The sequence below is a fragment of the Sebastes umbrosus genome, chromosome 1 (genome assembly GCF_015220745.1).
Source record: "Sebastes umbrosus isolate fSebUmb1 chromosome 1, fSebUmb1.pri, whole genome shotgun sequence".
Classification (NCBI taxonomy): Eukaryota; Metazoa; Chordata; class Actinopteri; order Perciformes; family Sebastidae; genus Sebastes; species Sebastes umbrosus.
This window is the reverse complement of record NC_051269.1, coordinates 27,644,127-27,714,820: the sequence shown is the minus strand read 5'-3', so window position 1 is coordinate 27,714,820 and position 70,694 is coordinate 27,644,127. Positions and strand designations below refer to the sequence as shown.

At 40.8% G+C, this 70,694-nt stretch overlaps 6 protein-coding genes across 13 annotated transcripts in view; 5 read left to right on the top strand and 1 right to left on the bottom strand.

The window, feature by feature from the left end:
* The window catches only part of LOC119497713 (FYVE, RhoGEF and PH domain-containing protein 5-like), a 27,398-nt gene extending 17,056 nt beyond the window's left edge, over positions 1-10,342 (top strand). For 2 of the 3 annotated variants that reach the window (XM_037786068.1, XM_037786063.1), the window contains exons 11-21: positions 644-715; positions 942-1,010; positions 3,231-3,314; positions 4,686-4,765; positions 4,917-5,013; positions 5,591-5,728; positions 6,343-6,445; positions 7,322-7,458; positions 7,554-7,679; positions 7,843-7,997; positions 9,625-10,342. In XM_037786068.1, the coding sequence (XP_037641996.1) occupies positions 644-715; positions 942-1,010; positions 3,231-3,314; positions 4,686-4,765; positions 4,917-5,013; positions 5,591-5,728; positions 6,343-6,445; positions 7,322-7,458; positions 7,554-7,679; positions 7,843-7,997; positions 9,625-9,661 (1,098 nt within the window). In that variant the 3' untranslated portion in view covers positions 9,662-10,342. The remainder of the gene's footprint in view (positions 1-643; positions 716-941; positions 1,011-3,230; positions 3,315-4,685; positions 4,766-4,916; positions 5,014-5,590; positions 5,729-6,342; positions 6,446-7,321; positions 7,459-7,553; positions 7,680-7,842; positions 7,998-9,624) is intronic. The other variant, XM_037786076.1, reaches the window with a different exon arrangement.
* Positions 10,343-17,555: 7,213 nt separating this feature from the next.
* Positions 17,556-36,538, top strand: prkcda (protein kinase C, delta a). Of its 2 annotated transcripts, none has more exons than XM_037779069.1 (18): positions 17,556-17,704; positions 24,057-24,189; positions 24,344-24,543; positions 24,634-24,700; positions 26,796-26,955; positions 27,465-27,496; positions 27,695-27,780; positions 28,333-28,462; positions 28,547-28,647; positions 29,473-29,569; positions 29,768-29,898; positions 30,176-30,349; positions 31,012-31,103; positions 33,023-33,085; positions 33,974-34,112; positions 34,250-34,438; positions 35,267-35,395; positions 35,538-35,696. In XM_037779069.1, the coding sequence occupies exons 2-18, from the start codon at positions 24,081-24,083 to the stop codon at positions 35,694-35,696; spliced, it is 2,058 nt and encodes a 685-aa protein (XP_037634997.1). In that variant the 5' UTR covers positions 17,556-17,704; positions 24,057-24,080. The 2 variants fall into 2 exon arrangements, with proteins under 2 accessions (XP_037634997.1, XP_037635005.1); XM_037779077.1 differs by having other exon boundaries at positions 17,568-17,704; positions 24,060-24,189; positions 35,538-36,538.
* A 1,873-nt stretch (positions 36,539-38,411) lies between these two features.
* On the top strand, positions 38,412-43,180 carry rft1 (RFT1 homolog). The gene is given in 11 exon segments (XM_037775862.1): positions 38,412-38,725; positions 38,923-39,008; positions 39,575-39,697; positions 39,793-40,084; positions 40,162-40,296; positions 40,405-40,665; positions 40,760-40,904; positions 41,024-41,129; positions 41,213-41,462; positions 42,284-42,352; positions 42,354-43,180. Coding segments are annotated over 11 exon segments (1,626 nt in total). The 5' UTR covers positions 38,412-38,662; the 3' UTR covers positions 42,450-43,180.
* Positions 43,181-43,465: 285 nt separating this feature from the next.
* mustn1a (musculoskeletal, embryonic nuclear protein 1a) lies at positions 43,466-45,943 on the top strand. The gene is made up of 3 exons (XM_037775886.1): positions 43,466-44,207; positions 44,308-44,437; positions 44,796-45,943. Exons 1-3 carry the CDS (start codon positions 44,199-44,201, stop codon positions 44,891-44,893), a joined length of 237 nt encoding a protein of 78 aa, XP_037631814.1. The 5' UTR covers positions 43,466-44,198; the 3' UTR covers positions 44,894-45,943.
* A 272-nt stretch (positions 45,944-46,215) lies between these two features.
* ruvbl1 (RuvB-like AAA ATPase 1) lies at positions 46,216-51,486 on the bottom strand. Its single transcript, XM_037775875.1, has 11 exons — positions 51,346-51,486; positions 50,235-50,321; positions 50,004-50,136; positions 48,713-48,864; positions 48,428-48,517; positions 47,640-47,789; positions 47,463-47,526; positions 47,163-47,361; positions 46,976-47,078; positions 46,810-46,901; positions 46,216-46,594 (listed from the first exon to the last, which is right to left on the bottom strand). Exons 1-11 carry the CDS (start codon positions 51,484-51,486, stop codon positions 46,435-46,437), a joined length of 1,371 nt encoding a protein of 456 aa, XP_037631803.1. The 3' UTR covers positions 46,216-46,434.
* Positions 51,487-52,465: 979 nt separating this feature from the next.
* On the top strand, positions 52,466-67,327 carry eefsec (eukaryotic elongation factor, selenocysteine-tRNA-specific). Of its 5 annotated transcripts, XM_037779845.1 has the most exons (8): positions 52,467-53,464; positions 53,501-53,599; positions 55,974-56,181; positions 56,430-56,526; positions 58,234-58,398; positions 59,710-60,354; positions 62,912-63,068; positions 63,189-63,932. In XM_037779845.1, exons 1-8 carry the CDS (start codon positions 53,254-53,256, stop codon positions 63,506-63,508), a joined length of 1,902 nt encoding a protein of 633 aa, XP_037635773.1. In that variant the 5' UTR covers positions 52,467-53,253; the 3' UTR covers positions 63,509-63,932. The 5 variants fall into 5 exon arrangements, with proteins under 5 accessions (XP_037635766.1, XP_037635773.1, XP_037635790.1 ...); XM_037779838.1 differs by having other exon boundaries at positions 52,466-53,599; XM_037779862.1 differs by lacking the exon at positions 63,189-63,932 and adding an exon at positions 64,003-64,285 and having other exon boundaries at positions 52,468-53,599.
* The last annotated feature ends 3,367 nt before the right edge of the window (positions 67,328-70,694 follow it).

The following is a 70,694-nucleotide window of genomic DNA, read 5'->3' as shown; positions in this document are numbered from 1 at the left end:
GGCAGCTGCGGGTTTGGTTTATGTGTGTGAGAGGCGACTATTCATTCTAAACAACAATGGTGGCTCCTTAAATAACTAATTAAAACCAAACGTATCAGAAAAATGAACACTTGAACATACATCAGATAAGAACTACCTAAAACAACAGAAATCATCTTTGGTAAAAATGTATTTGACGTGTACTTTGACTTTTTAGTTTGGCCTATGTCCCATCCACTACCATGGAGGAGGCGGGATTTATGACCTATACTGCAGCCAGCCACCAGGGGGCGACTGAGATGTTTTGGCTTCCCTTTTGGGGGGACGTGTCTAGAAGAGAGCCCGCAAACTGCGAAATCTGATCTGAGATCTGCAAAAACTTGCAAAAACTCTCAGAGAGAAGAGAGGCTCTTGTGTTTGGATGGCTACAGTATTTTTAGTCAGAGCCACACGCCACATGATGACATTTCTAAATAATGTGGCTCCTTCTAAAGAGAACCTGATACAGACCATAACTATGTCTAAAACAAAGGGAATCATGAAAATAGACGAGCAGAAGAAAATAGCTTGGAGTTCACAGGAAAATGACGGGTAATGGACTCTTTCATCATTTCTCATATTTTCTCCTCCCGTCTCTCTGTTCTTTTGTCTCTCTTTGTCTCAGGAGAACTTGTTGCGTCTGGTCAACATAGAGTACAGCGTTCGTGGCCAGCGGGACCTGCTGCAGCCTGGCAGGGTACGACTCTGATAACAGCATTGTTTCTTTGCCAGCCCACCCTGTCTGCCCTGCCCCGCCCTGTGTTGCCCTGTGTTGCCCTGTGTTGCCCTTTACACGGTCATTCAGCTGGGAATCCCCAGCCGGCCTGGTTTTAAAACAACATTGATTATCACAGATGCCCTCTGGGTGTCATGATCAGATAACTTGTGAAGTTTGGTTTTGTGTTTATGCTTTTTTCAATCAGGTCTTTGTGAAGGAGGGCACCCTGATGAAGGTCAGCAGGAAGAGTCGACAGCCCCGCCATCTGTTTTTGGTAAACTCTGCTTCCTGTTTGTAGTTTTTAGGTTAACAGACATATGTGCCAGTGGTTGTACTATGTTACGGTTTATAATATCTATATTTGCTTCATCGTGTACAGTAACCACGGTGTGTAAAATGTAGTGTCATGCATTTTCTGTCTGCTGTGTTCAGACTGAGCTATTAAGAGCAGGTTTCCTGACAGGATGTTTCTGAATGCTGACTTCCTGTACCAGTTCTTTACTGACAGCACAGGGAAGGTCAACACCAGCTCCTTATCCGCGTGCACCTGCAAACCTTTATGACTTTAATTCTGTCTGTTAAATATTAGGTTGATGTGTATTCAGCACCTTTAAAGCTGCAGTCGGTAACTTTGAGCAAATATGATAAAACGTTATTCTTATAAAACAGTCACTATATCCTGACAGTAGTGCATGAGACAGGTAATGTGAAAAAAAATCATGTTCCTCTGTGTCCTCTGGTGCTCCTGATGGCATTTACAAGTTTTCACCATGCCCGAATAAAAACAACCAATCAGAGCCGAGCTGTCTCCGATCAAATGGTCAAACTAGGCAGCGCTGATGAAATATGAATCAATATTCTGATACTGTAATGCTTATTTCTAGTCTCAAATGTTTCCAAATACATCTTGTAGTGTACTGTTTAGTTGTAAAATGAGAAAGTTTGTGACCCTGCAGCCATGTTGAGATCAGTTGAGGAAATACCAAGCAGTGCCCACCAGCTGGAGCAGACTTTTTAATTTTACAGATAAACAGTACACTACAAGATGTTTCTGAAAACATTTGAGGCAAGAAATGGAATTACAGTAACAGAATATTGATTCATATTTCATCAGCGCTGCCTAGTTTGACCGTTTGATTAGAGTTTGCGAGTTTCATGAGCAGTGATTGACAGCTGCTTTAGAGACTGCTCGGCTCTGATTGGTTGTTTTTCTTCGGTGCGGTGAAATCTTGCAAATGCCATTAGGAGCACCAGATGGACACAGAGTAACATGTTTTTTTTTCCACAGATTATCTGTCTCATGCACTACTGTCAGAATATAGTGACAGTTTTTTTTATCATGTTTGCTCAAAGTTACCGGCTTCAGCTTTAATATAGGCAGTGCTTTCAGCTAACTAATATCATGCTTAAGTAAACAGGGACGTAGCGAGAGGGGAGAAGGATCTTATTGATAAAGCTTTATGTATAAACTATAAATAACAATGTAATTTGTGTCAATTTTCACCACCTGTCACAACCAGGTCAACACAGCATCATTTATTTCATGCAAGAGACAGCTGAAAAAGAGGCAGAGGAAACACTGCACCAGACATTCAGTTCATAACACAGAGATAGTCCTGAAATGTTATAATCAAGAGAGATTAGAAAATTAAACGCCTTCGCAAATTATCCATAGAGCATCATCAAAGCACATTGCTTTTCCCTCCTGATGGGTTTTTGAAATTTGTGTTCTGGGCTCGGCACTAAAAAACCTCGTAAATGTCTGTTCTGGAGGAATGTTGGTAATCATCGCTGCGTAACTTTTATCCTGCCAGTTTATCCACCCAGAAGCTGATCATGTGTTATATCGGCTGTTATTAATGTTGGAGGCAACCTAATAAAACAGGTCTGCAGGAGTTGCCAGTCGCATAACAAACACACACTGGAAAAATGACACTGAGGGTAATGATCCAGTTTGATATCAACTACTTTGTTATCTCATTCATGTATGATCATAAAAATTCAAGGTAGGGGTTTTACATTTATAGATCTCCCACACAGAGAAACGTTCCTCCTTCGGTGTACGAAACAGCCTTCTAGTGTCAAACTCTGCATTTATATCATTCTGCACAGTGAAGCTCAAACATCATCAAGTAACAAAAAGCACATTTTTATATGGAGGGGAAGTTTTGAGGTCAAAGTTAACCAGTAGAGATCTGTACTGTGTTAAATGGACAATAGTGTGACTGTACACCACCCTGTCAAAAATAAGATAAACTCTACACACAGTTTGGTGTGAATTTTTACCCATCAAGTGAATCAACTGTGTGAACTCATAGAAGTTTTGTAGTAGAGTGCCACCTACTGGAGAACTGCTGCACGTACATGAATGATAAAGTGTGTCTCTAAAAATACCTGTCTTTTTATCCTTTTTAAAATGTCCTCTGATCTGCATCTACTTGTCTGTTCTGCTGATTTACTGTGAATTATGAGTGTTATCTCTGTCTGTTGTTAGATGAATGATGTGCTGCTGTACACCTACCCTCAGCAGGATGGGAAGTACAGACTGAAGAATACTCTGCCACTCACTGGCTTGAAGGTCAGAGTCTTTCATTAAAGGAGTACTTCACCCCTTAAAATGATCATTTGTATATCAGTTACTCACCATGTGTTACCTTGAATTCTTGAAGAAAGCTTTGTTTTTCTCGCACGCCTCCACGGTGAACGGAGAAACAGAAAACAGAGTAAATCCTTGATGAATTGAAGTAAATGGAGGCCAGGTTTTAAACACTTCCTCCACTACCGTCTCCAACCCGTTCTCATTTCCAGCGCATCAAATACAGAGGCTTTGTCAGCGTTTGATACCGCCACACAAGGCACCCCTCAGCACTGGTATAAAACGCACCGTTAACTACAATGTAAACCCCTCCGCGGAAACAGTAAACGCTCATAGAAAGTGCGCCAGGAGTGTGCTGACATAGTTTATAAAGCTAAAAGACACACCGAGCGGGTGGGAGTAGAGATGGATGGGTCCAACAAACACAAGGCTTTCATCCAGGAGACCGCCTTTCTTGTCCTGTGGGTCACGTTACAATCAGCTGATTGTTTGTGTCCCCTCTTCATTTTCACTTTACAAACATAGTAGTTTTAAGCCAACCATGTAGTTTTTTCCTAAACCTAACTAAGTGGTTTTGTTGCCTAAACCTAAAGTGAAGCCAAGGGTAACTATAGTGGTTTTGATGCCGAAAATAAAGTGACGCCAAGGGGTGTGACAAAGCGGCGGTATGTGACGAGTTGGGATGAGAATGTGTTGCTGTCTCATGCACAGACTCGCAGTTTATATGCGCAAGCATGAGATGGTAGGTTGTGGCGGAAGTGTCTTAAAATAGGAAGATTTTTTCGATAATGCATGTGTTTGGGAAGTAGTGAGAATATGACTGGATAAACAAGACTTGGATTATACTGCATAAATTGTGTGAGAGTTTGTAAACAGATGTTATGATGTAGTTTTGCTGTTGTTAAAGCTGGCCTCTGTTTACTTCAATTCATCAAGGATTTACTCCGTTTTCGGATCTTCTGTTCACTGTGGAGGCATGAGAGAAAACAAAGTTTTGTTTTGTTTTGTTTGTTTTGTAGAATTGAAGGTAACACGCGATGAGTAATTGATATACAAATGGTCATTTTAAGGGTGAAGTATTTCTTTAAGTCGCCTAATCTCTTTGATTTATAACCATGTTTTCCCTTCAAAATCTCACAGGAGTTAATATGCAATTAAAGCTGGCAGTACACGTGTAAAAACTACAGCCATGAAAGTATTAAATAATATACATACTGTGTATGGACGTTTAATTAAATTATTTACCTGATTGCAGTTAACAGAGTATGTGAGAATGGAAAACATATGCTGTTCCTTAACTGTCCGAAAGTTTAACTTCCTGGTCTTTGATTTATGGTCTTACTGATTTCTCAGGTCAGTAAACCCATCATGGAAAATGTCCAAAATGCACTGAGGATCGAAGGAGCAGACATCTCCATCACTTTGTCAGCAAGGTGGGTCACACTGTACTGTGTCCTGTCTGAATAATGGCTATTATCTAATGATGGCAGTGATGAAAAGGTTAAAACTAACTGGTAAATATAGAGTAGTTTGTATTTTTTTGTATTTATTTAACAATGTAATGATCTTGTGTGTGTTTTGCAGTTCCTTCATTGAAAGAGAAGACTGGTTTTACACTCTGAGCCGCACTGTGACTGAACATGCCAGAGGATCTGGAGCATTCAACAGCTGCTCAGGAGAGGTGAGCAACCTTTGCCTCTCTGTATTCATCTATTGAAGGACCAGTGTGTAACAATTAGGGGGATATATTGCCGTGTTTTTGTTACCTTAGAATGAGCCCTTCATATCTACATAGGGAGCGGGTCCTCTTCACGGAGCTGACCGCCATGTTTCTACAGTAGCCCAGAACGGACAAACCAAATATTGTTAACGTTTTCTGCTTATGCCAGAGTCGATAACATTACTCGCTCCCGTTGCCGCCGCTCTCTATCTCTCTTGCTTCACCACTCACTTCCCAAGTACACACACACACACTCTAAACACTCTACTCTTACAGCTGCTCTACAGAGGGCCAGTTGCGTTTTTGTGTCGGCCACCGTAGCAATTCTACACGTTTGGCACACGAGAGAAGTTGTAATCTGCACCGCTAGATACCACCAAATCCTACACACTGTTACTTTAAGTCATTACTTAATAACATTTTTCCTCAGTCGTGCTCATGCTCACCCAACCGGAACGAGATTGATGTTATAAGTCATCATCATCAATCTCTGCGGTGTATTTTAGTGTGTTTTTCTGTTTCTGTGTGTTTGCACCAGGCCAGAGATCGTCTGCGGCTGACTCTCGGAGAGAAAGCACCCACACTTGTTCCAGTTTCACAAGTGATGATGTGCATGAACTGCACCTCAGATTTCAGCCTCACTCTCCGTAGACACCACTGCCACGGCTGCGGGAGAGTGAGTCGCACGCAAATAAAACACAGTGCTCTATAATACTTTGATATCTGTTAGGGTGGTCATTCCCAAAGACTGCCCTAGCAAATAAAAAAATTAAAAAATAAATTTGCTGATATTCTTTCAGTCTTTTATTTAACATTTATATCTGCAGTACACCTTTGAGCCACATGAGGGAGCTGAATAGTCGTATTGTTCTGATAGTTGTAGCCGACTTATAACATTGAATCCAATATGAAAGGCTAGCGTACGCTCTGTTTGTTTTATTGATGAGTGGAAAAAAACGAGAGGCTGTTAACTCCACCTAAATGCATTTATTCGATTGATCAAACGTATATCTCTTAGAAATGGCTGCTTTACCTATTCAAGATAATATAAGGTGATGCGTAAATGGCAGTAAAAATGGTCAGGAATGTTCATTTACGCACAAATTTGCCCTTCTCGCAATTTATAGATGGTTTGTTATTTTTAAAAGTGGGTCCCCTGAAAAAGAGTTTTGGAAATACTGTTAGGAGATGCACCAACTTGTGTCTTTGATCAGAGCGTTGAGTGTGCTGAATGTGTGTGTGTGCTTTTTAATGAGCCTGTGCTTTAATGTTTTATGTTGTTTGACACAGATTGTTTGTCGGAGCTGCTCCAGGAACAGATATCCACTGAAATACATGAAAGACCGCATGGCCAAAGTGTGTGATCACTGTTACAACGATCTAAAGAAGAGAGGTGGGAAAACTCTGCTACATTTATCCCTTTGATTGTCAGTCTGCCTATCAGCCCACATATTTAGTGATGTTATTCTTCTGCCCCACTTACAATGGACTAATATCAGATAAAGCTGGCACATTTTGGAAAAATAAGGCTATTTTACAGGAAATAAATTTCTGAAAGAAAGGAATTAGTACAAAGAGGAAAATTAGAAATAAAAGAAGAAAGTCATGGGCTACTATTAGTGCACATCAAATACATCAGTGCCAGTTGCACCATAATGTAGTTATCTGTTTTTGGTTCAAGGGAGACTTGGTATAGGATGAGGATAATGTAAAATGTATGAAACAAGCCCAAACAAAAGTATACATAACTGAATTTGGTGTGTTGCACTCTTGGGTTGTGAGATTATTAGGGCCTCTTCGTCAATTAGTTACCTAATTAGTTTTTTGGTCTCAGTCGACAAAGATATCTTCAGTCGATTAGTCATTTTGATGCTTTCTTCATGCTGACCGACTTATTTCAAAGAAACTTGTGAGCACATCTCTGGTAAACAAAAGATTTAAAGTGGTGCTTTTGTGTGATTCTTTGTGGAGAAACTCAGTTTTACAGATCTGTTGATTCAATCAACCAATCGATTAGTCGACAAAGTTGTATGAGTGTTAGTTGACTAAGAATGTCTTTGGTCGAGGACAGCCCTAGAGATTATACTCCTGTTTGTGTGCATGTTCTCACTATGATTCAACAAAAAAGAGCCTCTGCTTTGGTTTTGCTCACGTAGGCACCAAAGTAGCACAACTAACCCGCCATGCTACTTAGTTTGTCATTGTGGTGTTATAGTCTCGTCCGTGTCCTCTGCTGTGGTTAAAAAGCAAAAGCTGTATGCATCTGCAGGGGGAGATATGTCTGAACTGTCAGCTAAGAGCAGCCCTCGTCCAAACCGCTCCAGTCGTCCTCTCTCTGCTGTGTTCCAAAACATTCATCCTCCCAACATCTGGAGACATCGGAAAGGCATGGCTTCCTTCACCCAGGTACGCCTGAAATATGAGAGAGCCACATCCACTGTGCCATGTTTTCTAAGTAACATTGGTAGTTATCAGTCCCCTCCTGCTCCTGTTTTGTGCAGGCGACGGTGTCAGAGGAAGGCTCCATTAGTGGCACTCTACAGCGCAGCAAGAAGACCAAGAGGAACTGGAAGAGACTGTGGTTCCTCCTAAGAGACAAGGTGCTTTACACCTACCGAGCTCAAGAGGTGAGGGGAAACATGCACTCCCCTTTAACCTGAACAGCACATATTCACACGTAAACACACTTGAGCTCTATAGCCGTCTTAACTGAAAGTGCTGAAATGCCCACAGTTACATCACTGTATCTTATAATCCATCTCTGTTCCCTGATGAATTTTCTGTCTGCAGGAGAAAGTAGCATCGGAGAGTTTACCTCTACTGGGTTTCACAGTGAAGCTACCCGACCAGCAGGGTCGAGAGGAGGAGGCCAACATCTTCCAGCTTTACCACAAAAACACTTTGTATTATTCTTTTAAAGCTGAGGACAACCACACAGCCCAGAGGTGAGAAGCATGCCTCCTCAATAGCTAATTTCAAAATGTTTAGAAATTGACAATTTAAAGATGCTAGTGCAGTGCCCATTCGGAGCGCATGCCTGTCCGGAACAAGCCGATTGCTCGGCCCTCAGAAGTTCCAACACGTTCTCATCCCAACTCGTCACATACTACCACTTTGTCACGCTCCTTGGAGTCACTTTATTTTCAACATCAAAACCACTATAGTTACCCTTGGCATCACGTTAGGATTAGGAAACACAACCACTATAGTTTATGGGTTTAGGAAAGAAATACATGGTTGGGCTTAAAAATGACACTGAACGTTGTGAACACGGAACACGAACGAACAGCTGATTGTAACATGACGCACAGGACACAAACAGCGGTCTCCTGGATGAAAGCCTTGTGTTTGTTGGACCCATCCACCTCCACGCCCACCCACCCTGTGGGTGTCTCTTTCGCTCTTTAAACTACAGTATGTCACCACACTCCTGGCGCACTTTCTCGGAGCGTTTACTGTTGCTGCGGATGGATATACAGTGCAGTTAATTGAACGTCCGGCGTGTCTCAAACAGGCGCTAAAGGGTGCCGTGTGCCGGCCGACGACAGTTTTCGAGATATGCGAAGGGCAGTCATACATACATACACAGACAGACAGAGAGAGAATACTTTCTTCATAGTTAGATGATGCTGCTACAGCGCCACCTATTGGCCAAATGGCACCAAATTTGCCACTCAGACATCATATCTACATATGTCCACCAAATGTGGTCACAATAGCAAAAAGCTTTGAGGAAGTATGACATTTTTTGTAATATAAGCCCTGCCCACAGCATTTGAGCTAACTGTGAGGTTTATCTATAGCAAAACTGTATTGAACATCAAAAAGCCAAAGTAACTTTTTGGGCTTTGTCCAGAGATGTTCTGTACCAAATTTGGTGACGATTGCTCAAAATTTGTAGGAGTAGCAAAACATCAGATTTGGACACAATTCAAAATAAATTTTGTTTTTGAGACGTGCGGTTGAAAAGTTACAGGTCAAAACGTAAAGTTCATTGTTGTAGCGCCACCATATAGCCAAATTGCACCACATTCCACACTGCACTCCCTTCTGGGCAATACACCCGCCAAGTGTGAAGTAGATCGGATGAGCGGTTCTCAAGATATTTGAAGCACATGCAGAAAGACAGCTAGAAAGCTGTCTGGGGGGAAAAAACTAAGATAAACAGTCTAACTTTCACATTACTCAGTGGTTCCCAAAGGGGTTTTATGGGCCCAAGATTGGATAGTTTTGCTTGACCCACAGACGACCATGTATTCCTTGACTTGACTGGTCTCCAGTGGAAACACGAGCAACACCAGATTTGGAGTTTCAGTGTTTTCTCTGAACAGCAGCAATGTGTGGAGTCTACAGAAACAGAAACGTTAAATGTAAAACTTACTCCTCTAGGACAAAATACTGTCATTTTTCAAATTCAGGAGCACACTATAAAATTAGCTCAGTTAATAATGCAGCTATACGTGATGCTGACAGGCAAAGAATCGGTTGTGTTTAGGTGACTGAATTTACTCTTTTAGCAGAGCTGCAGTTCATGCTGTTTTTCTCCTAATGTAAAATCCTCTCCTCATACAGGTGGGTAGACGCCATGGAGGAAGCCACAGTTTTATAGGATCAGCTTCTCCGGGTGGATTGCTGAAAATAGAAGTACGCTGCCTTTCTTCTGCTACAAACAGACTGTGAAACCAAAAGGGGAAGATGGGGAAAAAACAAATTTGATTATGTCTGCAAGTTGTGACTTGTCTGGCTGGACTGAATAAAAGAAGAAGTTGTGTTCTCTGAGAGGGGACACGATTACCTACTTTGTCAACCTCCAGTGTCCCCGGCCTGCTGTTACAGCAGGTGTGATGCTGAGAGCCACGAGAGGCGTCGACCCAGATACCTGCCAGTGTGGAACGTTACAGTGATGTGACCTGTATTTCCCCCAAAAGCTCACCAGTGACATTCCTCCGAATCATGGAGAACATTATAGACTTTTGGAAAAGAAAGATATGATTTCAACTTTTTTTTCAACGTATCAAATATTTCAAAAACAACATAAAGAAATAACTAAACAAACAATTTAAAGTTACAGTGTGTAGGAATTGGCGGAATCTAGTGGTGTGGTTGCAGATTGCAACTGAGTACCCCTCCACTCACTCCTGCGATGACGTGAGTCACCCAGTACGAAACCGTGGTAACGCCGTTCTCCTCACTCAGAGGCCATCCATACCATAATAACACTACTTCAGGAGCAAAGGAAGTCAGACGGCGGCTGGCGGTACCACGGTTTTACACTCTGCTCCTCACGATACCGCAGTTTCACAAGCGTGCTGAAGAACTACGGTGGCCTTCAGGTAATGTAAAAACGTGAAAGGCTCTCTCTGTAGAGCCAGTGTTTGGTTTGTCCGTTCTGGGCTACTGTAGAAACATGGCGGAGTAACATGGCGGACTCCGTGGAGAGGACTCGCTCCCTATGTAGATATGAAGGACTCATTCTAAGCTAACGAAAACACAATGATTCTTAGTTTCAGGTGATTATACACTAATGAAAACATAGTTATGAATATTATATTCCATGTCTACTAACAGATCTCCCAAAATGTTACACACTGTCTCTTTAAGCACAGTCATTTTACTGTCGTTTCCACGGAGGCTGAAAAAATAGTAACACATTTCAACCTCACTCAAATATGCCCAAATTTGGAATGGCCTGATCTTCAGTAAAAACATGAATTAGTTATGCCTTCAGTTCAAAATGTGTTCTTCCACTGGATTAAATGCATCTCTATGACTAATACTTTGAAGCACAGGCTGTGTCAAAGAATTAGTGATACAGTATGTATAGAAGTGTCTGTAGCTGTGCCATGCACTGTGTTGTTGGAGGTGGTCCTGCCAGTGAATCAACAGTTCCTATGCTTTTTTTGCACTGATATAAGAAGTAATGAACCTGAAAAAGATATATGAGTGTACCTTCATCATTTAGGCAAAAAGCTTCAGCTACTGTACTTAAATGGGAACTACGCCCATTTTCAAAATTCATACATGTTATTCCTATGGTCTAAGGCAATCTGAGACATGTACAACTCTCTACCAAATCCAAAGACTAGAGTGTTTTGGACTGTCTTAGACAATAGGAATAACATTTATGAATTTTAAAGGTGGGCATAGTTCCCCTTTAACTTTCATAATTTACTTATCATGCTTTTTTAAAATGTTGCCAATTATGTCTTTATTGTTTTAAATACCTGAAACTAGTATAATGTAAATTGTTATTTGTATAAAAACTCCACTTCCAGTTGTGCTCTGATTTTGTTGCCCTGGACCGAATAATGAATCACTGATTTCACTGATCTACCTAATCAGTGTCTTGGACTTTGTACTGTACCTGATTAAGTTTGAATTTTTTAACACTATTATTTTTCAAATCAAGTAAACAATAGAAACAGTCTGGTGTCTGTGTTTTTTTCTTTATCCTCCTCATGTCCTCTAGATGGCAGGTGGACTAAACATGTAAGTACAACAGCCTGACATTGACTTCCTGTCACTATGTCCTTGCTGATGGAGCATTGAAAATGGAAACATTAGCCACTATGCTGCTGAACTGTTTGCACTTCACTTGAACCCCCTCCCTGTATATGAGTCTGCACCAACATGTAATCCATGTGTGGCCTGATCTGATGTGATTCAGATCACATTCTGAGCTGCTCGGGGAGACACTGGGGACTGAGTGATGTACAGACCAGTGTGCTGTGCGGCCAAAGAAAGGCCAATCCTGCTCTGCTTCTCGTCTCCCCCCCGAGGCGTCCTGACCCAGAATGATGTTAGGCGGAAAGTTTGCTTTCTGGGGCTCGTGAAAAGTTGCAGACATCTCGTCCTATATAGAGGACAGATCATTCATCACTCTGCTCTCTCCCTCTCTAGCCCCAATTCAGTTTTCTCCCTCCGCTGTCGCTTCACTCTTTTATCAAGCATTATGGTGTTTTTCTTCCCTTTGCTACTGTTGGTTGTGACACAATACACAAATTATTTATTTTCAAATGACAATATCATCCCACATTTGCTGCACCTGTTCTTTCTCACTGAATCATTCTGCTGCAATAACCTCTTAAATGGCTGTGGTTCAGTGCTGAGTGGAAAATGTACTTGAGTTCATCTTTATACATCTGAGTAGTTGCTCGAGAACTTTCATGTTTGTATTTTTACTATGGCTGTTAACGCGGTTATAACGTGTTAACGCAAATTTGTTTTAATGCCACAAATTTATTTCACGCATTAATGCAATCGATCTTCTGGAGGTTGTACCGGGCTCAGTTTTCATGGTATCATATGAAACCAGAAAGCCTAAGGAATCCATTGGTACCAATCATGTCATATTAGCTTGTCGCAAAGGAGGTTAAAATAACGCTCCAAACTTACACTAAATTTTGGCGAGGAAAAACTGTCATGGCCATTTTCAAAGGGGTCCCTTGACCTCTGACCTCTAGATATGTGAATGAAAATGGGTTCTCTGCGTACCAACGAGTCTCCCCTTTACAGACATGCCCACTTTATGATAATCACATGCCGTTTGGGGCAAGTCATAGTCAAGTCAACACACTGACAGCTGTTGTTGCCTGTTGGGCTGCAGTTTGCCATGTTGTGATTTGAGCATATTTTTTTATGCTAAATGCAGTACCTGTGAGGGTTTCTGGACAATATTTGTCATTGTTTTGTGTTGTTAATTGATTTCCAATAATATATATACATACATTTGCATAAGGCAAACATATTTGTCCACTCAGATGTTGATAACATGTATTGAATACTCCATAAATCCATAAAGAATTTGCGATTAATTTGCGTTTAATCTCGTTTAACTATGGACAATCATGCGATTAACCGCGATTAAATATTTTAATCAATTGACAACCCTAGTTTGTATGTTTGCCATACTTCTGCTTGTGATTTTCTGGTCACAGCAAAGCAGCAAGAAACAGGAAATCATTGTCTTCAGCTGGTGGAAGAGTAAACAGTAAAACTGGAAAGTCCAGTTGCACTTTTATTGTCCTCTATGTGCTAATTAATTAGGAAAACAAGTGATGAAAGCTTGCTGTGGAGCTGAAAATACTTCTTTCTTTCATTTTTACAGTGGGGCAGCAACAGTGTCATAATCCAAGCTTACTTCCATATCGCTGCAGGCAGGAGCAATGCAGAGAGAAGCAAATAATCAATCATACACACACAGCCTACTCAATAAGGCCGGATGCATTCAGCTGTGTTATGTGCCTCAGGAGTCATTAGCAGCTGATGCCAAAGAAGCTGAAATATTCTTCTGATCATTGAACGGCTTTTTTCTTACCCATGATGCTCCGACAGCAGAGTTGTGTCAACTCTGTTTAATGACAAACTTTCTGGCCATTTTCAGTTTTAGCCTGAGAAGGCAATGCAGTGTTTGTGTTGCTGTCGTGAGTTACAACAGCATGCCTTCTCATCTTTCATAGTGGTGTGTGGGTGGCAGATTCTCAGGGGTAAAGGAAAGACTTCATTACGTAAGAGCTGTAGATTTAAATAAAAAGACTGGGAAATAGGACATATGGGGAAAATAGCCATGCCCACTTGATATTGGCTTGACATTTCTGGGTTTGCACCTTATCTTGCGTCTCTCGGCGCCCTTCAGAGATGGGGAGAGGGAGAGAGAAAAAAAGACGTGGAGAGGCTGGAAGAATAGAGGGACACACTCTCATGTCCCACTTTGCAAACTCTTTGCAGCCTACACTGCCAAGTCAATGTTACACCTATTCCACCTCCCCTAAAGCTTTAAATAGCCCTCTCTCCCTCAGCAGGACAAACACAGAAACACAGCCTTCAGCACACTCTGCACCTACGACTGAACATTTATTCTCCCTGTTGCCTAAACATGAAGTCCGCATCGTGTTTTCCATCCTCATGTGACCATTCTGTCATCGGCCAATATCTGCAGAGAGAGGAGTATAAACACGTGTCAGCAGCTGTCACTGAGGGATGTAAAAATCTGTCTGGAGTCTTTGAGCCAAGACAAAGACAGTCAGGGTGTTGTTCGACATTTTGGGAAAGAAAGCGTAATAGCTTTCTTGCCGAGAATTAGATAAGAAGAAAAAGCTCGTCTGTCCATTCACAATGAATAGTAGCCGGGTAGCTTAGCTTAGCATAAATACCGGAAATAGGGTAAAGTGTTTTCCTGGCTCTGTCCAAAGTTAACAAAAGCTTGTTACTAGGATTTCTAAGACTCATTAATTAACATGTTACATCTTGTTTTGTTTAATCTGACAAGTTGTGTGGTGCCGGACTATTTCTTAGCCGGGAGCAGTTGCCAGGCAACCAGTGGAGACTCCACGAAGTCTCTGCTAAGTCTAAGAAATAGTCTGGCACACAACACCCGGCCACGAGGAATTGTGTTTTTTTTTGTATTTTTGTACGGATTAAACCATCCAGATATAACTTGCTCATTGAAGGTGCTAAATTCCAAATTCAGATCATATCTATAATTGAGGGATTGCCTCCACACGGCTCCCAGCATGGCGACAGCTTAAACACAACACAAAATGAGCCACGAATCTTTGCATGTAAACTATTAATTAAAAATCTATGGTGTTTTTGCGAATTGATAAAGTGTCACAAAATATAATATCGCGATACTCAAGTGTATCGTCATTTTCTTACACCCCTATCTTGGAATCTGTTGGCGTGGTACTGACCCCAATAAAATCATAACCTATTTGCATATTAACACGGCTTAATAGCAAACTCAGCTACAAATGATGTCTCTTATCAGAGCCATACAGCCATATGGATCAACTACTCCATGCACAAGGAGCTTCTATGTGGATCTTCATCAGGCTCTCTCTATGCTAAATTTAACACCCGCCGGTTCTACAGCCTATACATCCCACGGGTTGATCATGACAGTGTGGATGTGTGTGTGTGTTTGCTGGAGGAGAAACAGAAGGAGAGGCTTCCTCAAGCTTTGAATGATCATCAGTCAGAGAAGAACAGCCGGGCAATGAAGTTTTTAGTGCACACACCTCCTCTATAGACATCCTGTGTCTGCCATGACTCACAATTTGCCTGTTATGTAAAAGTCATCAGAGAAGAGAGGGGAACTCTTCCACACCTGTGCACGGTCAGCCTGTTCCTGGCAGGTTTTACTCTAACTTCACTCTGCAGTCCACAGCACATACAGTCTCATACTTTTAAACCGCACCTAAACATTTAATTATGATTCACTCTGCAGGAATTTATCTGCCCAGTTCTTCATTTAGATGTTTGTTTACTTCAGCCAAAATCTCATTAGTGTCATCATATGAGAATAGATGCCCTTGCTCATTTGTACAAACATATATTTGGATGTGTGTTCGTGAGGGGGTGAGTGCCGGCATGAAATAAATAAAGGACATGGATCATTTGGAGCGCTTTTGTTAGTTTAGAACAAGAAAAGATCCTTTGGCTGCAGGAGCCAGATCTGCCACCTCCTCACCGGCAAAAAACCCAGCTACAACTACCCCCGCAGCCTCCAGCAACGTGACCCCACCCCCTGCCACACAAACACTGAAGTGGAGAGAAAGCCATATCTTATCCCACATACTAGGTTATGCTGCCTTAATCTAGGGCACACTCACCAGCAATGCAGATCTTTATCCTCAGTTATAGTTGCCTGGGCAGGTTTTTCTTTCACCTCAGGTGATCAACAGGTCTGCAGTGATGAAAACACATCATCGTGTTATTAATCAGCCGGGGGGCTTTAAACCTGCAGTATGCAGAATGTTTTTGGCATCACTGAGTAAAAATTCCATAATAACCTTTCAGCATATTGTAATTCAATTGTTCTGAGAGAAAACTAGACTTCTGCACTTCCTCATGGCTCTGTTTTCAGGCTTTAAAAAATCTAGCCTGTGAAGGGAGACTTTGGACAATCACAGGTCATTTCAGAGAGCGAGCGTTCCTATTGGCTGTTCAGTCAACGGAGGCAGCTGTCAATCACTTGCTAAATCTGATCAAATGGTCAAACTAGGCAGCGCTGATCAAATATGAATCAATATTCTGTTACTATAATGCCTATTTCTCGCCTCAAATGTTTTCAGAAACATCTTGTAGTGTACTGTTTAGCTGTAAAATGAGAAAGTTTGCTCCGGCTGGTGGGCAGTGCTTGGTATTTCCTCAATTGATCTTAACATAGCTGCCTGGTCAAAAACATTTTACAGAAACAGTACATTACTAGATGTTTCTGAAAACATTTAAGGCGAGAAATATATTGCTGCAGGTCAGGAGGAATAAAATCCGGAAATTAGTTAGCATTGTAGCACTTCTGGTTCCCTCATCTGGGAGTCAGTGGATTTTTTGAATGGGTCTTTAGTTAGATGCCTGATAAGATCTGTGGTTATAACACGCTTAAGTAATTTTAACGTTTTGTTCTACAACATAAAATACATCAGCAAATATTTTTGCTCCACCTTGAATTTTGAAGTCTTAAGTGTGTTTACATCGCCTCTAAACCCAGATTCTAGGTGTAATAACATGGACACAGATGCACCTGATTTCTTTCAGGTTACCTGTCTCATGCACTACTGTCAGTGACTGTAGTGACCGTTTTATAAAATGACTTTTTTTGCTGAATCTTTCAGGGGAAGGGCTCTCTATGACAAGTATCCAACAAAAAGTTCTGAACAAGCTTCTCCTACTAGCAAAAAGATGCATTCTATTCCAGTGGATTAAGCCCAGACTTCCTACTGTTAACCAGTGGTATGGTGAAATCTTTAAAGTTTTGCCAATGGAGTGCTTGAGCTCAATCTTGAAGGGGAATGAGAGGGTTTTCGATGAGTTGTGGGCACCTTTTCTAAACCACCTCCCAAACTGTACAGCAAATTTAATACGTAGGGGGCACTGCACTGTGGACTGGCGCCCTCCCAGTGATCCCTGAGTGTCTAACGTTATTCTCTGGGCATTTTACTGCCTTGCCTTGGCTGTGTTTTCCCTGATTTGTATAATATATCTAAGCCCTGAGAATTCTGCATAATGTCTTTTCATGTAATGTATAGACCTACATACCATGCTGTTTTTTTTCTGTTTTTCCAACCCTTGGGGTCTGCGACCTGCTCGTGTTTGTCCTTGCTGTCACGTGACAAAAAAAAAGTTTTTTAATCATATTTGCTCCAATTCTACCCACTGCAGCTTTAAATGGAAAATTATATATGTGTGTGGCTGAAACATATATTTGGGTGAGAAGGACAAGTGAACGGTCCAACTCATGTGGAAAAAATGCATTATAATAATAATAATATATATATATATATATATTATTATAATTCATTTTTCCACATGAGTATATATGTATATATATATATATATATACATATATATATATGTATATATATATATATATATAAAATAACTTATATGGGACCTTTATTCAAAATAGGGAAGCTGAGTGCATTGAAACTACTGTGTGTGTGTGCGTGTATGTGTGCGTTTGTGTGTGTGTGTGTGTATGTGTGTGTATAGCAGGTAAACGTCACAGCTTGCCGAGAAAGCCAACTGCTCGCGCGCGCCACACTTCCTCAATCGACGGAATCACAGAGAGAGACAGAGAAACAGAGAGAGAGCAACTTTACATCGTGCTGCTGCGGTAATAAAAGACACAACACCGAATTTGCAGGACGAGGTGAGACTGCTTTTATTATCATCTTTAGTCTTTTTACAAGAGTTAGGGTCTTTTACTTTTGCAAAAAGTTGTTTTAACAACCTAGAAACAACGTTATAACGTCTCTCCTCTACCTCCTCTGCTTCTGTCATCAACGGGGAAACGGAGTGTAACGTTCCGCCGTTGACCGTTGGCGCTAGACGTTAGTTTAGATCTTTACAGTCTGCCTGACTAAAAGACGTACATTAACTTACAGTAGTAACGTTAACATATTATCTATAAGCTATCTAAAACATTGTCACCAGCCAACTAGCTGTTCTGATTGAGATAATAAGCCCAGACCATTAACTTTTAGTCGGATAGCGTCGCCTCGTTTAATTAAACTGAGGTGTTGCGACGGAATCTGTAACCTGTCATATTTGATGACGGGGTCCTCTCTGGAAACAACAGGTTGAATAAACATCAACAGGTTTTTAAGACTAATGAAAGGACAACATGCAAAGTCTCTCCTCAGAGCTGATGAAGAACTGAACATATATGATGATGACCCCTAGAGCTGTTATGGAAGAGTGCAGTCTTATTATTATTTATTTATTTATGCATTTATTTTTTTGTTCCTTTAATTATTTTCTACCCCCTCTTTTATTTTTGTTATTATATATATATTTTTTATAATTTAAGTTATCTTTCCTATCCAATTGTGCCTTGTATGTTAGAAGTATTGAGTTTAGATTAAAATGCCTTAAAGGGACTATTTGTAAGAATCAGAAATGCTTGTTAACAGCGACACCTGTGGCCGTTAAATCAACGAAAGTCAGCGTCGGGGTCGCGCTTGCTCGCTCTAAATAGACATGAACGAGCATCGCTCAAAACAGTGAGGCGACAAACGTCAGCTAAAACCACAATATCACTTTATATTTCACCTGCTTGGCAGTAATGTTAGCTGACCAGACGAAGGTCTCTCCATGAATCACTGCTGATCTTAGTGTTGGCTTTTCCTGCTTCAGCCTCCGGGGCTGAAGCAGGAAGAGAAACATTATCGCCTCCCGACCGCGCCCGCAGGGAGACACCGGCACCCGGTTGGAGACGATAACGTTACTTGCTGCGGAGCCTCGTCACTTCACAGGACACGGGAAACCTCTGTTGGTCTGGAGGAGTTGCAGCATTTATTTATGCACAAACGTCCACTGTACATTCACTAGATATTCTCAGAGCTAAACTAACTCTTCTGCAGTGTGTAGTGAGCGCGCATGCACGTCTAGAGGTGGAGCGAGAACGCGCGCGGTGTGTGAGTAAAGGCAAGCAGGCAGAGGAGCAGGGACTCCAGCCTCACGCGAGCGCGCATATGCGAGCGCGACCCGGTAGATTTATACACTTAAAAAGTTACAAACAGTCCCTTTAATGTTTGTAAATTAATTTTCTTCAATAAAAAAAAAACAGGTTTAAATGGTAGGACTCTCGCAAACTGGTAGATACTGGTCCACCACTTTATCTATATGACAGCTCTCAAAATGTGTGACCCTCTCTTAATACAATGGGGTCGATTTTAGAAGCTATAACTACAGTAAACAGTTGCCATGGTGACAATATGGAATTCCAGTTCAGGGTCACAGAATCTCACGGGTCACAGAATACATTGTAACACCGGGCGTGAAGTAGGAAAAATTGGTTGAATAAACATCAACAGGTTTAAGTGGTAGGACTCTGCAAACATGGTCGATACTGGTCCACCACTTTATCTATATGACAGCTCTCAAAATGTGTGACCCTCTCTTAATACAATGGGGTCGCTTTTAGAAGTTATAAAAGCAAACTATTAAAGTAAACAGTTGTGTTGCCATAGTGGTGATATGGAATTCCAGTTCAGGGTCACAGAATACAGTGTAACACCGGGCGTGAAGGAGGAATGCAGGGCGGGCAGGTCTGGACAGCAAGTTAAAGGGGGAGTCTATTTTTATATTAACTTTTTTTACATTCATGTGTCATTAAGAGACTGTTGTTTGAGCCAGACGTGAGGTGTCACCTGCGTTTTTAGCCAACTGTCTGCCAACCACTGGGTCCGCTATGGAAAAATATTGGTTGAATAAACATCAACAGGTTTAAGTGGTAGGACTCTGCAAACATGGTCGATACTGGTCCACCACTTTATCTATATGACAGCTCTCAAAATGTGTGACCCTCTCTTAATACAACAGGGTCACTTTTAGAAGCTGTAACTACAGTAAACAGTTGCCGTGGCGGCGATATGGAATTCCAGTTCAGGGTCACAGAATCTCACGGGTCACAGAATATGTTGTAACACCGGGCGTGAAGGAGGAATGCGGGGCAGGCAGGTCTGGGCAGCAAGTTAAAGGGGGAGTCTATTTTTAAATGAACTTTTTTTTAACATTCATGTGTCATAAATGTTTTGTTGTTCCCAAAGTACGGACTGAATTGGGAAAGAAAGCTTTTAGGTTTTCGGCACCTACTGCTTGGAATAATTTACAATCTGATCTTCAACTTCAAAACTTAGTTAACTTGAATGAGTTTAAGGCTCTGTTTGAATCCCTGCTGTCCTGGTTGTCTGTGTGCAAGTGTTTTGTATGAGCACGTTTTAATGTTGTTAATTTATGTGTTGTCTGTTACTTTCACTATAACTGTCTTACTGCTATTCTTGGCCAGGTCTCCCTCGTAAAAGATATCTTTGATCTCAATGGGACTAACCTGTTTAAATAAAGGACAATAAATAAATAAATGAAGAGGCTGTTGTTTGAAAGACAGACGTGAGGTGACACCTGCGTTTTAGCCAACTGACAGATCGACCACATCCTTTAGAGACGGAAAATCAAATGCAAAGACTGATTCTCGGTTGAGTCTCTTCAAATGGCTGCATGGTCACAGTAGTGGTGTAAATCAATACAACAGCTTCATTGTTCTTTGTGACTAGTTTTTTGTACGGTGTTTTAGAATTTGAACATATGATTGAGCATATGATTCAAAACTGGCTGCAAAATGTTCATAGTACACTTTTACACCACCTATGTGTTTTTGTGTGACTCAGAGAAGTGCAAGTGAGGGCATGTTTCCATCACCAAGCAGTAAGAGTGTAATTTAATGCAGTTTTGCTGCAAATTTGATGCTTACATTGTGAGGTGCATCCCTATAGCAGATCTCTTTACAAGCTCCCTCTCTTTTTCTGTATTTTACTTATCTCTTATTTCCTGTCACAGTGGAGGGAGGGTGCTAAACCTCTTCCCTATCTTTAGTCACGTATTAAATCAAATAACTGGATTGTAGTTCATATACAATTCAGTCTCCAGCACTCACTTGACATACCTGTAGACAAGCTGATTCTCGGTTGATGCTGAGTCTCTTCAAATGGCTGCATGGTCACAGTAGTGATGTAAATCAATATAACAGCTTCACTGTACTTTGTGACTAGTGCTTTTTACGGTGTTTTTAGTATTTGAACATCATGCATTTGATTCCAAACTGGCTGCAATATGTTCATAGTACACTTTTACACCACCTATGTGTTTGTGTGTGACTCAGAGAAGTGCAAGTGAGGGCATGTTTCCATCACCAGCAGTTGTAATTTAATTCAGATATGCTGCAAATTTGATGCTTACATTGTGAGGTGCATCCCTATAGCAGATCACTTTACAGGCTCCCTCTCTTTTTCTGTGTTTTACTTCTCTCTTATTTCCTGTCACAGTGGAGGGAGGGTGCTAAACCTCCTCCCTATCTTTAGTCACGTATTAAATCATATAACTGGATTGTAGTTCATATACAATTCACTCACTTGACATACCTGTAGACGAGCTACTAATGTCACTACTACAACTGTATTATACATCACGCATCCAATGTCTGTATTATAGCTGCTTATCTTATTTTTAACATATGATGTTCAAATACAAGGAAACATGCACAAATACAGACTTTTCTTTAGTGTGTTTACATTGCCCCTAAGTCCAAATTCTAGGTGTAATAACATAATTTAACATTTGTAGCAGTATTTGTTACCCCTGCAAACAAACACACTTTTGTGTAGTTCATAAATGCAGGTACCAGGAAGTAGATGGTCTAAAATGAGTATTAGGAAGTTAGGTGGAAGTGTGCAAGTTACAGTATACTGGTGCATGGAACATAATAACTACTGAATTTACCAGATGGAACAAATCGAAACTGCACATGAACAGTTTGCTAGGTAATCAATCACTACCGCCCTCAATAACACAGTGTGCTTGCTATTGATTAACTCCAAAAACCCTGACATCACAGCTAACAGCAGCAGTGGGTGAGTGAGTGAATATGGTCGTTCATCACCCTTCCCTCTTACTTTTTCTTTCCCTGTGTTTTTTTTTCTGTGTTTTACTTTTCTGGTCTCAGTGTGGGCGGTTATGGGTTCAGGATTGTGAATACCAGCTAGGCCTACTGTGGTGCGCTGCATGCTTGTATTTGGATTAGCGACATGTTGAGGCTCGCTCTGCCGTCGTAGTACAGGAAAACACCTCCACTGTTGCAGCTGCAGCCTTTCAGAAAATACACAGTCAAGAAAACACAGTGACAGGGAACCAAACAAGTAGTAAAGTAGCAGAGGCTCAAATGATGCTGGAACATTTGACATTGTTGTCGAGGTGTGGACAGAACATGCAAGACAGCATGGGTGTGACTGGAGTGTCTGGCCAACAAATGTGATTGATGGGTGTCACCTTTTGCATTGCACATACAGAAACTGGTGGTGCACAGGCTGTTATGGTGAAAGTTGCGGTTCCATCTATAAGCTTATGCAACTGGTAAACCATGCATGCAACAGCTAGTGCACAGCATGTTGGATGATATTGATCTCTCATTAATATGTCATATATTTCACCTCTAATGCACAAGGATGCAACTAGTGTTCATCATCTTTAATGTATTTTTGCCAATAACTTTGGTCTCTCTATCTCAGATATCTATAAAAATGACAAATGCCCATCACAAGAGGTAGGGATGCCCCGATCCAACTTTTCAGTCCCGATACCGATGGCAATACCTGGGTTGTGCGTATCGGCTGATATCGAGTACCGATCCGATACCAGTGTTTAATTAAAAACTGTAAAGCTCACTGTGTGGAAGTGACTGGGATCATTCTTTTATGTGTAAGGCAACATCAGGCTTGACTTAAACATTGCTCTCTTAACTTTGTAAAACTAAATGTAACAAATAAATATATAGATATAAATTTACTGAATTGTTATTATTATTATTTATTATTAAAATAATAAATCATACACCAGCAACTTGGTAAAAAATCTTCAAAATTAACCAGAATTACAATTCAAGTGTAAACCTGTAATGCAGCAACAACTTGGTCAAAGAATTTCAATATATAATGTATATAGTATATAAACATATTGAATTGAATAGTTTGGCCCCATTGTCAGCGATATCTGATCCAGCTATTTGAGTCAGTATCGGCCAGATATCCGATCCAGTATCGGTGCATCCCTAACAAGAACCCAAAATGATGTTTTCAAACTGTTAATTTGTTTCACTATCAGTGGGAACATCTTAAAGTATTCAACTTGTTAGCACAAGCCACAAAAATGTAAGACACAAAAATTGTCATAATGAAAAAATATGAAATACGAAATACGTGTCATATGATCCTTGTGTGTGTGTTTTTACCTCCAACTACCAGCTTTGTAATCAGATACAAAACACCTTCAATAGTCTGCCCTCCACACAAAAACAGGTGTTGTTGATGGAGGTGTAAACATGTTTTGTGTCCCTCCTCCGTGTGGGTGTGACTGAGTACAATTTTTTTTTTTATATATATTATGTCTGTCTGTCCTGGAAGAGGGATTCCTTCTCTGTTGCTTTTCCTGAGGTTTCTTCCATTTTTTTCCCTGTTACAAGTTCTTTTTGCAGAGTTTTTCCTTATCTGAATCGAGGGTCTAAGGATAGAGGGTGCCGTATGCTGTACAGATAGTAAAGCCTCTATAGACAAATTTGGGATGTGTGATATTGAGCCATAAATAAAATTGACTTGACTTCAACAGAAGTCGCTCTGTCCTTGCTGACACAGCCATCTACTGTTTTGTGTGCAGGTGTCTGACAGGATGTCAGAATATGTTTTAAATCTACCTTTCCTACATCAATTAAAGTAGCACTATCTTATCTTCTTTCTCTGATATTGTTTGTGTCTCACAATGTAAATAGAGATACCTTTAACACTTATCTTAATGCTTAACTGTGAACCAGCAGTATTGCTGCAGAATATGCAACAGTGTGTGTGTGTATGCAATATAATAAGTGGATATGATGACGAACTAGCTGTGTGTGTAACTAACATGTCATTATAGATAAATCTCACCAGGGTAACACTGTGTTTGACCTTCTCTGAAAGCAGGTGACCTTGGTACTCGTCACCATGGCTCCTTTCTTGAGGATCGCCTTTAACTCGTACGACTTGGGCGTCCTGCCTCCTCTGGTCGACCCGCCTTTCTGTGCAATCAAGATGAAGGAGGCCTTGACGACTGGTGAGAAACTCCACCACACCACACTAAACTACACCATCCTGTCTTTTACAGAAGTTGTTATTTCTGTTGAAAGTGTGTTACTTCCTTTTCATTTCCTGCGCTTGAAACCATCAAAAGACAGTTCTTACTTTTCTCTCTCTGTTCTTTTTCCTAGAACGAGGTAAGACGCTGGTTCAGCGGAAACCCACCATGTACCCGGCTTGGAAGGCCAGTTTCGATGCGCACATCTATGAGGGTCGTGTGCTGGAGATACTGCTGATGAAGACAGCAGAGGAGCCGCTGGCTGAGGTCACTGTTGGAGTGTCTGTCCTTGCTGAGCGTTGCAAGAAAGCCAACGGGCGCGCAGAGTTCTGGGTAGGACATTGCAGATTGTCCTCTGTCCCTGTAGAGCAATCTCTTTTAGGCTGGCTAAGTGTAACTGTCTGTGTGTCTAACTGTGTTCAGGTGGATCTCCATCCTTCTGGGAAAGTGATGATGGCAGTGCAGTATTTTCTGGAGGGAGTGGACACAGGTAAATGAAATAAAATGGAAACATTCTCTCCTTTCCTCTGTTCTCAGCTTGTGGACTCATTTTCTGTAGCTGTCTGGTTCTGTCTTTGTTTTCTCTAGTTTAACACTTCCATGTTGTCACCAAAGCCCCTGCAAACTTGGTTTCAGATCTTAAGTATTCCTCTATAACGGGCATCACCAAATGGCGGACCGAGTGACGGTTCTATCCGGACCCGTTACTAATTTCTGATAAATGAACGAGAATAAATTACTATCTTCAAGGAGCATTGTTTTTTTTCTGTCGGTCCCGGCTATAGACTGAAGGTACAGGTAATCCAGTTAAAACGTCAACAGCCAACAGCCAATCAAATCGATTGTTTAACGCACGTAGACAGTTTGCTAGAGAGAGCAACAGTGTAAGAGAGATGAGAGAGGGATGACAGCATGGAGCAACTCCCTGATACTTTCAGGCTGCTGTTTTTCCTGGTCAAAGTAGCACTACACACCATGACCATGTTTGGATCGACTTACAGCTGTGAGTCAGCTTTCTCCGCTATGTATGAACATTATTAAAACTAAGTACCATTCCAGGCTCATCAATGTGCAACTACACATGTGCAGGAGAATGGCACTATATCCATTCAAGAGTACATGCAAACCACTGGAAGGGCAGTCACAGGCCCATTTCTCTTGCTAGGAAAGGAAGTAGATAGAAGTGTACAAATAAAGAGAAAAGGGGCTGCTCAAAGCTCTGCTTGCACTTGTTTCTAGAGGAGGTACTTTTTATTTATTTTATTCAGAAGATTCTGTCTTGTTTTCTTTTATACTTGAAATGTAGGCCTTAAGTTCATTGTGCTAGGACTAATTATATTTATGATAAAGATAGCTATTTGTTTTCCATTCAAGTGCCATACAAGTTAAATGTGTCTGTATGTTAGAAGTATCCTACTTTGAAAACTGACAATCACTATTGTTGAAATGATATGGAAATGCAGACTATAGGACGCAATTTAGACATTATGAGACTCGGACCTTTGCTGGGATGACATTTTAGTAACTCGACCTCAATTTTAATTTAATGCAATCGCTCTATAACAATAAATATTTCTGACTAAAAAGCAACTCTCAAGAATATCGTAAAACTTCCTTGATTATTATTTATCAAGAGTTTAACATTCAAAAACTCAGCTGATCTGCTTCATCAGGACTTTGTGGTTGTGGTTTGATCAAACTTGATTGACAGGGGCCTGGCAACATTAGCAGACAACCCGTAGCTGTCGTTAGATTCTTTTTAAAAAACAAAAGACAGAAACACTAACAACATTGCGTGAGAAAAATAAAACATTGAATACAGGGCAGTTTTGTCAGGGAACAAGAGAACACGGTGGTGTTAGTTGATGGGTATTGTGTTGATGTGATGTTGATGTAATAATAATAATAATAGTCAGGGAGAGGGCTGGCCCATTGTGGGCTGGATCCCTTCCAAAACTGCTCTCAGACCCTAATCTGTCATCAGATTCAGATTCAAGGGTTGCTAAATTCGGATTGGGGCACAGACATATTGGACATCACCTTTTTTTTAGACCCACCCACTTCCAATCAGAGCACAGAATAAAACACAAACAAATGCAGAAATTGCTCATGTGAAATAAGCTTTACTGTTTTTTTGGCAGAATATGTTGTGTTCATGTAGGACCCAATCCATCACTCATAGTAAGAAGCTGCTTGAGAAATAGAGTAGAGTCAGAAAGTGGGTGAATAGTATGAAAATGGGGAAGAATCTTTCCTACATCTGTCTCTTAACTTTAGCATTCATCAAACACCATGTTGATAAAACCTTATCTGAAGCTCTACAACCAGCTTGTCTGATTTCTAGTCTGTCGTTCCTTTGAATTTTAAAACCCTGCACCCACATATATACACAGACTGGCCAGCCACATGTCAGTGTTTTGCCTTGCTAATGTAATCTTATCATTCACAGACATTCACATGAGCAATTCCTTTGTGTCCCCATTGATTATCATTAAGGCTATCAATTTGTGACGTATACAAATTGACCATTGTTTTTCCCTTTGCAGTGTTGTGGGATGACTGATCTGTGTTTCTCTATCTTGAAGAGAGTAAGCAGGCTGCCATGGAGGAGGAGGAGGCTCCTACCCTGAATCGTAGACGAGGGGCAATCAAGCAGGCCAAGATCCACAACATAAAGAACCACGAGTTCATCGCCACGTTCTTCAGACAGCCCACTTTCTGCTCCGTGTGCAGAGAATTTGTCTGGTTAGTTGGGCCTACTCTTCAGCCATATAAACAAACCTTCAAGACAGCTAAAGGGGAACTCCTAAACCACAGATAAGATAAACTAAAAACAGCAGAGAGAACGACATAGTGGGATTAAAAACATAGTATTTACAAACTTCCTGATATTTAGCAGTATTTATTACTCTAGTATAGTTGTATAGTAGTATAGTTGGCTGATTTCCCTCAAAGTGAGTTAGACAAACTGGTTGCTTATGATGTTATTGATAAAACCAATAAGTTCAACTTACCTTTTAAGTTGTAACGCCTGTCTGTGGCTGTGACACTGTGTGTCATGTTTTGATGGCTACAGATGTGCTTTGAAACTCCTTTTGGTCTCTAGAGAGGAAGTTTGTAAAAAAAGGAAACCCTGATACACAAATCAGCATGGGCGTACTGCAGCTGTTCATTGTCACTAACTAAATGATTAATCAGCAAACACTCATATGATGATACAGACTGACCCATTTGTGTCACTTTGCCTCCCCCAGGGGACTCAACAAGCAAGGATACAAATGCAGACGTAAGTGTACAATATTTAAAAACTCATGTGGTTTGTGCAATACTTGAAATAGCAACCCAGTGCATGGATGGTATATATTAAAAAATACATACTTCAATTGTTTTATTTGCATGGCCATATATACATATAACGTATACATGATATGCTCAGATACTGGATCAAGGTGTACAAATCTCTTTTATCTTGGTTTTTTTTCAGAATGCAATGCAGCCATCCACAAGAAATGCATAGACAAAATCATCGGCAGATGTACCGGTACTGCTGCCAACAGTCGGGATACTGTGGTACGTATCACTTTTTTGCACAGCACACCATGTACTGTGAGTGTTCTCCATATGTCTCACAGTTTCACTTTAGTGTGGGCTTTCTCTCACTCTTTCGCTGTTATAATAAAGTATCCCTCCTTAACAGTTTGAACAATGATGGTAATATCATTGAACTGATAGGTGTTGCTAGGTCAGAGTTTAATACAAAGGCAGACACCAGTTAGGGTCCACATCCAGTGATCATCAATATTGGTGGATAAAGATGATCAAAGAGCAACTGACCTAGATAATGGTTGCGTGGAAATAATCATGCACACACATGGGGTGTGGTCTGAGAGAGCCACTCTAAATCAGTGTAGAGGTAGACCTGGGGACAAACAAGGAATTTTTTATCCAGCAGCGTGGTCACTTCTAACAGTATAAGCTCAGAGAGGGAAACAGACGACAAAGCGAAAGGAAAAGAAGAAAATGATGCAAGTGGGCAGGTGTGTGAGGTATCACAGGCCACGGATTAGACTTCCTTTGCCACGTGTCGTTCATGGAGCCGATGAATCCCGTTTGTTCCCGCAGTTCCAGAAGGAGCGCTTCAAAATTGACATGCCGCACCGTTTCAAGAACCACAACTACATGAGTCCCACCTTCTGCGACCACTGTGGAAGTCTGCTGTGGGGTCTTGTTAAACAAGGCCTCAAGTGTGAAGGTACAGTGCAGATACGATTGACTAACTGACGGAGCGTAAGTGTGTTTTTATCTTAAACAGCCTGTTTTTTTGTTCTGTTTGTAGATTGTGCCATGAATGTCCATCACAAGTGTCAGGATAAAGTTGCCAACCTCTGTGGTATCAACCAGAAACTACTAGCTGAAGCACTCACACAAGTCAGCCAGGTGAGTTCATGCAGACAGTCATTCAACGCACGGTCCAATAAAGTGTCAAGTCAAAGTAAAGTCTAAAGAATTTGAAGGACAAGTCTGACTCAAGTACCATACCACCTAATTAAATCACACCATGGCTCGTTCACACATTGTGGATATCTGATTACATTATCTCTTATTTAGCTATTCGTATACTGAGATGGGTTTAAAGAATATTCATGGATCTTGATGATGAGATGATGAACACAATTGTATACAAGCACTGAATACATTTAAATGCCCTGCCCCACTGTGAGAGTGTCGTTGTTGATCCTTTGCATGATTTTAGCCAATCCTTGCTGTAACCTTGACCCCATTTTTGTCCCAAGTCTTATCTGGGCCTATTTCTAACATTAATTCCATCACTAAAGCCAATCGTAACCCAGACAGGTGCTTCACAATATTATCTGTGAGTATCACACAACACTCAGTTCATTGTTTACTAACACTTAATAATATAATAACACATTATAATACCAGTGGACTATCAAAATAAAGCGTAACCATCAAACTGAGTGTCCCTTGAATGTGAAACTCTAAAACCCCAGTGTGTGTTGACGAATTGTTGAGAGTGTGACATCTGACCCTGATGGGAATCTGAGCTTCCTGTCCTGGTGTGTTTAAGGACTCGCTGTGGAACGTGGGTAGTTTGGGGGACAATCAGTGCAATCATTGTTTAAGAGAAAAATCAGTCAAAATGTGTTCACATTGGATATACCACAGCTAGATGGATAACCATTGATGGGAACTATTTGTCTGGCTGTTTCATGCTTATTTTTTCTTTTCCTGTTCAATCAGAAATCGTCCACCCGCCGCTCAGATCCAGACCTGCCCGATTTGTCTGATATTGGAATCTACGATGAAGTTAGCAAGCTTGCTGGACTGGAAATCAACGGTCAGTGAGTGGTTTTCTGTATGTGCATGTACTTACATGTATTCATGTGAGCAGTATAAGCTCTGTACTAATAATAATACTTATAATAATAGTATTAGTATAATAATACTAATAGACGCAAAAGTGTTCAGTGTTTAAGATAAATGTATGAATAAGTATGTTTTTATGTGTGGTAATTGGATTTTGTTTGTCCATTAGATGGATCTCCCTATGGCACACTGTGGGAGGGGTCCAAGCCACAGCCTCAGTCTCGTATTACCCATTCGACCCGCATCAATGTGGACAACTTCATCTTCCACAAGGTCTTGGGAAAAGGCAGCTTTGGCAAGGTACAAATCAACCATATCAGTGTGAAGCTAACTGTCAGACTGCTGTTTTAAACAAAAAAAACAGCCCAAGAATGAGAAGATAACCATGATTGAATCAGCAACACTCCAGTCAACACTTAACTGTCATATTCGCTGGTACACAGGCCTCATATAGAAATAATGACATAAATTAAAGGTGTTTTATCAAACTGTGAACTGCAAACAACTTAACATGTCAAGCTTCATGCTCCTAATAAGACAGAAAACAATTAAAGCTTCTCTTCTCGTCGCCTCTCAGGTTCTCCTGGCAGAGCTGAAGGGTCGTGGAGAGTACTTTGCAGTGAAGGCTCTGAAGAAAGATGTAGTGCTGATGGATGACGATGTGGAGTGCACTATGATAGAGAAGAGGGTCTTGGCTTTAGCCTGGGATAACCCCTTTCTCACACACCTTTACTCCACCTTCCATACCAAGGTAGTCTGCTTCCATCTCATTAGTGTCTTAGGGCATTTTCACAAGCTATAGTCCGTTTGGCTGGTCCTCGAAATTGATACTTTTGGTTAAGTGCACAGATTAAAGCAGACCAAATAAAACATTTTATTTGCTGAGGGGCGTATACGGAGTGAATTTATCTTTTAAGAGCTGCCACTTCTATGCAGCGAATCGCATACTTTGATGTATTGCTGTCGACGTTTTTTCACTTTGATTCGGCACTGATCTACTGTGCGGACGAATCCCTTCTCCTCCAGTTTATCTCAAATGACTTTATAAACATCACTATTTTTGTGGACTTTAATTAGCATATTCTGTACGTTCTCTTCGGCCCAGATGTCAAGCAAACATCTGACTTCTGCAGAAGTCCAGGTCAGCCCTCTCTCACTTGTGTTAACTTGTCATTTACCTACGTCCATCTCAGTAAATGCTCCCACAGGCAGCCTGTGTTTTGGTTCGATTGGAAATTGTCCGGTTGTTTTGGTCCCCACCAGAGTACAATAACTGCGTTCACAACTGCCCAAACGAACCGCAACAGAGTTCCAGAAGTGTTGGCTTGTGAAAGCCCCCTCAGTGTTTTTTCCTAACTCTACATCATTAGTTGGAATTGTATCCTTAATACTCAAAGTGAAACTTGTCAACAGGAGCATCTGTTCTTTGTGATGGAGTATCTGAACGGAGGAGACCTGATGTTTCATATTCAGGAGAAAGGGCGCTTTGAACTCTACAGAGCCACGTGAGTCCAACCTGCCACACAGACAGAACAACATACAGACTTGGTTTTAAAAAACACACAACTACCTGCCATCGTTACTCAGTGCTCTCGAGTTGCAGAATCAATGAGCTGATGGAAAGCAGATACTTGTAAAGAAGAGCCCATGTTTACTCTCCCCATGTCACTCTCTTTGTCTCGCTCCCATTATGGCTTTTTTTTTTTTCGTGTACATGATATACTGAACCCTGATGGACTGGGGCTGGCGTCCATTAGCTGCTGCTCACTAGCAGACTGGCCTTGTAAGGACTAAGCAGCTCTTAGTGCCTGTGTACTGTTTGTATGGGGAGGTATCAGTTACTGCCACCCACCTCTCTACTCATCACGCTGTGGGAATCCCTCCAGAAAAAAACAATGGCACACTAGTAAAAGAGAGTGTTGCGAAGTCTCAAGCTTGGTGGCACCTGCTCCACCGCCAACTAAAGTTCTAAAAAGTCTCACATTTATAAACAGAGACTGAAGTGAAACATTTCTTTGCAAGTGCTGTTAGACCTAAGCACCTTTTATGATTTTCTTTTTGTAGACATTTTTTTTTCATTATTTTGAGCACCTCAACGATAGACAAATAAGGATAACAATAAGGTATTTTATGATTTTAAGTATGTTCACAAACTGAGAAGGAAAAATACACAAACTCAGTTTGGACATTTACCTTAAAGGTGAAGCAAAGCTAGTTTGGTTTGATTCTAAGTATCAGAGGACAACAAAGATATGCACAGTAGACCTCAGTGCAAGCTAGTTTTATATCTTGAAGAATGTCAAGACTATCAATGCATTTACTTTTATCTTTCTTATACACCAGTATTCTTTTTGAACATACTGGTGTTTAAAAAGCAGGTTAAACACTGACATTACCATTGTCATTACCTTTCCTGTAGTTAAACTAGTGGCTGTGTGTCCTCGACCCATGAGATGACAGGAGTAATTCTCTACTTAGCAAACACAGACACCTGATCTGGTGTTGGCATCCATTAAAACCCTCCTCACTCAGTGACTGTATTCAGCCTGGATGGATAATTTACCCTCAGTGAGTGAGAAAAAAAAGATAGTGGGTTGTTTCATTATCTCTCATTATCTCTCATTATCTGATATTCGTTTTTAATAAAATGTATTGTGGTGTTTGTTTAGAATGACAAGTATCTCTTGGATTTGGTTATGCAATATTTTTCCCTAGGCAGCCACTGAACTGTAGAGTTTCTGATGACCTCTTAATCAGCACAAAGGCCCTGTTCTCCCAGCAGTGTCTATGGCAGCCAACCTGTTGACCCAGTGCTGTAGAGCGTCTAGTCCAACGTCTCAGCGTTCTTCATATAGCAGAGCCCAACTTAATTACTTATACTGTATCTAGACTTCATTTTAAAATCTGTTTTGTATTTTTAGTGTGTTTTTTTAGAGCAGGTTTAGAAGTGCATGTACATATGTGTGTGTATTTTCTAACTTGCTCAATGAGAGCTGCATTTGTAAGGGTTTTAAGTGATAGATGATCAATAGATAAAACCTGACAGCCTATTCAGTCCTTGTCAGTTGGTCATTTACAGTGAACAGCCAGTTATTGGGATAGAGCGGAGGCCGCTCTGTCTCTTCTCAGGACTCAATCGTTTCAGCTGACACAGATGACAAGAGAAGCAGGTCAGAGATAGGCTAATCTTTCGGCTCGCGGCGGCTCTCAGGTTTCACATTACGAGTGCGTTATTCACCTGTCTGCTACTCCATACAAATGTCCTCCTTAATAATTCAGCTCTACACTGAAATGAGTCTGCACAGTGACACCGGTGTTCAGCTGCCAGCTCACCATTCAGATAGCGACAGCGAGCGGACCTGTAGCTTTCCACCAGAGATGAGTCGCTGATATCTGTCTGTCTTTGCCATGTTTGTCTTCCCAGGTTCTACTCTGCTGAGATCATATGTGGTCTTCAGTTCTTACATACCAAAGGGATCATCTACAGGTCAGAGCATTAAAATATGTATTACATCTGGATGTACAGTACATACACTAAATGACCACACTGGTAATTTTTCAGGTAACACTCTATTCTTTGCATCACAGCTGCTGACCATATTGCATTACTTTCCACAAGATAAAGACACAGACACATTGCAAGAGCAATGTGAAAGTGAACTTGATCACACTCGAAACTTGCTTGGTTAGGTAATCCCACACATTTTGACACGTCTGAAAGTTTCATTATTATTGTGCAGTTGTGAACCGGGACTGCTAAGGAAACTGTGAATTTGTTAATTTCTTGCAGTAAAAAGCACACTAAAAGTGTAACTGTTTGCAATTGCATAACCATGTAAGAATAATAATATCTTCTACAAAGTTTCGAGTAAATGAACACATGAACAGGTGACTAAATATTCACCTCGATGGATCACCTATCTCAGGCAAGAATTCGATTTTTCAAATCAAAGTGAAATTAAAATAACCTAATGGCTGTCTGGAAATAAAAATTAAACTTAGATTTTAAGGTATGCTTTGAAAAAATATGACTGCATGCAACTTATAATTAATGCATAAGACCTGTAAAACCACTTGTTAGGTTCTTAACAACATGTAAGCCGTGAGTTATAAGGTTCTTGGTGTTGTGCGGCAGTGAGCGTTCAAGATCTCACAGTCCAGCTGGCAAAACGTTTTAGCCACTTTTTTTTTTATCACATATTAAATCCTCTAAAGGTTCATTCAAAACATGCAAGCATTAAGTGGCATTCTAACTTATTTCTGATAAACACAAAATTGTCAGATCAAATCTTATAATTGCAAACTCACAATCGATTATCATCTTCGAAATCACGCGTGCTTATTTCCAATCCTGCTATGATTGTTCCGTTTCCAGAGATCTTAAGTTAGACAATGTGATGCTGGATCAGGAGGGACACATAAAGATCGCTGACTTCGGCATGTGCAAGGAGAACGTGTTTGGAGAGAATCGTGCTACAACTTTCTGCGGTACTCCTGACTATATCGCTCCAGAGGTATAGTGTTTCATACGTAGAGATGCTTTCTTGTTCTGAAATATTCTAATGTGCAACTGATTTGCTTTTTTATCATTTTTTCATACAAACATGTGTCAGTGTCTGTCTAGAATAATCTTTATTGTGTTTCTACTCAGATCCTGCTGGGACAGAAATACTCATTCTCCGTTGACTGGTGGTCATTTGGCGTGTTGCTGTATGAAATGATGGTCGGTCAGTCGCCTTTCCATGGAGATGATGAGGATGAGCTGTTTGAGTCCATCCGCATGGATACTCCCCACTATCCGCGCTGGATTAACAAGGAGGCCAAGGACCTGCTTGAGCGGGTCTGTACCACACCTTTTATACAAAATACATCTGTCATAGGGGGAAAATCTGGTATTTGAAAGGTTTGATTATTTTATGTTTTAAATTTAAGGATCTCTAGGAATTTTACAGCTCTTGGGTTGATGAAATCTATTCAAACTAGTGCTGTCACAGTTAACGCAATAATAATGTGTCAATGCAAATTTGTTTTAACTTCACTAATTTCTATAACGCATAGGTTGTAGCGGACTCAGTTTTAAAGCTAGAGTGAAGATACTGGTATCATATCAAACTAAAAAACCTAAGAAATCCATTGTTACCAACCATGTCGCAAATGAGGCTAAATCTCTGACCTGCAGATATGTGAATGAAAATGGGTTTCATGGGTGTCCACGAGTCTCCCCTTTACAGACATGCCCACTTTTTGATAATCACATGCAGCTGTTGTTGCCTGTTTGGCTTGAGTTTGCCATGTTATGATTTGAGCATATTTTTTTTATGGTAAATGTAGTACCTGTGAGGGTTTCTGGACAATATTTGTCATTGTTGTGTGTTGTTAATTGATTTCCAATAAGAAATATATTCATACATTTGCATAAAGCAGCACATTTGCCCACTCCCATGTTGATAAAAATATGAAATACTTGACAAATCTCCCTTTAAGGTACAATTTGAACAGATAAAAAATGTGCGAATTTGTCAATCATGTGATTAATCACGGTTCAATATTTTAATTGATTGACAGCCCTTATTCAAATCTAATTAAACAATGTAAATGTATGTAGCTGAAAAGGAGCTGTTTTTGAGATGATTCCTTACGTACCCTTACTGACTTTGTGTCCCTGCAGTTGTTCGAGAGAGACCCCACTCGCAGGCTAGGAATCGTGGGTAATATCCGTTTACACCCCTTCTTCAAGGCCTTCAGTTGGCCGGCCTTGGAGAGGAGAGAGATTGAACCCCCATTCAAACCCAAAGTGGTAAGCCCCGCATAAAGCTCACTGAGGATAAATTATGAAGAAATATGGATCATGTGCTGTGTTTACATACTGTATACCTATAATTTGTGATGATTGCCTCTATTTTATCATTTTGCTGAGATACGTTTGTTGTCGATTACAGAAAGCTCCAAATGATTGCAGCAACTTTGATCGGGAGTTCCTCAGCGAGAAGCCTCGCCTCTCCTACAGCGATAAGAACTTCATAGACTCCATGGATCAGGCGGCATTCGCTGGCTTTTCATTCATCAACCCTAAGATGGAGCACCTTTTAGAAAAGTGACCGTTGTGATGACAGTCAGACGTGGGTTACATCACTGCTGCTTAAGGACAGTTCCCTTTTTCTGTCACATTGCTAAACTTACAAATGAGTGAGCTGTTCCACAATCAGTATTTGTGTGACCTTATTTCAAGCACGAACTATTCTCCTTGGGTACGTGTAGAAATGATAAGAGTAGAAACGGGCCCTTGTACTGTACATATTGACGTTATTGTGTTTGTGTGCATGCTTATTATTTGTCTAGTTTGTGAAGGCCTGTATGAGTAATAATATTAGGGCGGGAGGTTGAAAACCCTTACATTCCACTTGACGTCGCCGCTACCACCTTCAGCCATTTTATGTCCCTTTTTGTAACATTCAATGATGGAAAAGTATGAAGAGTGAAAGAAACCTATAGGAATAAATTATACTGTATACTTCAAATGTGTGTGAATGAGGTGACTGCATGTATAGACCAACAAAAACCCATCCATCTTTAAATATAGATTAATAATGATGTTATCCGTCTTTGAGACGCCTGAATTCTTGCCTTTGACTGTATTAATCATGGCTTGCTGACAAAGAAGAACTTGTGATGACTGACTCTCTTGTGCCATGTAAAGAACAAATTAAGTAACAGCTGGTCTCAGCTGAAGTGAAAAGTCCTGTCTGTGTGCAGGGATGCAGTCGGGTGCAAAAGGTCAAGTAAAGGTACGTGACTTCAAACAGTGGGTGGGGAGTCACTGAAATGCTGTATATAGAAAATGGATATGTATATTGTTGTAACATGTATATTGGTTTGCTAAGGATGTACTTTTTTTACTGTCTCCATCTTTTACATCTGATTAAAAAACATCAACTCCCAAGTTTGGTGCGTTATTCAAAAAAAAATCCATACTTTTGTTCGGCACCTTTCTAAAGGCTCTGTGGACGTATTATTTTTAAAATATTCATCGAAAAAATAATAAATGTAAATGATATCAATAAAACCTTTAAGATCAATTACACCTACAGAAGATAGTTTTGCAAATGCTATTTGGCTAATTTTGTTACCTGCTCAGGGACATAAACCTCAATAAACTTAATTAACAAATTGTTCTTACAGTGATGCAAAAGTGCGTACAATTGGTGTGACATTTTCAGGTGATAAAAAAACAAATGCAGTTTGAGAGGTTGTCAGAGAATAGAGGGAACATTGTTTTTGTAAACATAAACATACATAATGAAAAAAAAAAAAGAAAGGAAGGAGGACTTTACATAAAACTGAAAAACTAGTGTAATAGATTACATTAGCTTGTACCTGATCAATGTAAGTTGTTTTATGTAATTGTCCTTTAATCTTATTTTATAGATTGTGTATTTTTTATTGTACCACTCTTATCTGTTCTGTGTGCGCTGCTTCTCTTTACCTGAATTCTTTATATATTATCTTCCCATCAATAAAAAACAACAACAACAAAAAAAACAGCTGTAATAAAATGTTAATATAAATATTTTGGGATCTGTGAGACAAAATAATAAATATAAATACTCTTTTTTTCAACAGAATTAATTTCATGAATGTAAAATTTCTCTAATAGTATCAAAATATTAATTCATATTAATAAATATAATTAATATATTAATTTTATTTTAAAGGAAGATTTTAACTTGCACACTTTATGTATTGTATATAGTTTGTTGTTGTTATTCTATGTTCATATTTTATATTTTCTAAGACAGTTGTAGTAGTCTGGTATATTTATAGTGTATTCTAATATATTCTTTATATTGTGTATACTATAGATATTACCTCTATTGCACACCACCAATAGCTCTACTCTGCACATTTATAGACTGGTTTTTACTGTATTATACCAATAATGTACAGCTTTATTCTGCACTTTAGTCTATTTTAAAAAAAACTCTCTACCTCAGTTCTCATCCCACATTATATTCCATATTTGACATTTCTTAATCCCCTGGTCTCTACTGTATATCTCCTATATTTTATTATTCAGCACTATATCACTTTTTGCACTATATTCACATTTTTAATAGTCCCGTATCTCAGTTATTACCCTGCACTATATTCATTTTTAACTGTCTCTTCTGCACTATATTCATTTTTAACAGTCTCTTCTGCACTATATTCACTTTTTTAATAGTCCTGTATCTCAGTTGTTACCCTGCACTATACTCACTTTTAACAGTCTCTTCTGCACTATATTCACTTTTTTAATAGTCCTGTATCTCAGTTGTTACCCTGCACTATATTCACTTTTAAAAGGTCTCTTCTGCACTATACTAACTTTTAACAGTCTCTTCTGCACTATATTCACATTTTTAATAGTCCTGTATCACAGCTGTTACCCTGCACTATATTCTGTTTTAACAGTTTTCTTCATCTCTTTGTATTTTTTATATCTGTTATATTTTTTTGTACTTTGTACTTTGTACTACTAACTTTTTTACTGCCTTTTTACTAACATGTTTTGCACTATGGAACTGTGATGCTGGAAACTTGAATTTCCCTAGGGATCAATAAAGTTACTATCTATCTATCTAAATATCTATCTATCTATCTATCTATCTATCTATCTATCTAACTATCTATCTATCTATCTATCTATCATGTTGGTAACGAACATTTATTTAGTCATTGCATAGAGATGGAGATTCACAATACAAGGGATTTAACATGCAGATTATCAGAAGGATGGTTACGCCCTCTAGCGACACCACGTTGGACGTAACGTTCTCTGACGTCACGGCGTAACGTATACTGTGTACGGAAGTGTCACGTCTCTGCTATGTGCTTGTAGCTTCTAGCTGCTGCTGCTGCTCTACAGACAAATGCAATCTCACACTTTTTCCATCAGGAACTTGGCGCTATTGTTATCGGTTTTCATGCAGCCAACACTGACAGTTTTTACAGTATGATACTAAAGCAGAAAGGTTGTCAAATTCCTACTAGATAAAGATTTCCAGCAGCTTACAGGAAGTCCACAATGAGTTCTCAGGAAGTACTGAAGAATACCTCCACTCTGTTATCATATAATGTGCTGCTGCAGGTACATGAACACACACACACACACACACACACACACACACACACACACACACAGTGTTTAAAAGTTCAGTCAACTAATAATTGTGTCTTGTTAAACCTTGAATATGATTCTCTGTTTGTTTGTTTTGTTTAATCTCAGGTGTTGTTGTTTGTTTGTTTTTAATCTCAGGTGTTGTTGTTCGTTTTCTTTATTCTCAGGTGTTGTTCCGTATCCTCACCTTCTTGCTGAATGCATTCACACTGAGGTTTGTGACCAAAGAGCTGATTGGTGTTGTCAACGTCAGGTAAGGATGACAGGGGGCTGAGATGGAAGGACAATGCCAGCACATTTCACTGCACCAGCTGCTGTAACATTCAATTCAATTTCAATTCAATTCAAACTTTATTGCAGACTCAAGGTCCAGATAAGAAAAAAGAAAAAACAACAACAATACATATAATACATTACAATACAGGAAGCACTATAAAAAGTCATGATTAAAAGATATTAAAAATATAAATGTTAATATAAATATATACATACATATATGCCTTACATATAAAGAACTATACCAGTGCCTCCACAGCTGTGATTAGTACCGTGTAGTGCTAAATCTGACGTTAGACAACCGCAAGATGATGTCATTCTCAGAGTGATTAAGCCGGCATATAAATTTGTACATGAGATTTCTTAATATAGTTTGAAAAGTATTTATGCCTACAGACACAAACATTTCACTTGCACTGCAACATTTTTGTCTTTTTAGTAATATTCTCATTGCATCATTATATGCGACCTGAAGTCTCATGTATATGTATACATATATACATATAACATGGATATGTGTGTGTGTGTGTCTTTATTATGCAGGCTCACACTACTGTACACCACATTAGTATTTTTATCCAGAGAAGCTTTCCGGAGAGCCTGTCTGAGTGGGGGATCCAAGACGAAGCACAGCTGGAGACAAGCTATCAACCTCATATGGCTGACGTGAGTTGAGCGATTTTACAAAATGAGTAAAGTGTGTTTAACCTTGTGTGTTCTACTTGGACGTTTACCTTGTCTCTGCCTCTCTTACCTCTCAGGTTTCCTCTGGGAGTGTTATGGGCGACCCTGCTGACCTGTGTGTGGCTGTGGCTCCTGGAGGTCCCCGACCCCCAGACTGTCCCTTACTATGGCCCTGCTGTGGTGTTGTTTGCATTGTCAGGAGTGCAGGAGCTCCTGGCTGAGCCCCTCTGGGTGCTGGCTCAAGCGCACATGTTTGTCCGAGTGAAGGTGATCGCCGAGAGCTTGGCAATGATCACTAAGTGCAGTATAACCGTGGTGTTGGTGGTGTTTGCCCGTGAATGGGGCCTTTACATCTTCTCCGCTGCTCAGGTAAGAAGTCCCCTCTGCATTATTTCTGTGATTACTTCCTCTGTATGTGATGATTCTAAGCTTTGGGCTTTTCTTAGATGATGTTCACAGGATCCCTGGTGCTGTGCTACGTTGTTTACTTCAGTCGTTACATAGGCTCTGAAGAGGCAGCCAAGAAGGGTTTTCCTCTGCACCGTGTTGGAGATCTCTTGCCCTGTAGAGCTGATGGAGAGGTAGTAGGGCAGGAGAAGATATTACTATTTATTATTCATGATCTATCTTCACAAAATCAAACTGACAAGTACAGGACTAATGATCCTCATCTATTGCTCTGTTTACAGCCGCTGCTTGATAGGACTCTGGCCGGGCTCACATGGAGCTTCTTCAAGCAGTCCTTCCTGAAGCAGATCCTGTCAGAGGGTGAGCGGTACATCATGACCTTCTTCAACGTCCTCAGCTTTGGAGAGCAGGGAGTTTATGATATCGTCAATAATCTGGGCTCCATGGTGCCCCGCTTCTTCTTCTTTCCTGTCGAGGAAAGCTTCTACATCTTCTTTGCCAAAGTGCTGGAGCGAGGACGTGACGTCAAAAGTCAGAAACAAGTGCGAGTCTTGGATATAAACACAAATCAAGTCTTTGTTAACGGCTAGAAAGGAATCGTTGGTTTTACTTCATGGTGTGGGGTTTTGTCTGCAGGAAGACATTGCCATTGCAGCAGAGGTCCTGGAGTGTCTGCTGAAACTGGTGCTGGTGGTTGGTCTGATTATCTCAGCGTTTGGATACGCCTACTCTCACTTGGCTCTGGACATTTATGGCGGCTCTCTACTTAGCAGTGGGGCAGGTAACAAAGCCACAACACACTAGTTGTATTGGATATATGTAAAAATATTCTGCTTTGCTTGGTGTTCTTAGTCACTGCTCTGTGTTTGTTTTTGTTTTTTTGTTTTGTTGTTGTTAAAGGGCCCTCTTTGCTGCGATGCTACAGCTTCTATGTTCTCATGCTCGCTGTAAATGGTGTAACGGAGTGCTTTGTATTTGCTGCCATGAGCCAAAAAGAGGTTGACAAGTAAGTATCGTAATAACCATATACAGTCGGTCATAACACATCACGTAACCTGTCAGTTAACACTGTTTGTGTTTCGTCCTCAGGTATAACCTGGTGATGCTGGCTCTGTCTGTGTCTTTCCTGTTCCTGTCCTACATGCTGACATGGTGGGCTGGCGGTGTGGGCTTCATACTGGCAAACTGCCTCAACATGGGCCTCCGCATTTTGAACAGCCTGCTTTACATACACCGTTACTTCCAGTCAAGTCAATGGAAACCTCTGCGAGGCCTTCTGCCCTCCCCGTTCCTACTACTGGCACTTGCTGTCAGTGCCGTTGTCACAGCGCTGTCTGAGGTACAAGAAAATGATGTCTTTTCATTCTCTACTCAGGGTTTATCTCTAAATATCGACCATTATGTGACAGTTTTATTCTCTCTCTCTCTCTCTCGCTCTCTCTCTCTCTCTCTCTCTCTCTCTCTCTCTCTCTATATATATATATATATATATATATTAGGGATGTTAAGCGATTAAAATATTTAAACGCTATTAATTGCATGATTGTTCATGGTTAATCGTGATCAATAGCACATTTTTTATCTGTTCAAAATGTTCCTTAAATGGAGATTTGTCAAGTATTTAATACTCTTATAAACATGGGAGTGGGCAAATATGCTGCTTTATGCAAATGTTTGTATATATTTATTATTGGAAATCAATTAATAACACAAAACAATGACAAATATGGTCCAGAAACCCTCACAGGTACTGCATGTAGCATAAAATATATGCTCAAATCATAACATGGCAAACTGCAGCCCAACAGGCAACAACAGCTGTCAGTGTGTCAGTGGGCTGACTTGACTATGACTTGCCCCAAACTGCATGTGATTATCATAAAGTGAGCATGTCTGTAAAGGGGAGACTCGTGGGTACCCATAGAACCCATTTTAATTCACATGGAGGTCAGAGGTCAAGCTTTAAAAGCTTCACTCTAGCTTTAAAGCTGAGCCCGCTACAACCTCCAAAAATTGATTGTGTTAATGTGTTAAAGAAATTAGTGGCGTTAAAATGAATCTGCGTTTTGACAGCCCTAATATCTATATATCTATATCTATATTGAATCTTGTGCATATCATATCGGCACTAACTTGAGCTTCTTTATTCTCTGGTTGCAGGGTTTGTTCTGCTGTGACAGAGGCTCAATGCTGAGGCTGGTCCATATCGGCGTCGGAGCTGCGTGTCTACTCGGTGTGTTTGTGACTTTTTTTTTTCACAGAGACAAGACTTATTCAGTTTGTGAGGACTCAGCTCTTGCCTCAATACAGAAAGAAAGACTCTTAAAGAGGACCTATTGTGCTCATTTTCAGGTGCATACTTGTATTTTGGGTTTCTACTGGAACATGTTTACATGATTTAGTACTCAAAAAAAGTCTTTATTTTTCTCCGTCTGTACTTCAGCACCTCTTTTCACCCTTTGTCTGAAACGCTGTGTTTGAGCTCCACGTTACAGAAGAAAGGCGGGACTCCAATCAAGGCGTTTTAGGCAGTTCAGGAGCACTGTTTCTGTCGGGGAGAGTAACTCCCTTTTACAGGCACAAAAAAACTATACAACACACTAAAGGAAGGGGGAAAAGCACAAAAGCATAATGGGTTGTCTTTAAATGAGTCTGGAAATTGGGTCACTGAACTGGAAGAAAGCTTCTGTTTCACTACAGATGGATTCTAACAAGAGCTGCTGATTTGACAGTTACTGACTGTGTGAAAGCAACGAAGGAACAACTTCTTTAATTGACCTCACATGTTTGTATGTCAATGTGTGTATTTATGATGCTGATATGTTTTCACTGGGTCATTCCTGTGTTGAATCATACAAGTGTGAACAAACATGACTGTTTTTGGGATCCAATTGTGGCCGATAAAGAAATGAATGCAATTTAAGAAAACTGTTGAATTTGTTAAAGGAATGATTTGTCCCACAGAAGTAAAACAAGACAAACTCATTCATATTTGCGGTATTATAATTTATTTAATGGGCAAAATATGGATTTATAAAATGTAAGCAGCCCAAAGGATCTGTGGTGTGTGTCTAATAATCACCAAAACTCCCAATTCCCAAGTCTCCCAAGGTTTGCCTTTCACCATTTTGGAGCAGCTGTTTCTAGGCTATTTTAAGTAGCAGTTCAGTCATCTCCTAAAGCATCACGTCCATTATTCTGTTCACATATCCTTTGTTTTTGACAAGGTGAAGAAGCAGGGAGGAAATGTGTTTCGTAAACCACCAACAAAGCATAATGGTACATCTCCACTTGACATTTGTTACTGGTGACAATTTCATTGCTACAATATACAGTATAATGTGACGGAGTATACGCGTTGTAGAGCATGGGCTTGCACACACTGTTTGCATGAGCTTTATGGAAACTAAGTAGGTTTGAGTTCAGCGATTATTTGACATGTTGCTTGGAAACACTTTCTTTTTGTTTGTCCTCCCTCTGTACTAATCGCCACTGAATTTAGGGTCCCTGAGGGCTCCTTAATGATGTAATTGTGGAAAGTGAGCAGGAAGGGGTGGGTACAGCATTCTTTTGCAGCAGGGCAAAGCTCCTCTCTTCTCCTCTCTGCTTCTTCTTTACATGTATCTTGTATTTATACGCCAGTTGTTGATGTCCTGAGACAGCCAGCTTACATATCTTTTGAGTCCTACCTTTTGAACTTTGAGTCCAATTTGCTTGGCTTACTTATTACCAGGGGGGAGGATACGCAGACATACTTTTGTCACATTCTTGCACCTCTTTGATTTATTTGGGGAAATGTAACGCCACAAGTTGTTGCAGTGATCTCATCATTTCCTGATGAAGCAGCAGGGAGGACAGCAGACCAGGAGAAACACCAGAGGCAGAGAGACAGAGAAGAGGAGGAGCGTTTACACTCATTGCGTCATGTTTTAGTCTCGAGAACAGATGTGTTGTCCACTGGAGAATCACTGCTAGGTTGTGTTTCTATGAGAGTGCATGTTGGGCTGATCTCACAAGAGAAAAAGAGAAAGATCGAGAGATTTTCTTCCAGCACATCTTCAACTGCTCAAACGACATGTCTCAAGTAAGACCTCTGACATTTTCTCATATTCTTGAAAGAACTTTCTGCAGAGTTGAATAGCCAGAAATCACAGGTGTGTGTTGTAACACTTATTTCTTCTCAGCCAGGTCAGGAAGAAGGTGAACAGATGGAGCGTCCTGAGGTGAGCGATGAGGACCTAACCGAAGCAAAGGGCAAACTGGGTACAGGTGGGCCAGCGAAGAGCAAGACACTTGAAGTGATGGAGGAGTGCGGTGAGAACACACACACACACACACACATAAACACACATGCAAATATGATTTGACACTTGTCTTAAAGATGAAACTGAAAGGAAGTTTTGTTTTCTGCATCTGGTTAAGCTAAAATCACATTATGGCTGTGAGTTTATGAGAGGGGCGTTCCCTCATGGTGCTCAAGTTTCCACTCCATATACAGAGAGGAGAGGAGGGTTGTAATGATGGGAGATTCCTGTCAAACAGTGTTTGGCTCTCACCCAGTGGGATGAAGTGTGTGTTTATTTATAGAGAGCATATCCACAGTAATACATAACCCTTCTTACTGCCTCATTAACAGTGAAATATTCTGATTGATGTTTCTCTTTCTTCACAGAGAAAGTTGGCAAAACTGCCCCCTCTGTGTTCAGTGGAGTGAGGTCAGGAGCGGAGACTGTTTTGAACACACGCGCAGCTCGACCAGTCAGGAAGTAGCAGTGGACTTCCTGACCATGATTGGACAACACTTGTTCCATCTTATGGGTTTGGGATGAGTTGTTTAAAGCCTCTTTTTTGGGTGTTCTCCAATGGTCTGAATCTTTTGTTTTTGCACTCTGTTCTGTTTGGTTATGGAATGTTTTTGCACTTTTATTATGGTGATAATTAACTTCCTTAAGGGAAAACACTACAGGTGAATAGGGTAAAAAATGCAACTAATAGATATCACCATGAAACGTCCCCAGTTGATGACTTACATTAAGATAATTATTTTTTGTATTACAAGTTTCCCGAAATTGTATGATTCAATATGCAAATTAGGCATTATCTTATCAAAGTTGTGCTAATTTGCATACATCTCCAGAACAGAAATGTGAACATTGGATAAAGCCAGGTTAAAAGTTCTTGTTTCACTTTGTTGAGTCAAAGGTTTACAAAGAAAATTGTTGATACCTCTTTTTATCACTCCATAAATCAGAAAATACTGTCAACAGTGATAAAATAAATCCATTTTCGCCATGTTTTTAGGAATAAAATGTTCTATAAATCAGGCTATGAATGATATATTAACAAACCCCTCTGTAAAAACCTGCAGAATAAGAAGTTTGGTGCTACGGAAGTGGAGATTTTTAGAAAAAGATTTAAAACTGTAAAATTCCATACATTTTGAAGACACTTCAGGTGAATAGGGTAAAACATGTGAACTAATAGATGTCACCATGAAACGTCCCCAGTTGATTACTTATATTAAGATGATTTTTTTGTATTACAAGTTTCCTGAAATGTTATGTTTAAATATGAAAATGAGGCATTATCTAATGGTAACTTTTGGTGAATTTAGGAGAAATCTAACGTCACACATACATGTAGACAAAGTGTATTAAAATAAACACCTAAATATGTATTCTGGGTTATTTCTTTCCACTAGTCTGAAAGAAGACATGTTATGGAAGCAAAACTAACCCAAAATCTCAAAATTGACCAGTGAATGAAAAACTATGCTTTTGTCTGCAGTGTTTCCCATTAAACAAAATAAATTCTTGGTAAGCCAGTTTTTCATTTTTAAAATAGATAATTTTTGTTTAACCTTTATTGCTGTTTCTGTCACACCAGCATTCATCCTCCATTTCAGGTTGCAGGGTAATAATGAGGAACACAGGAGCAATACTGCAATTGAAACAATTCCATGTAAGACAATTAAGAAAATTTATGTTTTGATATAAAAAAAAAGATATCTTTTGGAAATTTGTCACAACCAACCTGTGTTTCATTGTAAGAAGTACCTGTAATATAGTAAATGTTAAAGAAAACTGAGTCAATTTCTGTTTTTTCTTTTTATTCCAAAAAATTATTTTCAACAACAAACAAAATGAATAAAACTTTATTAGAACAAAACTACTGCAGCAGATGATGTCGGGACGCTAGAATGAGCCGTGGTGTGGATGGTAAAGATGGAAAAAAGCAAAGAAAACGCCACGTAACGGCTGGCTGAACACCAGCCCTGCGAGATGTGAAAGAAAAAAGGTGGAAATCCAGTTTTATTTCATAAACTTGTGATGTTGATCTTGGAGGATTTTGGCGGAGGACTTAGCGTCGTAGAACAACTCATTGATTTCCTCGACCTGCTCCCTCTCCACGTTCTCTTTTCCCTGAACGCGGCCCAACAGGCTGGCTGGCGTCAGAAGCTGTACAGCGTACCTGAGAGGAAACAGCAAGTAAGAGCCACTCAGTATACTCACACATTTACAGTATGTACAGTGTAAGCCAGTTTATGATAACGAGGATTTCCATTTGAAAATGTAATTTTCATTTTCTTTACTTGATAATTGCTCCAAACTGGACCACTGTGGACACTCAATGTAAGGTTGCTCATTTCTTCACTCTATTCAGTAACACACAATGTATATTCTTACCGGAGTGTGGTCTTGGTGCCGATCTCTGACAGGTGTGACAGAGCTTCCTCGCTGATATTGATCCCCTCAGTCTGAGCGCGGATCTTGATGATCTACAAACCACATCATCATTAGTGACACAAGCACAGACGGCACACATGCAGGTACTTGAGGTACTGAGACTCACCTGCTTCATCTCCTGTGATGTGTACAACATGGTGCGGATGATCATGACTCTGTCCAGCAGGTCCAGAGGAATCCCGTGTGGAGAGCTGATGTCCTCTGTCCCCCTGGTGAGCAACAAATACATGTTAATACCACGGATCTGAAATGTTCTTTTCTGTTGAATTTTGACAATTTCTTAGACCTCCTACCTAATCAAACAGTTTCCCCTGTTGGAGGCGAACACGACGATGGGGGCGATGGTGCTCTCCAGCGCTCGATGGAGGTATGTGAAGCATTCGATGTCCAGCATGTGCACCTCGTCCACAAACAGCACGCCGGGTACGAGCTCAGCCACGCCTTGGTCGATGTAGCGGTTCACCACCTTGTTAATCTCAGCACGCAGTTTATCTAAAATACGAGAGAAAACAGGGAATGAATGAATAGTGATAAAAAGTGTCGAAGCCGGCTGGTGATGTGAGCTCGGAAGTTGTCAGGTTTTCTCTAGCTACCTGTGATTTCTGTCTTTTTGGGCTTCATCAGTTGTCCCATCATGGAGAGGATGTCCTGGCCTCCCTGAGATCAAACAGAGAGCGATTATGTTAAACATACAGGGGATAAATCTGCAAACTGGTAAGATGTAAAGGCTGCACTGATATTAAATTACAAGACATTTTGCAGTTCCATACCTGGGGTCTGGCATTTGCAATATCCAGGTCATGCAGTGTGACATCTTGGACTATCTCTTTCTTTTTGTGGACATCACCTTTGGGCAGCGGCACGTACTCCTCTGCCTCCAGGTCGAACTCTGTAGCAAAAGTGTCACAGCGACCTTGTCTCTGCGAAGACACAGCACACCAATGTGTGTTAATAATAATAATTTAAAAATCAACCCTCACATTGCTCTGGACGACAGTGAAACAAAAGACAGTGCAGGGGAGGAGTGAGAGCAGGTGTATGATTGAACCCAGTGCCAGGCCATCGCAGAGAGGAGGGCATGAGGCCGAGGGATGAAAGAGTTTCAGAAGGCAGGTCATGACACGGCTGTCAACAGTAACAAATGTGTTGTCCAGCCCTCCTCCTTTGGCCTCTGACTTGAGCCGCTCCGCGCCCCCCGGACCACCTGCGCCGATTAAAGGAACTGTCGTCGTGGCCTGTCAACACAGGCCACAAGCCCCGCTGCTGGAAAAAGAGGCATTGTGGGAGATTGAGAGATAGAGGGAGCATGAAGAGCTGCATTCCAGAGTACAGTAGAAATGCAGCAGAGCTTTGATGCAGAGCTGAAAGAGATGACAGAATGCCACCATGAAGGGACTGACGAGGACATGCAAGACAGAAGACGCTGAACTTTGGTCTAACCAAATGTCTTGTTTGTGAACTAAACAATTTGGTGAATCAAAGCCTAGCATGTGCATCGTTTTCTACTTGGCTCGGCTGATCAAAATGTGTGGCCGTTGTGAGGGGAGTAACGCAATACCTTCACGGCTCCGCTGTTGGCTTCAATGTAGATGACATCTCCCGCTTCCACGCGTTCTTTCTGAAGACTCTCATAAATACTGGGGTCCAGCTAAAGAAACAAGAGAAGAGATTTTCGAGTAAGACACCAGTGAAAGTTGCAGATGAAATTGGATCGTTAGTGCCAAAATGGGTTAGCCAGAATACCATGTGGAGGAAGCAAGAAGGTGTTTTTATTTACATGCAACATAGCTCAGAGTGCTTTACATGCAGCAGATAGGAGAAAAAACAAAGATTACAATATGACCTTGAGCTGCTTTGTGCCTTTGCCCGTCTTCAGACCGATGATGACGTGGCTGATGGTTTTTCCGTAGCCACCCATGGGATTCTCAGTCTCACAGGGGGTCAGCTCCGTCACCTCCCCCTCATACACCTCCTTTGTTTCTTTGATACGCAGACCTGAATGTGGGCGACATTACAGTCACACACGCACGCACAGCGCAGAGGGAGAGCTCAATCGGGCCTTTATATTCCTGTATCAACTACTTCCTTCGGTCTACTGAACAATGCGTTTTATTACAGAGAGGGAACGCGTGTGCTCGTGCACCATGAAAGGTCTGGGCATCATCTTGTGTAACGTAATCACACTCTTGTTTCTCTTTCATGCAGCCGGTGTGGCACCGAGTATGAGCAGGTGGCTGATCCGCTGTGGTGAGGGTCAGACAGCGATGCTTAAGGCTGGGACCGTCTGTCACACGGTGCTCTTATCGGCAGAGTGATGACAACTTCAAAATGAGACCCCCTTCCCCCCTGGGGATCCTGTTCTAGGGGAGGAGCAAAAGGTGCTGATGACCACCTCTCCCTCTACCTAAGCTCCATTTCCTACCCTGCGACAGGTACCATCAGCAGTCAGACAAACCCCTTCCCCCTTCTCCAGCCTTCCTTCCTTTTCAACACCATTCTCATAAATCCGCTGTCAAGTGTTGCCTTTCAGCTCATGAGAACAGTGTGTGCAGGGCACCTTGCTCTGCCTGCTCAAGGATTCCTCACTGAGGGAAGGAGTTGAACATATCAGGTCCTTTAAGGGAGGATCTAAATTTATTTATTTATTTATTTATTTATTTATTTATCATTTACCCCAGGTGGTATCTAGTCATACAGACAGTTTTGGTTTTATGTGCTGAGGTTTTGAAACAGCGATTATACTGCCCTGACCCGATGCAATGTAAGAGAATGGAGTTGGTTTCATATTTTTTTTCTGGAGACACTGTAATGTTTGGCCAGGATATTTCACAGACCTCGCTGTTGTTTTCACTGACACTTTTTTCAGTAGAAAGTCTGGTGATTATATAACTTTGTCTGTTTTTTAATCTGCATTTTTAACATTTGCTTTCTTTTAGCGTGACTCTCCTTTCCAATTGCCAGTATTTGAAAATGGCACTTGTGTTGTGTGTAACCAATCATGACAGTTTTACAACCCCCAAACTCATACCTCGACATATAGGAGCCTATCAAAAACAACAACTTCAGCCACAATGACTGGTTCTGGGGGTAGGAGCTATGGCCAAGAAGCCAAATCATATTTAAGTGACACTCACCAATGGCCCTCCTGAAATTCTCCATCAGTACTTCTGTTTTTTTAATCTCAGTTGAGTAGACCTCACTTCCAACCATTGGGCAGAAAGGTACCTTGTTTCCCAACTCCTGTGCTACAGCCAAGGCGAGGGCAGTCTGGAGGAACGAGTAGAAAAGAGTCAAAGTCTGGAGCAACAACGGAGGCCACATTAAATTACTGCCTTCTTGCTAGTGAATGAACACTGCACACTTACCTTTCCTGTACCGGGTGGCCCTGCCAGTAACACTGCCCTTCCTGCCATCTTCTTTGAACGGATAAGATCGACAATGATGCCACAAGCCTGGAGAGAGAAAAAAATATATAGTACCGGGTGCCACAGTTAAGGATGCGTCTTGTACCTACTGTATGTGTGTTGAGTGTGATTTTTGATGCCTGTCTGCCACACAGACCCCCCCCCTCCGTATAATATCCTTGTGCCTGTCTACAGATCCCAATAGTCCAACATGTCAGCAACCTCTAACTCTTTTTCATGCTTGTTTCGGTGTCTGCATTATAATTATTATATATATATTTTTAAATATATTTATTAGTATTTTTTTCTTTTATCAGTTTATTTATTTATTTGTGTGTTTCCTTCTTTGGGATTACTTAATGTTATATATATATATATATATATATATATATATATATGCAGTATATGCATATATATTACTTAATGTTATATACATATATATATATATATATACTACACATATATATATATATATGTATATATATATACTGGATATATATATATACATATATATATATATATATACTACATATATATATATATATATATATATATATATACTGGATATATATATATATATACACACACTGCATATATATATATATATATATATACTGCATATATTTATATATATATACACACACTGCATATATATATATATATATATATATACACACACTGCATATATATAGACATATATACACACACACACACACAAATCACACTCATTCATATATTTATGAATATATATATATATATATATATATATATATATTATATATACACACTATATATATATACTGCATATATATATATATATATGCATATATATATTCATAAATATATGAATGAGTGTGACTTGTATTTAGAGTGAACTTTCCCTTTATCTGACCTCTGACCTCTGACCTGAGTGTGAAACAGCGACACACACAGTGCTAACGGAACTAGCTTGTTGTTGCAGCTGATCGCCTTCAATGAGCCCAAATAATCCCTGCAAAACACCCTCAGCTCTCAAAGTCACCCCTCCAAACAACACATGAATACCGTAGGTGCAGTGAAACATAAACATCACCTCTCTAGCAGCCTCCTGGCCGACCAGACCACATGCGGACTGTTTGGCGTTGCCGGCCTCGTCCAGCCCGAGTCCTTTCACATGACTGTGAGTGGCGATCCGCTGAGTCTTCGTGGTGCTTTTTACCTCCTCGATCTTCATAGTTACTGTTTACTGTACAAATATGTGATGTAAAAAACTACAAGGTAGGTTTACGGTGAACAAAATACCTCCTGTTCCTCAGATAATCTCTCACCGCCACACTCGGCGCCGAAACTCACAACACAGAGAAATCGGTTTCCATGTGGGGTTACTAGGGAAAGTAACCCGGAAGTGATACCCTGTAGTGATGTGTCGGTCGCGAAAGAACCGGTTAAAAGAGCCGGCTCTTTTAAGTGAACGATAAGAGATAAGAGTTTTTCTTATCTTGTTTTATATTAATTCAAGGCAGAATGATAGGATGATCTTCTCCGCGCCACAGGTACTCCATGCACTAACTGTGACTGAAGTTGGGTTATTGACATCCGTGCGACCAATCAGGTGATGACAGACAAGGATCATACCATCAAGAATAGAATAGAATAGAATAGAAAACTTTATTGTCATCGTATTAAATACAACGAGATTCACAGTTGCCACTTCTGGTCAGTGCTTTAAAACAAATACTTGACAAGACTAAACGAGGCAGATAAAACATAAAACAGGTAAAACACACAGTTATATTGCAAATAAAACAGGTAAAGTAGATGTAATAAATAAATATTAACAGAAGTGTTACACTAGACGTATAAAATATAAAAAATAGATGTAATGTAAACAGAGGTAATTGCACTTGTAAAATAGGTAGGGTAGATGTAATAAATAAAATGTAAACAAAGGTAGTTGTACTTGAGGTGTATATTGCATCAAGGACATATTGCACAGACAAATATAGACAAGCAGGGAGGGGCGGGAATGCGCGGCGTGCTGACGGTCTACAAGTACAGAGCAGGAGGGAGAGGAGGAGAGACGGAGAGAGAGGAGTGTGGTGTGCGAATAGCAGACAAAATGAGTGACAGTTGGAAACAAAGCAGCATGTAAAATTATGGTATTCTGGAAATTACAAGGTTTAGTATAATTATATTGAATAATTTAAATGATATATGTGCACACATACTAATCATAGATCAAAACAGTGCTAAATTTGACTGAATTATAAAAGGCAGAAGTGGTAAAATGAAGAGCCGTTTGGGATCCGAAAGATCCGGCTCTTCTTGGTGAGCTGAGCCAAATGATCTGGCTCACTGAAAAGAGCCGGAACTCCCATCACTAATACCCTGCAGTAACGTCACCGCCCCTTTTAGACCATCTAGTAATACTATTGGACGTTGTCGGATGATGCAACACGCTGATTGGCTAAAATCCCTGTCAATCATTTCCACCAACAAAAAAACCCGCCCATGACAGTTTTCATTTCCGGTTGTGTCCCCGTTGCTTTTTGTCGTACTAGAAACTGCTAGGAACTTAAAAAAATAAAGTGTGAATAAAAGCCTCAAATGAACGCAGAACTAAACCGATAGAGGTGTTTAATCCCCCATAAACATTTTACAGTTAAGTTTTAATCAAAGACTTATTATATCAGGTCCTCTTTTTACTTTTGTTTGCTACTGAAAACAAACGTTCCGCTTTGTCCGGAGGATGATGGAGTGCACACTGACAGCAAGGAAGACGTTTCTCTCAACTTGTTTTCGTGCTGAAGAAGTAACTTTAAAGTCTTATTTTAGAGCTATATACGTGTTGTAAGTCACAAACTAATTAAGTAGCTTGTTGTTGAAGGTCTTTCTGGTTTAATAAGCGGGTGTTCACGAAGGAAAAGATTGTTTTTGGCAGCAAACCGCCGTTTGACGTTTCTGTTGGTGCTGAGTTCAACGTCCAAACTGGCGACACAAGATGTCAGAGTCTGCTGACAGTCACACCAGGACGTTGAACTTCAACGTCGGGGTGCTCGGACATGTGGACAGCGGGAAGACGAGCCTCGCCAGGGCGCTGAGCAGCACCGCCTCCACGGCTGCCTTCGACAAGAACCCGCAGTCCCGAGAGAGAGGCATCACGCTGGACCTCGGCTTCTCCTCCTTCACGGTGGATCTGCCTGATCAGCTGCGGAGGGACGGAGGAGGAGGAGGAGGAGGAGGAGGAGGACAAGGAGGCCAGCAGCAGCAGCAGCAGTATGACAGCCTGCAGTTCACTCTGGTGGACTGTCCGGGACACGCCTCTCTTATCCGGACTATCATTGGGGGTGAGCTGAAGTTTTGGTGCTAGATGTCCCTGATGACAGACAGTGACTGAAAGTGGTAAACACATACAGGAGACAGTCAGGATACCAGCAACCACCAACTACTTGCTAATTTATACACGCATGCAGTCACAACACAACGACCCTGAAATAAATTCTACCTTTATGAAGGTTATAATGTTAATTTAACTGTTTTAGAGGGGTTGTATTGCGTTATATTAAAGCAGCAGTAGGTAGAATTGGAGCAAATATGATTTAAAGGGACTGTTTGTAAGAATCAGAAATGCTTGTTAACAGCGACACCTGTGGCCGTTAAGTCAGCGAAAGTCAGCGTCGGGTTCGCGCTTGCTCGCTCTACATAGACATGAACGTACATTCACTAGATATTCTCAGAGCTACGAAGTCTTCTGCAGTGTGTAGTGTGCGCGCATGCACGTGAGGTGGAGCGAGCTGAGTGAAGGCAGGCAGGCAGAGGAGCAGAGGAGCAGAGTACAGCAGAGACTCCGGCCCTGAAGACCAAAGCTACGGTCTCCCCCGCGTCCTCCGACCGCGGCCAACACTGTTTTGCAAGACGGGCTTCACTAGATATAACTTTTAGGTTTTGGTGCTTCCGTGTAGTTTGGGTTGGATTCTTGTCTGAACAGCATAGCCACACACGAACGCGCATATGCGAGTGCACATGGGACACGGACCCGAGTGATTTATACGTGTAAGAAGTTACAAACAGTCACTTTAAAACAATATATTTTTATAAAACAGTCATTATATCCTGACAGTAGTGCATTAGACAGGTAATCTGGAAAAAAAAATCATGTGCCTCTGTGTCTTCTGGTGCTCCTAATGGCATCTGCAAGATTTCACAGACCGGAGGAAAACAACCAATGAGAGCCGAGCTGGAGCCTGCCGTCTCTGAGCAGCTGTCAATCACTCACAAACTCTGATCAAACGGTCAAACTAGGCAGCGCTGATCAAATATGAATCAATATTCTGTTACTGTAATGCCTATTTCTCTCCTCAAATGTTTTCAGAAACATCTTGTATTGCACTGTTTAGCTGTAAAATGAGAAAGTTTGTGACCCGGCAGCCATGTTGAGATCAGTTGACAAAATACCAAACTTTCTAATTTTACAGCTAAACAGTACACATTCAAGTGTGCCAGTTTGACAGTGAGCCAGCATGCACAATATAGGCCCTTTTCACAGCAGGCATTTTGACATGTCATTGCAGGGTAAACACAGGTGTAATTAATGTTTCTGTGTAAATTTAAATATGCCTGGCTGAACACCCATGTGTCATCCTCTTGTTTACCTTTTTTTTTTACGCCCCTGGTAACCGTGGTAACCCTGTGTTTAACGTCACAACGCTATGAATTGTGGGTAATTCCCTCAGGCAAAGTGTGTCAATAACACATCACAATAGAACATAAGATGATACATTATTACATGTCCCACCTTGTGTTCTTAACAAAGGTCTGACTGTCTAAATGCTGCAGTCATGGTCACTGTAGGATGCTGCTTAAACTACATCCTCACTGTAACACAAATTTGAACTATCCAGCAGAGGGTGCCTTTTTTCTCTGCAAGCAGCCAGGTTGATCATGTCATATTGACATGGACGGTTGGGAGTATGAGGAGACATAACTAGAGTGGTGTCCAGAGCAGATAATGACGTCTGTCTCTGTTATCTGCTTTCTCTTTTAATACTTCTTGTTTGTCACATTAATGAACAACCAGGATCAGACTTTTTTTTAAACTTAAAGACTGTTAAATACTCAGACTTTGTAGAAGTAATGGTCTTGGTATTAAAGCAGACTAAAAGCACTCAAACACTGACTGCTGCTGTGTCGTGTAACCGACATACTAAATGAAACCTATGAGCCAGTGGGGTGGCACATGCTGTAGATTAGGGAGGAAGGAAAGTGTGTGGATTGGGGTATGTATTAAACTTCCCCTCCTGTCCCAAGTGGGGAGAGCACAGGAAAGAGAGGGAGCCAAATAGAAGGAGAGAAAAGAGGGGAACACAGGAAAGAGAGACTGCCAAAGTCAGGAAAAGGAAAGACAACCAAGTGAGCTGCAGCTCTGGTTTCAACCCTCTAGCCTTTTACTCTCTTTGTGCACCCCTCCCCTAATTTCTCTTCTTGTTCTACTGTTATTTTTGGGTATCTGTGTCCATTCCTACTTATGTTGCTGTTGTCGGTTTCGGAGTCTCTACTCACAACTCTCTTCTTACATCTTTTCATAGGTGCACAACAGGAAAGCTGGAATGTCTTTAACAGCAAATGACTCTGTTGTTCTGATTCAGCTTGCTGCTTTTTCTTCCATGTCAGTAATATCTGACATCCTCTTGATTATTGTTTGCATTTTCTGCTCTCTTCTAGGTGCCCAAATAATTGACCTAATGATGCTGGTGGTGGATGTGGTGAAAGGGGTGCAGACTCAGACTGCAGAGTGTCTGCTGATAGGAGAGCTGACCTGCCGTCGCATGGTGGTCGTCCTAAACAAAATTGACCTGCTGCCACCCAACAAAAGACAGAGCGCCATTGAGAAAATGACCAAGAGACTGCACAAAACTCTGGAGAGCACCAGGTCTGCATTTATTACAAGTAAAAGAATAAATCGGGATGATGTGGAAATGTGGGCCCAGACAGCTAAGTGGCTTAGGGCATCCCATGTTCTCCCAGTGGCCCAGCATTGCTGTCAAGCTTCCTCTCTCTGCATTCCAGCGGTCTGTCTGTCAGATCCACTTGTTTTTTATTCAAAGTAACTTTAATCATTACTTCAACATCAAAGCATGAAGTCATTTCAATATGACTGTTTTTTTTTCTGTTGGCCAGATTTAAGGAATGTCCAGTGATTGCTGTGGCGGCGAAGCCCGGGGGCCCCGAGGCTGCTGACACAGAGGAGCCACATGGAGTGCCAGAGTTAATAGAGGTAAAGTCCGGAAACACACTGGTCCCCCTCCATTGTTACTAATTTAGCTCAAAAGAGCACATAAGTTCTCACTTATGAGCAAGTGCTGTTAGTCAGCAGACATTGTTCAAGTGATGGCAAAAGAGTAAAGCAAGTCCTAAGCTGTGTTTACTACCACACAACTGAAACTAACAACAGAATACTTTCTTTGTTCAGTTAATAAAGTATATACTTAGTACAGTGTGTACTGTACTGGAAAAATGGTCACTGGCAAACTGTTAACAACTGTATATTACTTATTTGATGTGGTACAAAATTCAAAGTGGTTTATCTCATGGTAGGTAATGATTCAAAAAACAAGGAGAAGCATTAGTTTAAGAAATTCAATTCAGTCAGCGTTGTCTGTAGCCTAACCAATACTGGATTTTGAGGCCTACAGATTTCGATATTAAAAAAAGATGATAATCCTTTTTGTTTTACATAACATAAACCAATATTTTTAGGGCCGCAACTAACGATTATTTTCATTGTCGATTAATCTGTTGATTATTTTCTCGATTTGGTGATTAGTTATTTGGTCTATAAAATGTCCGAAAATAGTGAAAAATGTTGATCAGTGTTTCCCAAAGCCCAAGATGACGTCTTCAAATGTCTTGCTTTGTCCACAACTCAAAGATATTCAGTTAACTGTCATGAAGGAGTAAGGAAACCAGAAAATATTCAAATTTAAGAAGCTGGAATCAGAGAATTTTTATTTCCTTAAAAAAATAGTTGACAATTAATTTAATAGTTGACAACTAATCAATTAATCGTTGCAGCTCTAAATATTTTTGATATCTTACATTTGTTTAAAAAAAACGAGATGAAGATATGTACTGAGCTGCACATTTTTCAGTTGAGAAATAAACTTGCGAGTGCTCTCTGATGGATACACTGTTTATTAATTACCGCAAACATATTGTAGCGACTACTATCGATCAAAAGCCGCTGAGAGGCTATGTAGGCTCTTAACTGTGACTTGTTCAAAGAAATCCTAATGTCAAGATGTGTTTATGCTGTTTAATAAATGAAAAGAGTAACAAGCAATAATTTAACTGGAATAACTAAAGTAGGTTACGGTCAACAGAAAATATTGGAGCCTAGCTCACCCTATTTGTCTCAATCCCGCGGTCCAAGTTAACAGGTGAATACCACTCCCCTGTGCCAATTACCAGAAGTTTAAGCAACCAAAAAGAACGTGTTCAGCCTATACAAATAATAAACAACTCAAGCGATAAACACATTTTGTCTCCTACACATATCTTTGTAATTTCTGTACTGCAGTTTCTTAATTATCGGCTGACATACCGTATACGCTGAAACCAATGTACTGTCAGCCTGGCTGATTTTTCGGTCAGGCTGTAGTCTTGTCAAGCTTACCTGAGTCCTGACACAGTAGGCCAAAGTTGAAGAGGTTATATCCTTTTTTCCTGGGCTGTGAATAACAACAGTATGACTCACACATCAGGACCAGAACAGCTCTTATAACATGAGCGATAGTGTGTTTTAGGCAGTGTTTGTGAAGCCACCACACAGTCAGACTAGCCAGATATGGATCTAATTAGTGCCTCTCTTTGATCTGGTTCCATATTTGTGTATGTGTGACCTTGCAGTATTATGACAGCACTTATCTTTTGTGTGTTTAAATAAATGTGTCTTTCTTCTCACCCTTTTGGTTGTCTGTCTCAGCTTTTGAAGAAACAGACATACCTCCCTCAGAGAGACCCAGGAGGTGACCTCCTGATGGCTGTGGACCACTGCTTCTCCATCCGTGGTCAGGGAACAGTCATGACCGGAACCATCCTGCAGGGGTCGCTGGCCATCAATGACACTGTGGAAATCCCAACACTAAAGGTATGCTCCAAAAATGGGCATGAATTCTGAATCTCTGATATTTACAGGCAGGTAACATACCAGAGTGCTGGAAATTCTTTCATAGAAAACCACAGAGATTCGGAAGTTCAGTAGTTGACTGGAAGCGGGCAGACGGAGGGAGGGATGTCCGAGTGGGTGCAGAGGATGTGTCAGTTTAATGTGAGGGAAGGATGAGGGGACTGGGGGTGGACTGGCAGCTCAGGAGTTGGGTAATTTAGACCAGATGCACACTTTCAGCCAGGCTCAGCAGTTTTATCTGCCGTTTTTCATGTTCACCTCTTGGTGGCAGCAAATGGCTGAATTAACAGTCATTCATTGCAGAGCCTTGATCTGTGTCACCACTGTTGATTTGGTCAGACAACAAAAACAACCACAGAATCATTGTGGTATCATGGATGGGTAGATGGACAGGTAGTAAGACGGATATCTTTTAATTGTTCATTTGTGTAATTGTGATGAGTTTGGAGATGTAGAGTTTAAAAAATAAAGCAATTAAGTTTTTAATTTTTCAATCAAATCTTGATATCACTGAAATACACATTCAGATATGATAACACAACTGCAAGCTGTACATATTCAATGAGCCGTGTACTGACGTACTGTACGTGCATATTTGATTGTCCTCACCGGGGCCTTTCCCTTAAATACATTATAAATCATCTCTGTACTGTAGAGATAAAAACATGTTTTTTTTAGAGCTGTAACGATTAGTCGACTACTTGATTAGTCAATCGCCAGAAAAATAAACGTCAACTATTATCGTTAAGGTATTTGTTAATACAAAAATGGCAGAAAATATTGTTTTCAGCTTCCCAAATATGGAGATATCCTGCTTTTCCCTGTATTATATCATATTAAACTGAATATATTTGGGTTTTGGACTGACAATACAAGACATTTAAAGACACCTTGGACTTTCAGAAACTGAAATTTACATATTTTCACTATTTTCTGAAATTTTATAGACCAAACAATTAATCGATTAATCTAGAAAATAATCTGCAGATTAATCAACATATAAAATAATTATTAGTTGCAGCCCTAATTTGTTTTTGTTTAATCTCATGTTGTATTCTATCTTTAGTTTCTAGGTTTTAAATGTAAAATTAAAGTTGGACCTGAAGAAGTATTTTGAAATGGTAAAAAACAAACAAACACATGGCTGAAGCATTGTGTGAGCTATGAGAATCATTGTGTAGTAAATCTATTCTATTGATGTTAAATTAAATAGGTATTAAATTGATGTTAGAAATCTGTTATTTATTGTATCTCTACGCTCTCTGACATCAGGTAACCAAGAAGATAAAGTCGGTGCAGATGTTTCGGAAGCCTGTGTCGGGGGCCATGCAGGGGGATCGTGTGGGTGTGTGTGTGACACAGTTTGACCCTAAACTGTTAGAGCGGGGTGTGGTGTGCACCCCAGGGTCCCTGCGCACCCTCTATGCAGCAGTCATCTCTGTGAGGAAGATAGGCTACTTCAAGGGCTCTCTTGCCAACCGTGCCAAGTTCCACATCACCATGGGTCATGAGACAATCATGGCGAGGGTTGCCTTTTTCGGCCTGCCACCTGCGGCTGCCTCAGAGCCGCCCACAGACGCTGAACCACCTCCACTACAGCCCTGCTCACTGGATACACCCTTCACCTTTGAGAGGGAGTACTTCTACCAGGATGAATATGTCACCGGTCAGGGAGAGGTGAGTCCAGGATCTGACCCAGAGCAATGGGCTTTGTTGGAGTTTGAGCGGCCAGTCACATGCCCCTCACTCTGCCTGGTGATCGGTTCCAAGCTGGACACAGACATCCACGCCAATGCATGCCGGTTGGCCTTCCAAGGCCGTCTGCTCCAGGGGTTTGAAGATAAAGGCTACGCTGAGACGGCCCTGCCTCGTCTGCGCATCTACAAGACGAAACACAAGGAGGGACAGGTGGAAAGGGTGAGTGGGACACTAAGCAGTTCTTCTCTGACTGTCATCCTCTCTGCTTACCCTTTAGTGTTGCCCTCGCGCCACTGCCCTCTCTATCACCTTGTTCTCCTTCTTCTGGCTGTGGTTCTTCTTTGGATGTTTCTCATTGCTGGTGGCACTGGAGCGTGCCTCTCAGACAGAGCCCCTATTGTACACAGTCATAAACACGCACACAAACACAAGCATGCACATGCAGCCCCGGTGATCAGTGTTTGAGGCATGGATGGGTATGCATGCCTTAGCATGTGCTGTGACACAAGGGTGCGCGTGGGTGGCCAACTGACGCCACTAGTCCTGTCTAGCTGTCAGAGGCTGGCACTGTTTGGACACACCTGAGTGGCACAGGAATACCCACATGGCTGTGTGAGTTAACCTTCCTTCGCTTCTCTCTGGCTCAGCTTCTTTCTCTCTCTCTCTCTCTCACACACACATGCGGTTTTGTGTTACTGGCGTGTCCTAAATCCTGCGCTCCAGTTCATACTGATCCGATCCATATCTCATCTTATCTAATGCTGTTGTTTTCTTATTGATTTTAACATCTGATAATGGGAATTTTTCAAAAGGTCCACACTGCTCCCTGGTAGCTCACCTGGTAGAGCAGGCACCCCATGTACCAAAGCTGAGTCCTTACCGCAGCGGCCCGGGGTTTGAATCCAACCTGCGGCCCTTTGCTGCATGTTAATCCCTCTCTCTCCCGTTTTCAGAACTATCACTGTCTCTCTCATTAAAAGCATAAAAGCCCCAAAAATGATCTTTAAAAAAAAAAAAAGTCAACAGCCACCAACTTCGCACAGTTTGTATTTTTATCTATGGGCGCACTGAAGATGTTGTGACTCTTGTCATTCTGCGCTGTACAGTTAAGTTTCTCTGTGTGCACCCTTGTGCAGGGTCAGACTCAGGTTAGGGGTCAAGTGTGTGAACTAGCTTCCTGCTGTTAGCACCTCAGGCTGTTGACAGCTCCAGTCAGTGACTCAGGAGTAGAACAGCGTGCGTTCGAGAGGTCAGACCGCGTTCATGTGACGTTACATTTGTCCTTCATCTGTCTCCCAGAAAGAGGCAGTTATGTCCCAAGACTTGAGAATTCCTTTTTGTAAAAGAACACATTACTGACATTGTTGAGATATGACGGTGTCATCCAGTCACAATTCATACAGTCTGTCAGACTTGTACAGCAACTGTATTTTTTTTTATCTACGCATCAGTCACGCTTGAGGGACGTCTGGGTCAAATGTTCAAGAATGAATGAGGGTTAGGCAGAAGAGAGAGGAGTAGCTGGCGGTGGGGGGGTTGAGTTGGAGACAGAGCGGTGCCCTCATGTTATCAGATTAGTGACGGGTTAGATCGACTTAGTGATGGATGATAAGAAAGAAATACAAACAAATATAGCGTAAAATGTGCAGGATGAAAGAGAAAGTGCGAGACAGCCAGGCGGCGAGCCTCGAAGAATGTGGCTTACGGCGAGTTGTACAGTTGATGAGGTGCACAGGGTGGAGGATCAGCTCTTCTTCCTCACTCTGCCATGATGAGTGAGTGAAATCAGAACAACCCACAAGATCCAACTAAATTAGCGATGCTCCGATACCATTTTTTCCTTCCCGATACCGATTCCGATATCAGTGTGTTAAAAACAAAAACAAAAAAAACAACAGCTGTATATTACTAACCCTGTATGGATGTGATATGATTGCTATCATTGTTGTATGACCTTGCTCAGGTCAAACTAGGGCTAACTCGAATGCTTCGAAGCTTTGGCCGTTGCCATGGTAATCAACGTCCAAATCAGTATTCGAATGCTTCGTTTTTAATTTTTTTTTTTATATATATAAGTATGTAATAATAAAGTATAAATCCCAAAATAGCCCATGAAATAAGGAATAATCCAACAATATTATTAATTATTCATATTCAACATTAATTATTTTTTAGTTATAATCAGACGCATATCGAAAACCTTTGAATATTTTTTATCAAAGCTTCGAAGTCCAAAAAATGCAATAGGACTTTTATTATCCAGTTTGACAGATTTTCCAGTGTGAAATATTGCCACATTGCTGACATTTTGCTAGCTCTGACTAACGTTGCACTCTCCGCTAACAGCTGCCCGCTCGGTACTGCGCGTGTGCAACTCTCAACAGAGATGAGAAACAAGCGAGATGGCTCACTCGTTAGCTACTTCCATCCTCGATTTCGGATGCAGCAATCGTTTCGAGTTAGCAATCTCGCTTCTTCCTCATCTCTGTTGAGAGTTGCACATGTGCAGTACCAATTGGGCAGGATGTACGGATCCGTTAGTGAGTGACCCGTGTTGTTGTTCCTGTGTAGCGTAAATGAGCTGATAAATGATATGATAACGTGATATCGGATCGGTGCGGATACTCGCCGATACCCGATCCAGCATTTTAGGCTATATCGGAACAACTCCACCAACTAAAACACATCCACATTTTCACAGTCATAACTAGATCACATACATTCACACCATTAGTGCTGCAGCTCATAAGGCTCTTTCCCGTTCTCTTGTGCTCAGGTGACTGACGATTACACTGTGATTGGCCGCAGCCTGTTCAAGAAGGAGACCAACCTCCAGCTGTTTATGGGGTTGAAGGTCACGCTGTCGACAGGCGAGACTGGCGTTATCGAGGGCGGGTTTGGACAGAGCGGGAAGTACAAGATCAGAATACAAGGTAAGGATTACCTGAGGTGGTAAGTTACTGTTTCTTCTTCACCTCTGTCACACCTGTATCAAACTACTGATACTGTTTACTGGAGGCTGAGTCATACATATCAAACTCACTGTTCCATAGACAAATCTCCCTCTTCTTCAATACACACACCCAGAGCACTTTCTCTATCTTTCCTTGGACGTTGGGGCTCTCTCTGCGGACAGTTTTCAGGATGCGGTAAGAGTGGTAGGCCCGACATCCTGAGCCACATTCCCAGGATTCCTCTGGGGATTGCCAGTGTTCCGGGGGAAGTCTGTTCTGTGTTTATTTTACCTTCTGTTGCTCCGAACCCACTGCTCCACACCGGGAGGGAAGAGAAAACAAAAACATTTAGAAAGAGAACCTCACCTACATCCTCTTCACTGCCTCACATACTCAAAAGTCTCTTGACATATTATTAACACACACATCTTCACGCAGGAACATGATATGAACATCCAGTGGTGTTCATTTGAGACTCCCAACTGGCATTAGGGCAAATATGGCACTATTCCACTGATAAGGGGTAGGTCAAATTATTGATATGGCCAATACGGTCTCCTATAATACTTTATCAATACACTAGTGTCAATGTCATGATAGGTTTATGCGTATCTAACCTTACTGCTGACGTTTTTACTCTGAACTTTTGCTTTATGGCAGTTAAGCCTTTTGCAAGCTTTACATTCGCATGATGGCAAAAATGAACATGTTGAATGTTGCATCTCTCTGAAGCTGTTTGATTTGCTGGGTAATGCATGGCTTGTTGCTGTTTGTCAGTATTATGTATGTTGTCCGTTGACTGCCTGTTGCTTCATAGACTTTCTCTTTCATTTTCTGTCATTTCTTAAGCACACATCTAACTATAAAGCAAACTGTTTGTCTGTCCTTCTGTGTGTCCTCTGCATATCTCGAGAACCGCTCATCCGATCTACTTCACACATGGCGGGTGTATTTCTCAGTACCCAAGAAAGTGCAGTGTTGAATGTTGTACAATTGGGCCTGAAGGTGGCGCTGTAACAATGAACGTTCTGGCCTGTAACTTATGAACCATTACGCTCAGAATTTTTTTTTTTCCTGGATTTTGTAGGTTCAGACGTATCTATCTATCTATATAAGCCACGCCAATTTGCATCTAGATTGATTTTCCACCATTTTGAATTGTGTCCGAATCAGATTCGTTGCTACTACTCCCACAAATGTTGAGCAATCGTCACCAAATTTGCCGGAAAAAGTTACTTTTTTGGATTTTTGATATTCCATTCAGTTTTGCTATAGCTGGCCCTCAAAGTTAGCTCAAATGCGGTGGGCAGGGCTTACATTAAAAAAAAATGTCAAATCTCCTGAACACTTTGTGCTATTGGGACCACATTTGGTGGACACATGTAGATATGACGTCTGAGTGACCATGACAATTTGGTGCCATCGCATATCTCAAGAACTGTTAATCCAATCAACTTCCCACTGCAAGTAGCACTTCTGGTGGGCAAACACTCGGCCCGTTCCGGACAGGCATGCGCTCCGAACCGGCGCTGCACTAGTATATAAGATAAAGGGAATTAATGAAAATGTGTAAGCATGTTTGCTTTCATGGAGCCTTCACTGGTCAATGCTTTTCTGTTATTCATACCTTTCCTGCTCATACCTGCATCATTTCTAGGGCTGCAACTAACAATCATTTTTATTGCTTATTAATTTGCCAACTGTTTTCTCTATTATTCAATTAATATTGTTTTGTCCACATATGTCCATCCGAATTTCCTAAAGCCTAAGGTGATACCATTCAATTCCTTGTTTTGTTTGATCCTAAAATATTAATTTTACTGTAACATACAAATAAAACAGGAAATCTGCACATTTGAGAAGCTGGAATTAGAGTGTGTTTGGCAATTTTCTGTCGATTCATTCATCACTTATCTGTTATAAGCACAGAAAAGAGTGGTTTAAACCTGATGTTATACTACTCCTCCAAAATAAACTTGCTGCCAACTGACCCTATTTTAGTTTTCCACCAAAGCTAATTTATAGCTATATTTGGTGCTTATTGGGTGCTGATTTTGGACCCTGTCTGATAAACACTGTCTGATGAGTACGCCACTAGTCATATCCTTATCTTTCACATGCACGTAACTTGATTCTTAGGCTTCAGTGATAGTCCCATTTCCCTTTAAGTCTGCAATTGTACTACATAGTACATGTTTTTTAAATACATTTTCTGCGCACAAATACCTAGAAATGTGTTTTTGAGGACGTGTAAAAGTGCAATTCCTATGAGTCACTCGTATGTGAAAACAAATCATTTAAATTTGGGCGTGTGAGTGTGTTCTGTGGTGGTAAACGGACATTTTCAGCAGATCGTAGATAACAAGAAGAGATTTCTGTCTGCGCTGCAACCATAACAACCCTCACATTGGCATAACGATAACAACAAGAATGCTGGCGCCATTGTGCGTGAGGTCAGACAGCCAGCGTGTGAAGCAGTGAACCCAGAACATTTCTTACCTTCCGTGTGTAAAACGGCAAACAAGCAGCCGCATACAGAAAGACGAGGGGGTAGTTATGACGGCGTAGAAGAATTTGTAGTGCATGCATGAGCTCAGCGTTCACAGGAAGCAGCTACAGTGAGGCTGAGAACGAGGCCCAAGTGAAGGAAGAGTGTCAGGATGAGACAGTACTAACGCAGAGAGTCGAGGAGCAGCTGTTCAACAGTTACATCAGGAGGATGAAGGCATCAATTGATCTCGAGGTCAGCACACTGAACAGGCTCCAGCACTGATACAGCACACATAACCAGGAAGAAAAGATCTCTATCAAACATCAGATATACCTACATTTAGATGATTAGGTTGACCTAAGCACGTAGTGTAGGACAGTTGTAATCTAGATGTATTGCATAAGGGGATCTATTTATATAACTGTTTTAGTTAGATAATCAAACCTTTTGCTTGACCTACCTGTTTATCTTTTCTTCAGAGGGCCTTTGCCCAGGAACCAAGCAGTTGTTATCCTCCACCTCTAAGAAGAAAGGGAAGGGTGGAAGCAAAGGAGAACCAGCAAATGAAGAGGAGCCCAAAACCGACTCTCAGCCTGTTAGCATTCACTTGCATTTCAAGCGGTATGTCTTCGATCCACATAAAAAGATGGTTCAGTCTTGACCTTTCGTTGCACGCTCTTGAGCCTGGCATTGTGTCACAGTGCTTCAGTGTTTCAGAGGTCGTGTAGAGGTGAGGGGAATACTGGCCTCTGTATCAGAGGTATGATCATTTTATTCTATCAGCCTCTGAAGGAGACAGTCTGCTGAAATGCAATGATTGTGGAATGCTGATTTTTTCTTTTTTTATCTCCCTTTATGGAGATGGACTTAATCCAGTTTTCTCCATCACAAGGGTGGAAGCCGACCATCTGTCCTTAATGCATTTGAGTTGTCTTCAACAAAAATCACTACTTTTGTTCTTATTTGTAAGTCTGAATCCATTTTTTTGACTTGCAGAAAACTTATCAGTATGTTTCTAAATCAGCTGAGCCTTGATTGGCATAAACACATCAGCTAGCATTACAGACACACTGAACTCACAGACTTCTACAGATCTTTGTACTCACTGTTATGCGTCTTGCTCTCCAGCTGGGATAAAGGTCATGTTGTGTTTCATTGGCTGTGTGAGTTCAAAGTTATTTGTCCATATTTCAATATTTTCCATTTCATTTAATTTTAAAACAGTTTGTAGAGCTGCATTTTACCCAGAATAGCAGTTATTCCAGAGGTTGCTTGAGCTGAATTGAATACTGATCTTTACAGAAAGACAAATAAAGCAAACTTATGCTGAAACTGTATTTCTGACTGATATTTTCTGTGTGATCATTGGTAGTAACCTTGATGTAATAGTTGTGTGCCAAATTATATTTGCAGAACAAGCTTAATTCATCAGTAATTATGTACAATTTATTTTTTTTTACATAAGCACAATATGAAGCCTTCTCCATGCTCGCTGCAGTTTGTATGTAAAGTACCTACAGCGGCATATGTACAACAGTCAAAAGAAAAACTGTATCCACATATTTTATTTGCAATTCCTACACACTAAATATATACTGAACCCTAAACTTTAATGTGTGTCTAACCCACGTTTCTCTCCGGCTAGTTTGTTATGCTGCCATCCGTACTTTGCAGCATAATGGGACCATTTTAAATGAGTTTTCCAGATGTCACTCTTTCCAGAATCAATTCGATACATATACAATCCCAGCTGTAACTAATATCCATAACAAGTTTACCGAATTATAGTATGCCGTTTGAAACTGCCTACTGAATCGTAATACACTAGTCTGCAAAAGCATGATCAACACCTGGTGTAAAATTTAGAAATGGGATCTCTGGTAATTGTGCACGTTTATGTACATTATAGTCATTTTGATGCTGGTTTTAAAGTTGCTATTTGAATTGAAAAAGCAATAAATAGGGCTGCATGATTATGGCCAAAATGATAATCACTATAATAATGACTAATGTTGTGGGATTATTCCATACTTCATTGCTATTTTGGGAATTATACTTTATTATTTTATAAAAAAAACTAAGCATTTGAGTACTGATTTGGAAGTCGATTACCATGGCAACGGTCGAAACTTCGACGCATTCGGGTCAGCCCTACAATACTGAGATCCTGATAATTTATCACCCTTATTCATTGATTTTAGGGACAAAATATTTTGATTGCACTTTCACATGAAATAAACAGACTGCTTTCACTTCCATGTTGTGCTACATTCCTGCTAATGTACAAATCTTTGCATCAAAATAAAACTTAAATAAGGTTCTTCTCCACCTGAATTCATTGCTTTTTGTTTTTGACGGTCAAAAGGAGTTATATATCAAGTGATATACGCTTGATTTGATATGCAGCAGGGTTTTCTATGAGCGTAGCATTTTAAGCATCAATATCGCAGTCAATCATGTTCATTTAATTGTGGGAATCTAAATTCGTGATTAATATTCGATTAATTGTGAAGCCCTAAAATGAATCATATACTAGAGTATTTAGAGATGGACATTATCTACTGTATGTGTCTTTTATTCTGCATATGTTTTAACTTCTTTCTCTTTCACTGTAAGATTTGCCATGTTTGAATGAGTACATTGAATGAGTACACCATGAAAGAACAAATAGGAAATAGTAAGAAAAATGTAACAATGACAACCCATGTTGTAGTTGATTAATGGTGCTATTAATCAGCCAGTCAGTGAGAACTGTACGGGGCGGATTGTGTCTCTCTGAGTGTTTTTGTGTACGTGCATGTCCACCCTGTCACAGACGTGTTGTGGGGCGGGGCAGTGAGAGTGCAGGACGCTCAGTATGTAGCGGATGATGTCAGCAAACTGTCCCTGTGAACAGCGACTCTATCTCAGCAGGAATCTGTGGAAATTGGAGGGAGGAGGGAGGAGCAGCAGCAGGAGCAAGAGGGGACACTGGAAGGATTGTTCCTCTGAGTGACAGTCCTTTTAGTCTTATCTCCTCTCGTTCCTCTTATAGAAAACCAGACGGGGGGGGGGAAAAAATCTCTGTCGCTTTTTACTCCAGTGTCTCTCCAATTTCTCTTCCTCGCTCCACCCCCCTCTTTCATTCTCCATCCATTCCAGTTTTTATTGAAAACCTTTTTCTCTGTCCATTACTGGTTTGATGTCTCTTCATGTCTTCAGTAATGGAAATCATCTTTTAGGCTCCTAAATATTTCCCTTAATGTCATAATTTCACACGCACACCATGACGATGCACATATGTGATCCATTGCTGTAACATTGTCATTTGGAGGATAGGGCTGAACAGTTAATCAAAATTGTATCAAAATTGCAGTATGGCGCACTGCAATTTTCAAATTGCAGGAGGCACAATATTTGTTAAAGGCAAAATGTGTGTCAAAATACCATTTTAAATTAAATATTGTGGTGCTGCAGAGATGTCCTGGCCTACACCTCATATTCTTCAGACTTAAAAAAAAAAAATCTTTGTGTTAGGTAGAGATCCCTGCAAAAATCACACCATAATCATTTTAATATGTTTTCCAATGAAAATGAGAATAATGATGTAAAAATTATTATCCCCTCTAATATCGCAAATCACAATTGCAATATCAGTCAAAATAATCGCAATTAGATATTTTTTTCAAAATCGTTCAGCCCTAATTGGAGACGAATGTGTGTTCTAAAGAGTGTAGATCTAAAACTAGTAATCATATTAGTCAGATCCATATCTAATATCTAATCTGTATCTTTATCTGCATGTTATCCTTCTTTAAACTATAAAAAAAACATACACACTAGTATATAAATTAGCTGAAAGCCATTCTTGTCTTGCGTTTCAACTTAATTGACAAAATAAAATGCATTTTGCCTTAATATAATTGTAAACACTGAATCAATTTGCCAATGCGTCTTGTGAGAAGATGATTATTTTCATCCTCCTTATCTTGATAAAGGTCCTCTCGCGTTTCATTAACACAGACGCTGTGTACGCCGCGTTTCCCCCACTATGTTTTAACATGCATGCTAATCCTGTTGTGTGTGCGTGTGTGTGTGTGTGTGTGTGTGTGTGTGTGTGTGTGTGTGTGTGGTGAGAGAGAGAGAGACACTGCAGTCCTTTCCGAGCTTAGGTGAGGAGGTTTGGGTGGACTCCGTAATCCGCTTTTAGAGCCGTAGCTGATTGTGGCAGGAGGTAACAGACAGGGAGGCTACGGGACTGCAGCTGGGAGTGTGTTCTCACCTCGGCTCACCGCACACACACACAGACACACACACACACACACACACTGTCACCAAGCCAGGATAAGAGGTAGACTAGATACCTGACATGGGAAAATGATCACACCTTCTGTTCTTCCTGTTCATTTTGACCTGTATTTTAGGGCCCAGTGCTCATATTCTTAACTACAATTCCCCCGTGATGATTTGATTTTAAATCACTCCTCTTCCACCGTAGAGATAAGACACAGCCAGGATGATTTCCCTTCAATAGCCCTGTCCCTTTTTCTCTGGTGACCTCCAGGTCAGCCAGGAGTCGAGGGTCAACATCTGAGCTCCTGAATGTTTATAGATGGGAAACGGTGGCTGATGAGCCGAGATAACAGGCAGCCGTGTAAGAGAAAGAAACAGAGGGAAGGGAACGGCGGCTGGATTATTGACAAGGCGGAGGAGGAGGGCAGGAAAAGAGTTTAAATTGTGGTTCAAGGCAGAGGAGATTGAAAAGACTAATTAGCAGCCGTTCGACTGATAAATGGCTGCAACATTAATTAACAATTTAACCAGTGGGGAGGTGGTTAGGCGGCTCTCTTTTGCTCACTTATATTCCCATTTTACTCCAGACTATTATATTCCCTTCTTTATTGTTTCACTTTTCTAGCTTGAAAGTACTTTTTTTTCTCATTTGTCTGTGGTCGATCCCGTACCAGCTGTGTTTACGTGCCGGTGTTGGTCTTTACTCTACCAGTTTTAACAGTATCACCTCCCTCCGACAGAGATTATGTTTATGGCTGATTATTTGATGACAGAAGCTGTATCAGACAGCTCCGCTGTGCTAATGAGCACAGACACAGATAGAATCACCCTCAGCCCCCTCA

Coding starts and splice junctions, on each gene's coding strand:
- ruvbl1 (XM_037775875.1), bottom strand. CDS start 51,486: ATGAAGATCGAGGAGGTAAAAAGCACCACGAAGACTCAGCGGATCGCC. Junction 47,362..47,462: donor CAAAAAGACAGAAATCACAG/GTAGCTAGAGAA, acceptor CTCGTATTTTAG/ATAAACTGCGTGCTGAGATT. Junction 46,902..46,975: donor CATCACAGGAGATGAAGCAG/GTGAGTCTCAGT, acceptor TGTGGTTTGTAG/ATCATCAAGATCCGCGCTCA.
- prkcda (XM_037779077.1), top strand. CDS start 24,081: ATGGCTCCTTTCTTGAGGATCGCCTTTAACTCGTACGACTTGGGCGTC. Junction 26,956..27,464: donor GTGTGCAGAGAATTTGTCTG/GTTAGTTGGGCC, acceptor TGCCTCCCCCAG/GGGACTCAACAAGCAAGGAT. Junction 34,439..35,266: donor CCAAGGACCTGCTTGAGCGG/GTCTGTACCACA, acceptor GTGTCCCTGCAG/TTGTTCGAGAGAGACCCCAC.
- mustn1a (XM_037775886.1), top strand. Junction 44,438..44,795: donor TGAAGTGATGGAGGAGTGCG/GTGAGAACACAC, acceptor CTTTCTTCACAG/AGAAAGTTGGCAAAACTGCC.
- eefsec (XM_037779838.1), top strand. CDS start 53,254: ATGTCAGAGTCTGCTGACAGTCACACCAGGACGTTGAACTTCAACGTC. Junction 56,182..56,429: donor AAAACTCTGGAGAGCACCAG/GTCTGCATTTAT, acceptor TCTGTTGGCCAG/ATTTAAGGAATGTCCAGTGA. Junction 58,399..59,709: donor TGGAAATCCCAACACTAAAG/GTATGCTCCAAA, acceptor CTCTGACATCAG/GTAACCAAGAAGATAAAGTC.